The sequence below is a fragment of the Eriocheir sinensis genome, chromosome 6, assembly GCF_024679095.1.
Source record: "Eriocheir sinensis breed Jianghai 21 chromosome 6, ASM2467909v1, whole genome shotgun sequence".
Lineage (NCBI taxonomy): Eukaryota > Metazoa > Arthropoda > Malacostraca > Decapoda > Varunidae > Eriocheir > Eriocheir sinensis.
In genome coordinates this window covers 20,181,216-20,253,078 of record NC_066514.1, presented here as the reverse complement: position 1 = coordinate 20,253,078, position 71,863 = coordinate 20,181,216, and the positions used below count along the sequence as shown (strand labels likewise).

The following is a 71,863-nucleotide window of genomic DNA, read 5'->3' as shown; positions in this document are numbered from 1 at the left end:
GGCGTGCGAGTGAAAGGAAGAGGCGGTGGCGGGGGTGGCGTGCGAGGGAAAGGAAGAGGCGGTGGCGGGGTTGGCGAGCGAGGGAAAGGAGGAGGCGGTGGCGGGGGTGGCGTGCGAGGGAAAGGAGGATGCGGTGGCGGAGATGGCGTGCGAGGAAAAGGAAGAGGCTGTGGCGGTGGTGGCGTGCGAGGGGAAGGAGGAGGCGGTGGCGGGATGGCGTGCGAGGGAAAGGAAGAGACGGTGGCGGGGGTGGCGTGCGAGGGAAAGGAAGAGGCGGTGGCGGGGGTGGCGTGCGAGGGAAAGGAAGAGGCGGTGGCGGGGGTGGCGAGCGAGGGAAAGGAAGAGGCGGTGGCGGGGGTGGCGTGCGAGGGAAAGGAGGAGGCGGTGGCGGGGATGGCGTGCGAGGGAAAGGAAGAGGCGGTGGCGGGGATGGCGTGCGAGGGAAATGAGGAGGCGGTGGCGGGGATGGCGTGCGAGGGAAAGGAAGAGGCGGTGTCGGGGATGGCGTGCGAGGGAAAGGAAGAGGCGGTGTCGGGGATTGCGTGCGAGGGAAATGAGGAGGCGGTGGCGGGGATGGCGTGCGAGGGAAAGGAGGAGGCGGTGGCGGGGATGGCGTGCGAGGGAAAGGAAGAGGCGGTGGCGGGGATGGCGTGCGAGGGAAAGGAGGAGGTGGCGGGGATGGCGGGGATGGCGTGCGAGGGAAAGGAAGAGGCGGTGGCCGGGATGGCGTGCGAGGGAAAGGAAGAGGCGGTGGCGGGGATGGCGTGCGAGGGAAAGGAGGAGGCGGTGGTGGGGATTGCGTGCGAGGGAAAAGAAGAGGCGGTGGCGGGGATGCCGTGCGATGGAAAGGAAGAGGCGGTGGCGGGGATGGCGTGCGAGGGAAAGGAAGAGGCGGTGGCCGGGATGGCGTGCGAGGGAAAGGAAGAGGCGGTGGCGGGGTTGGCGTGCGAGGGAAAGGAGGAGGCGGTGGCGGGGATGGCGTGCGAGGGAAAGGAGGAGGCGGTGGCGGGGATGGCGTGCGAGGAAAAGAGGAGGCGGTGGTGGGGATGGCGTGCGAGGGAAAAGAGGAGGCACCGGTTAGGGTGCCGTGCGAGGGAAAGGAGGAGGCAGCAGCGGGGGTGGCGTGCGAGGGAAAGGAAGAGGCGGTGGCGGGGGTGGCGTGCGAGGGAAAGGAGGAGGCGGTGGCGGGGGTGGCGTGCGAGGAAAGGAAGAGGCGGTGGCGGGGTTGGCGTGCCAGGGAAAGGAAGAGGCTGTGGCGGGGGTGGCGAGCGAGGGAAAGGAAGAGGCGGTGGCGGGGGTGGCGTGCGAGGGAAAGGAAGAGGCGATGGCGGTGGTGCCGTGCGAGTGAAAGGAAGAGGCGGTGGTGGGGATGGCGTTCGAGGGAAAGGAGGAGGCGGTGGCGGGGGTGGCGTGCGAGGGAAAGGAAGAGGCGGTGGCGGGGGTGGCGTGCGAGGGAAAGGAGGAGGCGGTGGCGGGGATGGCGTCCGAGGGAAAGGAAGAGGCGGTGGTGGGGGTGGCGTGCGAGGGAAAGGAGGAGGCGGTGGCGGGGGTGGCGTGCGAGTGAAAGGAAGAGGCGGTGGCGGGGGTGCCGTGCGAGGGAAAGGAAGAGGCGGTGGCGGGGGTGGCGTGCGAGTGAAAGGAAGAGGCGGTGGGGGGGCTGGCGTGCGATTGAAAGGAAGAGGCGGTGGCGGGGGTGGCGGGCGAGTGAAAAGAAGAGGCGGTGGCGGGGGTGGCGTGCGAGTGAAAGGAAGAGGCGGTGGCGGGGGTGGCGTGCGAGTGAAAGGAAGAGGCGGTGGCGGGGGTGGCGTGCGAGTGAAAGGAAGAGGCGGTGGCGGGGGTGGCGTGCGAGTGAAAGGAAGAGGCGGTGGCGGGGGTGGCGTGCGAGTGAAAGGAAGAGGCGGTGGCGGGTGGCGTGAGTGAAAGGAAGAGGCGGTGGCGGGGGTGGCGTGCGAGGGAAAGGAAGAGGCGGTGGCGCGGGTTGCGTGCGAGTGAAAGGAAGAGGCGGTGGCGGGGGTGGCGTGCGAGATAAAGGAAGAGGCGGTGGCGGGGGTTGCGTGCGAGTGAAAGGAAGAGGCGGTGGCGGGGGTTGCGTGCGAGTGAAAGGAAGAGGCGGTGGCGGGGGTGGCGTGCGAGCCAAAGGAAGTGGCGCTGGCGGGTGGTGAGGGAAAGGAAGAGGCGGTGGCGGGGTTGGCGTGCGAGGGAAAGGAAGAGGCGGTGGCGGGGGTTGCGTGTGAGTGAAAGGAAGAGGCGGTGGCGGGGGTGGTGTGCGAGGGAAAGGAAGAGGCGGTGGCGGGGGTGGCGTGCGAGGGAAAGGAGGAGGCGGTGGCGGGGGTGGCGTGCGAGGAAAAGGAGGAGGCGGTGGCGAAGGTGGCGTGCGAGGGACAGGAGGAGGCGGTGGCGAAGGTGGCGTACGAGGGAATAGAGGAGCCAGCGGCGGAGGTTGCGTGCGAGGGAAAGGAATTGGCGGTGGTGGTGGCATGCGAGGAAAAGGAGGAGGCACCGGCGGGGGTGGCGTGCGAGGGAAAGGAGGATACAGCAGCGGTGGTGGCGTGCGAGAGAAAGGAGGAGGCGGTGGCAGGGATGGCGTGCGAGGGAAAGGAGGAGGCGGTGGCGGGGATGGCGTGCGAGGGAAAGGAGGAGGCAGTGACGGGGGTGGCGTGCGAGTGGAAGGAAGAGGCGGTGGCATGGGTGGCGGGGGTGGCGTGCTAGGGAAAGGAAAATGCGGTGGCGGGGGTGGCGTGCGAGGGAAAGGAAGAGGCGGTGGCGGGAATGGCGTGCGAGGGAAAGGAGGAGGCGGTAGCGGGGGTGGCGTGCGAGGGAAAGGAAGAGGCGGTGGCGGGTATGGCGTGCGAGGGAAAGCAGGAGGCGGTGGCGGGGGTGGCGTGCGAGGGAAAGGAGGAGGCGGTGGCGGGGGTGACGTGCGAGGGAAAGGAGGATGCGGAGGCGGGGGTGGCGACTTAAATTAAGAGGCGGTGGCGGGGGTGGCGTGCGAGGGAAAGGAGGAGGCGGTGGCGGGGGTGGAGTGCGAGGGAAAGGAAGAGGCGGTGGCGGGAATGGCGTGCGAGGGAAATGAAGAGGCGGTGGCGGGGGTGGCGTGCGAGGGAAAGGAAGAGGCGGTGGCGGGGATGGCGTGCGAGGGAAAGCAGGAGGCGGTGGCGGGGATGGCGTGCGAGGGAAAGGAGGAGGCAGCGGCGGGGGTGACGTGCGAGGGAAAGGAGGATGCGGAGGCGGGGGTGGCGTGCGAGGGAAAAGAGGAGGCACCGGCAGGGGTGGCGTGCGAGGGAAAGGAGGAGGCGGTGGCGGTGGTGCCGTGCGAGGGAAAGGAGGAAGCACCGGCGGGGGTGGCGTGCGAGGGAAAGGAGGAGGCGGTGGCGGGGGTGGCGTGCGAGGGAAAAGAGGAGGCGGTGGCGGGGATGGCGTGCGAGAGAAAGGAGGAGGCGGTTGCGGGATGGCGTGAGGGAAAGGAGGAGGCGGTGGCGGGGTGGCGTGCGAGGAAAGAGGAGGCGGTGGCGGGAAGCGTGAGGGAAAGGAGGAGGCGGTTGTGAGGGTGGCGTGCGAGGGAAAGGAGGAGGCGGTGGCGGGGGTGGTGTGCGAGGGAAAGGAAGAGGCGGTGGCGGGGGTGGCGTGCGAGGGAAAGGAGGAGGCGGTGGCGGGGATGGCGTTCGAGGGAAAGGAGGAGGCGGTGGCGGGGGTGGCGTGCGAGGGAAAGGAGGAGGCACCGGCGGGGGTGGCGTGCGAGGGAAAGGAGGATGCAGCAGCGGGGGTGGCGTGCGAGAGAAAGGAGGAGGCGGTGGCAGGGATGGCGTGCGAGGGAAAGGAGGAGGCGGTGGCGGGGGTATCGTGCGAGGGAAAGGAAGAGGCGGTGGCGTGGGTGGCGTGCTAGGGAAAGGAAGATGCGGTGGCGGGGGTGGCGTGCGAGGGAAAGGAAGAGGCGGTGGCGGGAATGGCGTGCGAGGGAAAGGAGGAGGCGGTGGCGGGGGTATCGTGCGAGGGAAAGGAAGAGGCGGTGGCGGGGATGGCGTGCGAGGGAAAGCAGGAGGCGGTGGCGGGGATGGCGTGCGAGGGAAAGGAGGAGGCAGCGGCGGGGGTGACGTGCGAGGGAAAGGAGGATGCGGAGGCGGGGGTGGCGTGCGAGGGAAAAGAGGAGGCACCGGCGGGGGTGCCGTGCGAGGGAAAGGAGGAGGCGGTGGCGGTGGTGCCGTGCGAGGGAAAGGAGGAGGCACCGGCGGGGGTGGCGTGCGAGGGAAAGGAAGAGGCGGTGGCGGGGGTGGCGTGCGAGGGAAAAGAGGAGGCGGTGGCGGGGATGGCGTGCGAGAGAAAGGAGGAGGCGGTGGCGGGGGTGGCGTGCGAGGGAAAGGAGGAGGCGGTGGCGGGGATGGCGTGAAGGAAAAGAGGAGGCGGTGGCGGGATGGCGTGCGAGGGAAAGGAGGAGGTGGTGGGGTGGCGTGAGGGAAAGGAAGAGGCGGTGGCGGGGGTGGCGAGGGAAAGGAGGAGGTGGAGGTGGTGGCGTGCGAGGGAAAGGAGGAGGCGGTGGCGGGATTGGCGTGAGAGAAAGGAGGAGGCGTGGCGGGGGTGGCGTGCGAGGGAAAGGAGGAGGCGGTGGCGGGATGGCGTGAGAAAGGTGGAGGCGGTGGCGGGGGTGGCGTGCGAGAGAAAGGAGGAGGCGGTGGCGGGGATGGCGTGCGAGGGAAAGGAGGAGGCGGTGGCGGGGGTGGCGTGCGAGGGAAAAGAGGAGGCGGTGGCGGGGAAGCGTGCGAGGGAAAGGAGGAGGCGGTGGCGGGGGTGGCGTGCGAGGGAAAGGAAGAGGCTGTGGCGGGGATGGCGTGCGAGGGAAAGGAGGAGGCGGTGGCGGGGGTGGCTTGCGAGGGAAAGGAGGAGGCGGTGGCGGGGGTGGCGTGCGAGGGAAAGGAAGAGGCGGTGGCGGGGTGGCGTGCGAGGTAAAGGAAGATGCGGTGGCGGGGATAGCGTGGGAAAGGAGGAGGCGGTGGCGGGTGGCGTGCGAGGGAAAGGAAGAGACGGAGGCGGCGGTGGCGGGGGTGGCGAGCGAGGGAAAGGAAGAGGCGGTGGCGGGGATAGCGTGCGAGGGAAAGGATGATGCGGTGGCGGGGTGGCGTGAGGGAAAGGAGGAGGCGGTGGCGGGGTGGTGCGAGGGAAAGGAGGAGGCGGAGGCGGGGGTGGCGTGCGAGGGAAGAGAGTAGGCACCGGCGGGGGTGCCGTGCGAGGGAAAGGAGGAGGCGGTGGCGGGGGTGGCGTGCGAGGGAAAGGAGGAGGCGGTGGCGGGGCTGGCGTGCGAGGGAAAGGAAGAGGCGGTGGCGGGGGTGGCGTGCGAGGGAAAAGAAGAGGCGACGGCGGGGGTGGCGTGCGAGGGAAAAGAGGAGGCGGTTTCGGGGATGGCGTGCGAGGGAAAAGAGGAGGCGGTGGCGGGGATGGCGTGCGAGAGAAAGGAGGAGGCGGTGGCGGGTATGTCGTGCGAGGGAAAGAGGAGGCGGTGGCGGTGGCGTGCGAGAGAAAGAGGCGGTGTCGGGGAAGCGTGCGAGGGACAGGAGGAGGCGGTGGCGGGGCTGGCGTGCGAGGGAAAAGAGGAGGCGGTGGCGGGGGTGGCGTGCGAGGGAAAAGAGGAGGCGGTGGCGGGGAAGCGTGCGAGGGAAAGGAGGAGGCGGTGGCGGGATGGCGTGCGAGGGAAAGGAGGCGGTGGCGGGATGGCGTGCGAGGGAAAAGAGGAGGCGGTGGCGGGGATGGCGTGCGAGTAAAAGGAGGAGGCGGTGGCGTGGAAGCGTGCGAGGGAAAGGAGGAGGCGGTGGCGGGGGTGGCGTGCGAGGAACAGAAGGAGGCGGTGGCGGGGGTGGCGTGCGAGAAAAAAGAGGAGGCGGTGTCGGGGAAGCGTGCGAGGGAAAGGAGGAGGCGGTGGCGGGGGTGGGGTGCGAGTGAAAGTAGGAGGCGGTGGCGGGGGTGGCGTGCGAGGGAAAAGAGGAGGCGGTGGCGGGGAAGCGTGCGAGGGAAAGGAGGAGGCGGTGGCGGGGTGGCGAGTGAAAAGAGAGGCGGTGGCGGGATTGGCGTGCGAGTGAAAAGTGGAGGCGGTGGCGGGGGTGGCGTGCGAGGGAAAGGAGGAGGCGGTGGCGGGGATGGCGTGTGAGGGAAAGGAGGAGGCGGTGGCGTGGATGGCTTGAGGGAAAAGAGGAGGCGGTGGCGGGATGGCGTGCGAGGGAAAGGAGGCGGTGGCGGGGTGGCGTGCGAGGGAAAGGAGGAGGCGGTGGCGGGGATGGCGTGAGGGAAAGAGGAGGCGGTGGCGGGGTGGCGTGCGAGGGAAAGAGGAGGCGGTGGCGGGGTGGCGTGCGAGGGAAAGGAGGAGGCGGTGGCGGTAGTGGCGTGCGAGGGAAAGTAGTAGGCGGTGGCGGGGATGGCGTGCGAGGGAAAAGAGGAGGCGGTGGCGGGGGTGGCGTGCGAGGGAAAGGAGGAGGCGGTGGCGGGGGAAGCGTGCGAGGGAAAGGAGGAGGCGGTGGCGGGGATGGCGTGCGAGGGAAAGGAGGAGGCGGTGGCGGGGTTGGCGTGCGAGGGAAAGGAGGAGGCGGTGGCGGGGTAGGCGTGCGAGGGAAAGGAGGAGGCGGTGGCGGGGATGGCGTGCGAGGGAAAGGAGGAGGCGGTGGCGGGGGTGGCGTGCGAGGGAAAGGAGGAGGCGGTGGCGGGGATGGCGTGCGAGGGAAAGGAGGAGGCGGTGGCGGGGGTGGCGTGCGAGGGAAAGGAGTAGGCGGTGGCGGGGTTGGCGTGCGAGGGAAAGGATGAGGCGGTGGCGGGGGTGGCGTGCGAGGGAAAGGAGGAGGCGGTGGCGGGGATGGCGTGCGAGGGAAAGGAGGAGGCGGTGGCGGGGTGGCGTGCGAGGGAAAGGAGGAGGCGGTGGCGGGGGTGGCGTGCGAGGGAAAGGAGGAGGCGGTGGCGGGGGTGGCGTGCGAGGGAAAGGAGGAGGCACCGGCGGGGGTGGCGTGCGAGGGAAAGGAGGAGGCGGTGGCGGGTAACGCGTGCGAGGGAAAGGAGGAGGCGGTGGCGGGGCTGGCGTGCGAGGGAAAGGAGGAGGCGGTGGCGGGGAAGCGTGCGAGGGAAAGGAGGCGGTGGCGGGTATGGCGTGCGAGGGAAAGGAGGAGGCGGTGGCGGGGATGGCGTGCGAGGGAAAGAGGAGGCGGTGGCGGGGATGGCGTGCGAGGGAAAGGAGGAGGCGGTGGCGGGGAAGCGTGCGAGGGAAAGGAGGAGGCGGTGGCGGGGATGGCGTGCGAGGGAAAGGAGGACGCGGGGGTGGCGTGGAGAGAAAAGAGGAGGCGGTGTCGGGGAAGCGTGCGAGTGAAAGGAGGAGGCGGTGGCGGGGGTGGCGTGCGAGGGAAAAGAGGAGGCGGTGGCGGGGGTGGCGTGCGAGGGAAAAGAGGAGGCGGTGGCGGGGAAGCGTGCGAGGGAAAGGAGGAGGCGGTGGCGGGGATGGCGTGCGAGGGAAAGGAGGAGGCGGTGGCGGGGATGGCGTGCGAGGGAAAAGAGGAGGCGGTGGCGGGGATGGCGTGCGAGGGAAAGGAGGAGGCGGTGGCGGGGAAGCGTGCGAGGGAAAGGAGGAGGCGGTGGCGGGGATGGCGTGCGAGGGAAAAGAGGAGGCGGTGGCGGGGGTGGCGTGCGAGAGAAATGTGGAGGCGGTGTCGGGGAAGCGTGCGAGGGAAAGGAGGAGGCGGTGGCGGGGGTGGCGTGCGAGGGAAGCGACGAGGCGGTGGCGGGGTGGCGTGCGAGGGAAAAGGAGGCGGTGGCGGGGATGGCGTGCGAGGGAAAGGAGGAGGCGGTGGCGGGGCTGGCGTGCGAGGGAAAGGAAGAGGCGGTGGCGGGGTTGGCGTGCGAGGGAAAGGATGAGGCGGTGGCGGGGGTGGCGTGCGAGGGAAAGGAAGAGGCGGTGGCGGGGATGGCGTGCGAGGGAAAGGATGAGGCGGTGGCGGGGGTGGCGTGCGAGGGAAAGGAGGAGGCGGTGGCGGGGGTGGTGTGCGAGGGAAAGGAAGAGGCAGTGGCGGGGATGGCGTGCGAGGGAAAGGAGGAGGCGGTGGCGGGGATGGCGTGCGACGGAAAGGAGGAGGCGGTTGCGGGGGTGGCGTGCGAGGGAAAGGAAGAGGCGGTGGCGGGGGTGGCGTGCGAGGGAAAAGAGGAGGCGGTGGCGGGGGTGGCGTGCGAGAGAAAGGAGGAGGCGGTGGCGGGTATGGCGTGCGAGGGAAAGGAGGAGGCGGTGGCGGGGGTGGCGTGCGATGGAAAAGAGGAGGCGGTGGTGGGGTTTTTTCATAATCGTAGCAACGTCAGCACCAAAATAACGACAGCAGCCGTTTGTGCTGACCTCTTTTGGAGTAAATCTAATGCTGTACGTTTTGTCTTGTTATCGATGACCCACACTACGTGCCAGCAGTGTGGGTATGGGCACAGTATCCCATGGCGTTGTGCTAGAATTGTTCACACGTTATCAATGCTCCACACTACGTGCCAGCAGTGTTGGTATGGGCACAGCACCCCATGGTGTTGTGCTAGGATTGTTCAGATGTTTCAGTGCCCCATAACACGTGGCAGCAGTGTTGGTATGAGCACAGCACCGCATGGCGCAGTGTTATGACTGTTCATATATTAGCAAATGCTTTCCTCTGTTTAGTAACGCTGAGGCTTTGGTAGTGTTACTCGTAGTGTGGGTGATGCATTTTGGGTTAGGTCAGTATATATTATATGGCAATTAATATATATGTGCATGCTTTGACATCATATATCTATATTGGAACGGCCATTACATTGTTTGTTGCCTGAAAATAAGTTAGTTTCTCTTTTGTACATTTATAGACATTTCCACACGTTGGCGAATGCTCACGTCTGTGTAGCATGGCCGAGGATTTAGAGAGGTTACGCTACATTTTGATTCATGTCAACACGTATTCCATGGTGGTTAACAGAGCTGGGTCTTTGTGTGCCGTGACTGTATATTTCTGCACTGAAGTGAACATTACATTGTGTATTACATGCAAAAGTCATTTGGTGTGCTTTACGTACATTGCGGGCACTTTGTCAGTACCCGGGTGCATGCAAATTTGAGCTCTATCTATATCAGATTTTTCTTTTCATTTATTTTTTGACAAAGGAATGACAGACCCAGCGCGGATGATGCTGGTGCCATCAACATATGCAGAGTGATTTTCATGTTTGTTATTCGACAATGTCAAAGAGATATAAGCTAAATTAAAGAGGGTCTAATGTAAACCATGAGGTACCCGTGAAGGATTTCAGAAAATGATGTTACCATCACACCAAGGTTTACGGCGCACTGACTCGTATTGTTTACACAACTCCTGAACCAGACTTTACAGGATTCTGTAAACCACAATGTTGTAATTTCCTCAGCAGTTTTAAATGATCTTAGGTATGAAAAGGGTTTATAACACTAAGAAAAATACTAATTATTGTAAATTCTCCATTTCCCTGATCTTGTAGCATTTGGTCAATAAAGTGTGTAATGGCTATTTTATTTTAAAACTCCACATTGTCGGTTACTTAGCATTACATAACCCTCGACAACTCCACCTGTCCAGTAAACACTGCCTGCCCAAACCTTCTCCTCAAAAAGGTGAAGATACACACGGGCGGCAGCTCGACACTTCCCCTTGATTGTCCCTTTGGAAGCAGCCGTGCTCTGGCAATGGTTCGTTCACTAAGAAAAATACTGCTTGAAAAGACACACCGGGAACCCATGAAGTGACGGGCGCCAGAACGGGAACAGCTGCCTCAGGAATCTTTGCATGGGTCCATCGGCTGTTTTATCTTAGGATAAAGTTCAGGAGAGCCATTGATAGACAGTTAAGATGGACCCTGACCTCTTAACTTGCACTTGAATGGGAATGCAGGAGCCTAGTTATTCAACGAGTTAAAAACTCTGAGGAGGCAACTCAAGGGGGAAACTCAAGACGAAAAAAAGCCCGCTAAGCTTTGCTCCCGAACAGACCTTCGGAGGTGTCCTGATACGCTGCCCCTGAAGGTGTTCAGTAGAAAGAAGTAGGTAGAAAGCAATGCAGACAGAGAGAGGTCGTTCCAGAGGTTACCAGCGAAAGGAATGAAAATGCTCGGTACTTTTGCATACGGGATTGGAACATAATAGGGATGAGAAGGAGTAAAAAGGCGTGTGCAACGTTGACACAGGAGGGGGTGATGCATGCAGTTAGCAAGTTCTGAAGAGCAGTCAGGAAAGAAATATCGGTAAGAGAGAGAGAGAGAGAGAGAGAGAGAGAGAGAGAGAGAGAGAGAGAGAGAGAGAGAGAGAGAGAGAGAGAGAGAGAGAGAGAGAGAGAGAGAGGCAACACTGCGTCAGTCAGAATTTAAGAGGGAGAAGTGTCAGTAAGAGGAGGGGAGTTGATGAGACGAAGAGCCTTTGAGTCTGCTTTGTCCAAGAGGGATGTGTGAGTGGAGCATACCTCATGCGAGGGCGGACAAGACCTTGAGTATGGACAGCATCTGGGAAGGGGAGAACTGGTAGAGAAGAGGCTGAACGCCGAACCTCGAGGAAGCCTATTTAGCGAGAATATGTGACACCCGGGTTACCACAGTTTATCTTCCCCAGGTTTCCCCAGCTACCCGTTTATCGACCAGCTGGAGAGAAAGGATGAAAAGGTGGTTCAGCTGCACAAGAGAAAGGAGAGAGAGAGAGAGAGAGAGAGAGAGAGAGAGAGAGAGAGAGAGAGAGAGAGAGAGAGAGAGAGAGAGGTGGAGAGAGAAAAAAGGAAAAAAAACTTTAAAGAAAACTATCTGTATGTATGATGGGCTTTAAATACTGAAATACTCTGTATCACTGTCTTATACCCAGTATCACTGTCTTGTCTTATCCTCAATTACAGTATTCATGACCGCCAGAAATAGAAGAAGTTAATTACATTGATTATATATGTTACATATTATATTTATATATGGACGACATTAGGATGTATGACTGTTTTTATGTATGATGATCAATGAATGAAAATGATGAAAATTGAAACATCAACTATAACGAATATAAACACATTGGTAATGAAATATACAAACTGTTGGCATCTTTGTCTTTATTGCCTTAGCTTAATTTAATCAGAAGCAGGCTTCGCTTCTACCACTGGTGTTTGAGTGCTGACACAGTTCGACCCGCGCGCACCTGCTCTCGATATTTTCAGTGACGTCATCATCTACTTGCGGTGGAGAGAAGATTTTTCTCTCCCCCCCCCCCCCAACTACCTTATAGTATTCCTTTTACCTTGCAGCTGCACGCCAACTGCCCGGGCAGGGATTCAAGAGCCCGTGGATTTGTAGCTTGACACGCTGACCATTCCACCACGGAATGACTAAGGCAGCTGCCAAAGTTTCACCGAAGCCGCTGAGAAATAAGATAAAGTCTTGTATACAGTCGCGCTACGATGTGTTGAGACAGTTTGCAATGACTCGTTCAAATAATACATATTATTATTCGAAGGAAAGGGATGTTTAAAAGTGATTTTGTTATAGATACACAAAATATGATAAAGGAAATACATTCAATAGAGTGGAAGTTTTTTTTTACCTTATAACGTTATGATAAAGGAAATACATTCAATAGAGTGGAAGTTTTTTTTTACCTTATAACGTTATGATAAAGGAAATACATTCAATAGAGTGGAAGTTTTTTTTTACCTTATAACGTTATATTAAGCAGCTGTGCCGAAACATTTTGATACAGTTTTCGTTCAAGAGATTAAAAGAGTCAAATGAGTTATATGTTACGACTAAGTACATATATATAACTGCACAAATATATTGCTCTTTCTTTCAATGTAGTGATAAACCCTACATTATAAAATAATTGGAAAAAATAATTAGCTGCACATCATTTGATAAAATGCGAAATAAATACTACATAATGAACTCGTATTTGATGATTACGTCAACGGCAACGACATTCATGCATGACTATATAAACCTTGTGTGTGTGAAACCAGCGAAATTCTGAAGAAAAAAAATCAGTCAGTTGTCTATATTTTTAATTAACGGTAAAATCCAAAGAGAAGTATCCACAAATGGCCAGACATATAATTCAAAGTTGCACGAGACACACGACAGACGACGCGATATAGCCTATTGCACGAGACACAAGACAGACGACGCGATATAGCCTATTGCACGAGACACGCGATATAGCCTATTGCACGAGACACACGACAGACGACGCGATATAGCCTATTGCACGAGACACACGACAGACGACGCGATATAGCCTATTGCACGAGACACACGACAGACGACGCGATATAGCCTATTGCACGAGACACACGACAGACGACGCGATATAGCCTATTGTCTTGGTAGAGATGATGCTTGGTCAGCGCTGCACTGCAAGCCTACCACTTTCTTCCATTCATCACTGTCGAGTTAATTATATACATATGATCAAAATATTATACATAACTTATAGGTAAAAATAGTGAAGTGACCTCTACTCCGCCCCGACGACTCTGTAAGGGGTTCGGCGCAAGTTGTTAAGCCAACACCCCAAGTTCTGTCAATATTAACCCGGGAAATACGCATTCACAAAATAATAAATTAAATAAGTTTATAAACATGACGATAAGATACACAAGAGCATCCCACACATGCACTCACATTCACGCAAAACGAAAGGAAAAAAATGGAAAACTTTGAAACGGCACATCCGCCGTCGGGAGGATAACAGAGCCCTCGCAGGTATACTGAGGGTTGAGCGGGTAGCGTCTCACTGCCGCCGGGATCCGCGTTGCTGGTATCGTCAACTAGTACAGTTCACCATCGCAGGGTCAGTCTTCGTGAGCAGGTGAGACAACGTGACGTATTCACCCAGGCGTAATCCTGTAGCTGGTCGAGGCAGGAGTGAACAAGGCGCGGGGCAGGCGTGGCTACACTGTCCATCGAAGCCCAGCCATCACTGCATGTAGCGCAGAGCAGGTAGCGGAGACGAAGGCGTCACAGCCTAATAGTTCGTCCATACGCAACCACAGATGTTAGAGGGCGACGGCGTACCACAGTCACACGGGACTGGTACACACCACAGGCGGCAAAGTCGGAGCGAGCCAGAGAGCGAGTGGCCAGCTGCGGCAGGGACAGCGGCAAGTCTACTCTGTTCGAAGCTTGGTCAGGTGGAAGTTGGAGCTTCGAACATCTAGCTAACTCAGACACTCACTCACTCGTACTTCTTTAATAATTCAACTCACAAGAAATATTAGCATTGATAATAATAAACAATAATTATACCTATTAATAATACACAATTATTATACCTACTAATAATACACAAGTACTAGCCAGTGAAATAACTACGACAAACCCATGACAGACGCTGTAAATGAATGTGGCTACATAGCCTAGCATTCCAATACATTTCTCTTCGCCTCATTCACATAGAGTAAACTGTTAAGTTTTCATTGCATTTAAGATAATCACTGAAATTTATTAGGTGTGTGCAAAACTAAAAAGTTTAAAATTAAGTCATTTTATAAAAGTCGGTAGCCTACGCTCCGGTAGCCTACGCTCCGTGTCTGAAAGATTATGAAAATTGTCTCAACACTTCGTAGCGCGACTGTACATACTTATAGACCCGTTTGGTACATTAGGCAGTGTCATGGAGGTATTTACAGGGCCGCTCAGTTATCGAGGCAGTGTCATGCAGGTATTTACAGGGCCGCTCAGTTATCGAGGCAGTGTCATGCAGGTATTTACAGGGCCGCTCAGTTATCGAGGCAGTGTCGTGCAGGTATTTACAGGGCCGCTCAGTTATCGAGGCAGTGTCATGCAGGTATTTACAGGGCCGCTCAGTTATCGAGGCAGTGTCGTGCAGGTATTTACAGGGCCGTTCAGTTATCGGGGCAGTGTCGTGGAGGTATTTACAGGGCCGCTCAGTTATCGAGGCAGTGTCGTGCAGGTATTTACAGGGCCGCTCAGTTATCGAGGCAGTGTCGTGGAGGTATTTACAGGGCCGCTCAGTTATCGAGGCAGTGTCGTGCAGGTATTTACAGGGCCGCTCAGTTATCGAGGCAGTGTCGTGGAGGTATTTACAGGGCCGCTCAGTTATCGAGGCAGTGTCGTGGAGGTATTTACAGGGCCGCTCAGTTATCGAGGCAGTGTCGTGGAGGTATTTACAGGGCCGCTCAGTTATCGAGGCAGTGTCATGCAGGTATTTACAGAGGTGCCCGGGAACGAATGCATTGCAGTTCTCTACAAACGTGGCTCGGGAAATGGCCTCACCCTGTCCAGACACTAACCAGAACACCACATTCATGTCATATAAAGTGGTTGAATCCACGACGCGAGCGACGGATGCATAGTAACGCTGGACAATTTGACACGGATCGGCATAGCAATGTAATATATTATTAAAGACATGTCCCTTGAACGTAACTTATATATGTTTGAACGTAGTGAAGCCATTTTTATCGTGTTATATCATGGAGAACCTCGTAGGAACAAGTAGGAATGAACACCGCAAGGCGACGCCGCGGGCAGGGCGGCATGCAGGGAGAGGGTGTCTGAGTGAGCAGCACGGCAAGGCGGCGCCGCGGGCAGATGTCCAATCCTGTGTTGCAGCTCACTCGTGGACACCCACCCCTCTACCCCCGGCCACGCCTTCCCCTCCACCGTGTGCTTTCTCCGCTTTTCAAACCACTGCGCCGCGTTCAAGGGTGAGAAGGAACATCCCAGAGGGTCATACAACTTTCAGTGGAGGACCCCACGTCTGAAGGAAGACACGATGAAGGCGGCACTGGAGTGTCGGCGTGAGGAAAATGCAGAAAGAGTGACAATGTTTAGCAAGGCCATGGCGAGGCTCTTGAACGGAAGGGACGGAGGAGGGAGGGAAGACAGGACGGAAAGGAGGAAGGAAAGAAAGGAGGAAGGAAGGAAGGAAAGAAGGGAGGAAGGAAGAAAAAAAAGGGAGGAAGGAAGGAAGGAAGGAAAGAAGGAAGGAAGGAAGGATGGGAAGAGATGGGCAGGAAGGAAATAAGGGAGGGAAGAAGGAAGGGAGGGGGGAAGGAAAGAAGGAAGGAAGGAAGGGAGAGAAGGGAGGGAAGAGGGGGAAGGAAAGCTTGAAGGAAGGAAAGGAGAGAAGGGAGGGAAGAAGGAATAAAGTGAAGGAACGAAGAGAGAAGGAAGGTTGGAATTAAATAAGTTAAGAAAGGAGAAAGGGAGGAAGGAATTTTCTCGATACTGTTGGTTCATTCTTCAAAAGTGCAGGATCAGGTATTGGTGCAGTGGCGCATTCTTAGGAGCTGCCTGCAGCGTTTGTTTGAACACGAGGTGTTTTTTGTATCCGTCTAAGTTTGCAAAAAATCAGTGTCTAGTTCAGCTCGGTTCAGTTCAGTGCACCGTTGGAAGTTTCGCCTTGGTAGCGGCACTCCCTGGTGCAGCCCTTTACATCTTTTCCAGCAAGGAACGCAGCTCAGGGGAAAGAAACAAGAAACAGGTACTAAAAGGCCCGCTGGACGCTGCTCCGGTAATAGAAAACAGAACGAGGTCAAAAGAGAGGTCATGCTCAAGTGGAGAAGTGTCTTGATGATTTCCTCTTGAAATAGTGCAAGTCGTAGACAGGAGGAAATACAGCCGAAGCAAGGGTCTTCCAGAGTTTGCAAGCGGAAAGGATGAAAGAATGAAGATGCTGATTGATCCTTGCATAAGGGATTTGGGCAGTATAAGGATGGACAGGATTGGAGAGTCGTGTGCAGCGGGGCCGAGAGCGGGGAAGGCAACTTTCTGTATTGTTGTTTTCGCTTCTTCATTATGTGTGTATTAAAGCAAGTATTCTACCTCTCTGCTTTGATCCTCCCTTTCTCCCATAAATCATCATCTCCCTTTCTCCCATAAATCATCATCTCCCTTTCTCCCATAAATCATCATCTCCCTTTCTCCCATAAATCATCATCTCCCTTTCTCCCATAAATCATCATCTCCCTTTCTCCCATAAATCATCATCTCCCTTTCTCCCATAAATCACCTCCTCCCTTTCTCCCATAAATCACCTCCTCCCTTTCTCCCATAAATCACCTCCTCCCTTTCTCCCATAAATCATCATCTCCCTTTCTCCCATAAATCACCTCCTCCCTTTCTTCCATAAATCACCTCCTCCCTTTCTCCCATAAATCATCATCTCCCTTTCTCCCATAAATCACCTCCTCCCTTTCTTCCATAAATCACCTCCTCCCTTTCTCCCATAAATCATCATCTCCCTTTCTCCCATAAATCACCTCCTCCCTTTCTCCCATAAATCATCATCTCCCTTTCTCCCATAAATCACCTCCTCCCTTTCTCCCATAAATCATCATCTCCCTTTCTCCCATAAATCATCATCTCCCTTTCTCCCATAAATCACCTCCTCCCTTTCTCCCATAAATCACCTCCTCCCTTTCTTCCATAAATCACCTCCTCCCTTTCTCCCATAAATCACCTCCTTTTCTCCCATAAATCCCCTCCTCCCTTTCTTCCATAAATCACCTCCTCCCTTTCTCCCATAAATCACCTCCTCCCTTTCTTCCATAAATCACCTCCTCCCTTTCTTCCACAAATCACCTCCTCCTTTTCTCCCATAAATCCCCTCCTCCCTTTCTTCCATAAATCACCTCCTCCCTTTCTTCCACAAATCCCCTCCTCCCTTTCTTCCATAAATCATCTCCCTTTCTTCCATAAATCACCTCCTCCTTTCTCCCATAAATCCCTCCTCCCTTTCTTCCATAAATCCTCCTCTTTCTTCCATAAATCACCTCCTCCCTTTCTCCCATAAATCCCTCCTCCCTTCCATAAATCACCTCCTCCCTTTCTCCCATAAATCACCTCCTCACTTTCTCCCATAAATCACCTCCTCCCTTTCTTCCATAAATCACCTCCTCCCTTTCTTCCATAAATCACCTCCTCCCTTTCTCCCATAAATCCCCTCCTCCCTTTCTTCCATAAATCACCTCCTCCCTTTCTTCCATAAATCACCTCCTCCCTTTCTCCCATAAATCCCCTCCTCCATTTCTCCCATAAATCACCTCCTCCCTTTCCCATAAATCACCTCCTCCCTTTCTCCACAAATCACCTCCTCCTTTCTCCCATAAATCACCTCCTCCTTTCTCCCATAAATCACCTCCTCCCTTTCTCCACAATCCTCCTCCCTTTCTCCATAAATCACCTCCTCCCTTTCTCCATAAATCACCTCCTCCCTTTCTCCATAAATCACCTCCTCCTTTCTCCACAAATCCCTCCTCCCTTTCTCCATAAATCACCTCCCTTTCTTCCACACCTTCCTCCTTCCATAAATCACCTCTCTTTCTTCCATAAATCACCTCCTCCCTTTCTCCCATAAATCCCCTCCTCCCTTTCTTCCATAAATCACCTCCTCCCTTTCTCCCATAAATCCCCTCCTCCCTTTCTTCCATAAATCACCTCCTCCCTTTCTTCCATAAATCACCTCCTCCCTTTCTTCCATAAATCCCCTCCTCCCTTTCTTCCATAAATCACCTCCTCCCTTTCTTCCATAAATCACCTCCTCCCTTTCTTCCATAAATCACCTCCTCCCTTTCTCCCATAAATCCCCTCCTCCTTTTCTCCCATAAATCCCCTCCTCCCTTTCTTCCATAAATCACCTCCTCCCTTTCTCCCATAAATCCCCTCCTCCCTTTCTCCCATAAATCCCCTCCTCCCTTTCTTCCATAAATCCCCTCCCTTTCTTCCATAAATCACCTCCTCCCTTTCTTCCATAAATCCCCTCCTCCCTTTCTTCCATAAATCACCTCCTCCCTTTCTTCCATAAATCACCTCCTCCCTTTCTTCCATAAATCCCCTCCTCCCTTTCTTCCATAAATCACCTCCTCCCTTTCTTCTACAAATCCCCTCCTCCCTTTCTTCCATAAATCCCCTCCTCCCTGTCTTCCACAAATCCCCTCCTCCCTTTCTTCCATAAATCACCTCCTCCCTTTCTTCCACAAATCCCCTCCTCCCTTTCTTCCATAAATCCCCTCCTCCCTTTCTTCCATAAATCACCTCCTCCCTTTCTTCTACAAATCCCCTCCTCCCTGCCTTCCACAAATCCCCTCCTCCCTTTCTTCCATAAATCCCCTCCTCCCTTTCTTCCATAAATCACCTCCTCCCTTTCTTCTACAAATCCCCTCCTCCCTTTCTTCCATAAATCACCTCCTCCCTTTCTACCATAAATCACCTCCACCCTTTCTTCTAAATCCCTCCTCCCTTCCATAAATCACCTCCTCCCTTTCTCCCATAAATCACCTCCTCCCTTTCTTCCATAAATCACCTCCTCCTTTCTCCATAAATCACCTCCTACCTTTCTTCCATAAATCACCTCCTCCCTTTCTACCATAAATCACCTCCTCCCTTTCTTCCATAAATCCCCTCCTCCCTTTCTTCCATAAATCACCTCCTCCCTTTCTCCCATAAATCCCCTCCTCCCTTTCTTCCATAAATCACCTCCTCCCTTTCTTCCATAAATCACCTCCTCCCTTTCTCCCATAAATCCCCTCCTCCCTTTCTTCCATAAATCCCCTCCTCCCTGTCTTCCACAAATCACCTCCTCCTTTCTCCATAAATCACCTCCTCCCTTTCTCCCATAAATCCCCTCCTCCCTTTCTCCCATAAATCCCCTCCTCCCTTTCTTCCATAAATCACCTCCTCCCTTTCTTCCATAAATCACCTCCTCCCTTTCTTCCACAAATCACCTCCTCCCTTTCTTCCATAAATCACCTCCTCCCTTTCTTCCATAAATCACCTCCTCCCTTTCTACCAAAAATCCCCTCCTCCCTTTCTCCCATAAATCCCCTCCTCCCTTTCTCCCATAAATCCCCTCCTCCTTTTCTCCCATAAATCCCCTCCTCCCTTTCTTCCATAAATCACCTCCTCCCTTTCTTCCATAAATCCCCTCCTCCCTTTCTTCCATAAATCCCCTCCTCCCTTTCTTCCATAAATCACCTCCTCCCTTTCTTCCATAAATCACCTCCTCCCTGTCTTCCACAAATCACCTCCTCCCTCTTTTCCATAAATCCCCTCCTCCCTTTCTTCCACAAATCCCCTCCTCCCTTTCTTCTACAAATCCCCTCCTCCCTTTCTTCCATAAATCACCTCCTCCCTGTCTTCCACAAATCACCTCCTCCTTCTTTTCCATAAATCCCCTCCTCCCTTTCTCCCATAAATCACCTCCTCCCTCTTTTCCATAGATCACCTCCTCCATCTCCTCAATAAATCCCCTCCTTCCTTCATTCCATAAATCACCTCTTCCCTTCCTTCCACAAATCACAGCCAGGCCTCCTCCCTTTCCGTCTTTCGCCTCTCCCGCACTGTCGGTAAAGTCACAATTATCATCGAAATGAACATCTCGACGCATTTTCTGGGTTTCCGTTAAACAAACTATACTGTTACCCTTCACTAACTCATCAGCCTACCTGCCCTCAACCTTCTTCAATCCTGCACACTTAACCGCCCCCCCCCCCACCCCCCTGTCCTGCCCCTGTAGTTGAACTCTGCGCAATTACCCCCCCTCCCCCCTAGTCCTGCCCCGGTAGCTAATCTCTTCACACTTAACACACCCTCCCCTCCACCATGTCAACCGCCCTTACTTTTCTACATTGCCGCTGCACCGAGCTTGGCCTCAAGATCAATTCTGATAAGAGCAAGTACATGACTTGGGTTTCCTCACTTCCGAGGCCACTGTTCTTGGATGGCACTGCCATATAATCAGTTAACACATACCAGTACCTGGGAGACTGGCTAGATCGTTCCCTCAGTTTTAGACCCCACGTCAGGTACCTGGGAGAACGTACCACTGCCCGCATCATAATTCTTAGAACCATCTCCTGCCAAGGAAAGGGCGCATCTTCCCAAATCAAAAGAACATTTTATATTGCTGCTATCCGCAGCAACTAGACTAGACAAGACAAAAACTAATATTTTGTCTAGTTTTATCCCCGTGGGCATTAGCTTCAATTATCTTGCGTCTTGGCCAAGGTATGTGCCTACTTCACATTTCAAGGCATGTAATCAATTGACATCGTGGCATAGATCTTTAGCAGCGGTTTCCGATGAGTAAAACCTTTGACTCCTGTGTCTAATTAGTCATCTTACTTTCCTACATTTCTTTCCATTTTTAGAACTCAATGTCATAGTAGGAAGCAACTTAGATGAGTCAAGGCTTCTCTTAGCCAGACACAAACTGACACTGGTCTTCGGTTTGAGGTCTGAATTATTCTGCAAAGGACAGAGAGTAGTTGTGTTCTTTCCTTTTACAAAGCTGACATGCAAACTTTAATTTTCTTTTTTCTTTACGTCGTGCCCTATTGCACCGGTAGGCTTCTTCCCGGTGGATCCTCATAGTCGGTCCAAGGCTTCTTCCCTGTGGGTCCTGATGGTCGGCCCAGCCCGTTCTGGCGCAGGCGAGTGTTTACAGTGGCGCCATCTCGCATTGGCTCATGCTTCCCTCCCGGAGCTCATCTTGCTTGTCATAGCGAGCAGATTCAACGTGTCCTGAATCGGCACACCTCAAGTCTCGAAGTCTTTTGAGTTTATCTTCATATTTAGGGATCTTCGAGCATTTACCCAGAGAATGCCCTTTTGAATCACTCAACTTACAAGTTGATATTTGAGCCTTATTAATTGATTTAAAGTTTTTCATCATCCTTATTTTTACTAAGACATACTGATTTGTCATACTTACTTTAAGGCTTAGTGTTAGGTTTGCCAAAGGTCTTTTTCTTGACTGGTGCAGTATCAGTTTTAAAGTTTTTATTGCTTCGTTACTGTTTTAAACAATGTCAGTTAAGGTTGGGTAATTATTTGACACCCTTTGTGCCAACTCTCTTTTTAAGGACACTGGTAGTGTGTTGAAAACAATGTGACTGATTAATGGGTGTCCAGCAGTTTCCTCTGTTAGTAGGTCAACATCATGAGCCTTTAACTCATGTAGGTAAGACCTCATTTCATTCAGATAAACTTTAACATAAGTATAATCAGAGTCAAATTCCCCAGTAGGTGCTGCTTTTAAAATGTTCTTGTAAGTTTCATCTATGATATATTTTACATATAGAAACTCTTGCTTGAGCATCTGAATGGCCAAGTGGTAGTTGGCATCAGAGATGGTTAAGTGTTTGACTACTGGTAGAGCATAAATACCCATACCGATAAGATTGTTTAGCAGAGTCCGTCAGTTTTTTTATATTTCTGGATCCAATAACATTATTAAACTGTATTAGGAAGGTAATGAAGGCAAACTTATCCTTCTCTTTTCCTGTAAAGGTTACACATTGAAGTGGAGGAGGCTTACTTTGAGTTAGGTTTAAGTTCGTCATTACATCCAGGAATTTATCAGCTGAAGCATTACTGGCAATGTCTCTTTGAGCATTCACTTAATATTGATTCAAGTCCGTGCTGATTTGCACTAAGTATTCTACCTGGGAATCATCTTCATTATAAAAGTACTCCTCATCATGAATACCCAAATCATATTGTTCCATTAGATCATTAATTTCTTTGTCATAATTCTTGCCTTGGGCTATTTCAGCATCAATTTCTTTTAAACGGTTTTTACAGAAAGAGCGTGTGAGCTGGATAGCTTCAATCAGTTTATTTAGCTTGCTGATGTTAATTAACCCAGTAGCAGCGACGGGCTAAATTTGTGGCTTTACCGTGTAGCAGCGACGGGCTAAATTTGTGGCTTTACCGTGTAGCAGCGACGGGCTAAATTTGTGGCTTTACCGGGTAGCAGCGACGGGCTAAATTTGTGGCTTTACCGGGTAGCAGCGACGGGCCAAATTTGTGGCTTTACCGTGTAGCAGCGACGGGCCAAATTTTTGCCATGATTTAAACCCCTCAAAATAGATGATACATAATCTGATCACAAATGCTTTGATATATATTATGAAATGGTTTGTGTGAGGGGTGATTTTTTATAATTTTTGTCGCTTGAAGGGACCATTAAGAAACATGCCTTGCGTTTGTGAACACTTTTTTTCTGCGTAAAGAACTAATTAATTCCTTAGTGTTAACCTCCTCATTCAGGTTCTCCTTACTAGATCCAGGCATACTTAAAAAAAATTAAAAGTGTGTTTACCAATAAAATTTTACTTAAAAATTACCTACTAAAATACCTAAAATCATTCACTGCAGGAGTATAAACAAAATATAACCGAGCACGCTCCCAGCCAGCAGTCCCCAGGACTCGAATGCAACGACCCCGGCACATTCAACTGAATGATACTGAAGCCTCAGCACCGAATCCGAAGCACTAGCGGTAGCCGAGAGTTAGCTCCGTTCCTCCCGCAGTAGTAACCATCATTCCGGAATTGAGGTGCTTAAAGCATCAATTCACCCAGGTCGTTCAGGAAGCATCGGTAATCCCCATCGTCCAAGGTCACGCTCCACCCAGGCAGCCGTTCCAAAACTTTCTCGAACGAGTGGCCGACTAAACGAACCACTTACATATCTAGTTTGCGCGGGTGACCTAAAGTATTACTTTAAAACAAGGCGGCTGTGTTTAAATGAATACAAAGGAGTTGGCCTCATAGGAAGCAAAGACTATAAAAGAAAGATGGGAAAGCTTCTATCTAAAAGCGATAAAGAAAATGTGAGGCAGATATAGACCAGCAGCGCCATCTGTTGGGCCGACCCCAAACTATATCAAGTACGTCGTCTGCAGGTGTACGGTCTCCTCTTCATCTTCTTGTGACCTTATCGCTTTGTAGTTTGAATCATATGCGTAGATCTTATTTTTGACATTATGTATGAACAATATTTACTTTTTCATCATTCATTATGTATTATATGACTATAATATGCTATCTTTCATCAGTGGTGGGTGGTATATATAACCACAAAGACCATAGTTGATTGATTGATTGATAGTTTATTGTTGCAGGTAAACAGCAAGGGAGAAGGGAGGAACATGCCATCCCAACCCCAGGCAGGACAGTGTGATTATACAACTATTAGTACATGTGTAGGGAGCACCATGAAACTAAAATGATACAATGGTAGGAAGGAAAGCACAACAAGGGAGGGGCGGTACCTCCCCCTGGACAATAAGACAATAAAATGTGGGGACGGAGAACATTGCCCAAGCACTAGATGGGAATGAATACAGAGATAGAGTAAATACTAGTCCTTAAAGTAGAATACTGCAGAGATCACAGCCTTGTATAGCACGGCAGTAGTTCAGGCTGCCACACACGGCATCACCACCTTGGTGCAAACTGCGGGTGTTCTTTGAGTTTAGCAGGGAGGACATCATGGTTCAGGAGCCAACAAATTGTTCATGAAGTGTAATTTTTTTGCACACACACACACACACACACACACACACACACACACACACACACACACACACACACACACACACAGCTATTTACTTAACTAATTAGTGTATTTTGGACAAAGAAACAACGATATAAATGTGCAGTTCAGTTGTATTTGTCTAGAAAATTATATACAACAAATATATGCTGGCATGTAGATATACGGCACGCATTGTGCATTATAGAAAATGCATGAATACAGACACACAAGCAAAAGAAAATATGAGAAAGAAATATTGGTCTCATAATTATACACAAAGTAGAGAGAGATTATAGGGCAGTAATGCAATGGAATAATCTCAAGAATATAGGAATAAGAATAATAAAGAAAATTACACATATAACAAATAGACAAGTACAGTCACTTGGAAAAGTTACATAATACCAGGCCATATAAATTGGTTTATACCTTTCTTACTCAAGGACATAACTTAAGGAAGAAGAGTAAAGCAAACATGCATAACAAGCAGAACTTATAGATTATCTGAAGTACACAGTGCAGCAGGAGGTGCTCATTGGCCTCCTCGACGGTCCTGCATCAGGGGCAGTGACTCCTTGGGCAGTGAGGGTCGGGGGCCAGGCGCAGGCGGTGGAGGTGAGCGCTGAGTCGTGTGTGACCCAGGCGGAGGCGTGTCAGGTACTCCACGTGTCAAAGATAAACAAACAGACTTGGGGTCTTGGTCCTGGGTGTTGATATTACACCAAGGCCATCTAGCGAGCCGACGCCAGCTGCTCACAGAGTTTCGTTCAGCTTTCCTGTCTTTCTTTTATAGTCTTTGATAGGAAGGAGTCAGCTTGATGTTAACGTCTGTGTTATTGAGCAGCGTGGCCAAGGTTGCCAGGCAGGCCGATTAGTTTACACCGTGAAGGGTTACCGAGCGTTATTTCATTATACCTGAAATTATATTGCTAATTTTATGCAATACACATAGGCCGCACTCACACTCACCGACTCGCCTTTTATTTAGGGCTCAGTGACCCTGCCAAGTGCCCACCGACTTATTCCATACCCTAGGGCCCTCAGGACAGGGATATAACCAGCGGGTCACTTAGCTCGTTTTGTAGAGACTTTCAGACACAGTTGTCTTAAGAAGTCGATGCTGTGTGGTCGGCCTTGCTGTAGTTAGGAGTTTAATGTACGTAGCTGCCTGCTGCCGAGTCAACTTGTAGTAGCCTGGTGTATGTGACGCTACTATAAGGCAAACCACTGACTGGGTGCTTACACCGGCGAAATTTACAGCTGACTACCCGTGTTCATCGTGTGGAGGCTGACTACTGACTGAGGCGGGGCTAGCCTGCACGTTAACGCGTCAAGTTCGAATTATTCTAGAACAATTGATTCGAGAGCATTCGACTAGCAGCAGCTATTAAAAATTATTAGTTTCGCTAATAGATTACCAACACTTCCCAAGCAACCCTTAATTCCTAACGCTTTATTGTGACCTTTTTCCTGTTATTTATTTCCTTGCCCAAGTATGTTTTTTTCCCTGAATTCTTGTCTGACCATTATTATTCACCAGGCAAATTTTCAATCAATTCCTTCCTGTCTTTCAACTGACACTGCTTCTCCTCTGCTGTATTTCGTGTAATTCTCATAATGCATGTTTAGAATACTGTAGCGTATATATATATATATATATATATATATATATATATATATATATATATATATATATATATATATATATATATATATATATATATATATATATATATATATTATACTACAATCATGGACATAATAAAAGGAACGATCAATAGTAGTATAGAAACAATAATTTATTATAACACGTGGAAGGGTAGAGTTAAGAAGTATGAACGAAAGAAAATATATTGGCAGCGTAGGCGCAGACCTTGCATAAAGACGGCCTTGGCCCATCCCTATTATGTCCACCTCCAATCTTTTTTGCTTTTTTTATCTTTTCCGCTGGTAATCTCGGGAACAGCCTTCCTTCGCCTGTATTTTCTCCTGCCTACAACTTTAGCTCTTTGAAGTGGAGAGTATCAAGATACCTCTCCTTTCGAAATTGACCTCTCTTCTGGCCTCTCATTATTTTTCTCTGAAAAGAGCAGCGCCTAGCGCGCTTTTTTTTTTTGCTTGAGCTTCCTCCCTTGCTGTAAAAACAATGTTTGCAAGCAATACGGAAAAACGACGTAGCCGACACTCACGTGATCAGTAAATTTATGTGCATAACACTATTATGTCTGCAATGACATGGAGAGAGAGAGAGAGAGAGAGAGAGAGAGAGAGAGAGAGAGAGAGAGAGAGAGAGAGAGAGAGAGAGGGGGGGGGGGGGGCGATACCTATAGCTGCTGCATACATTTATTTTCTTGGGGCGGTTGTTGTGGAGCATTATAGGGAAGCTTAATATCTGTTCCTCGTTTAAGTTTTATCAGCTGACTTGACTTACCAGTGATATGATTTTAAACAAAGAAACATCGTGGGCGAGAGGCAAACTGAAAAGAATAGTAATAATGAATTCGTGGCCGTACAGATACATTGGAGTAGTGGTTGCATCGTCCACGGAGTGAGCGTGAAAATCAAGGAACGTTTGACTCAGATGATGGTATACTTGAGAGTGAACCCGCGGCTTCTGGTGCTGGTGCCTTGGTAAGCTGCGTACATCTCATTGGTCTCGGATGTCAGCGGTGAAGACACTGTCTTCTTGCCGCAAATAATTAAGCTGGTGTTTGACGGGTACATCTCCTCACTCCTGCCGTTCAGCAGAAGCCAGTTTTTTCTACAGTTCTTTGTACTTTGAATTCTGGATGTAACTTCATCGACCTGCACGCGACTTCCAGAAGGAGCCTTTGGACAAAAAAAAAAAAAAAAAGTTGCGTTAGCTTAGAGGTAGACATGGAACAGGCCTCTGATGTTTCACTGGCGACCTGCTCGAAGAAAAATGGGTGTTTGAAGGAGGGGTGAGCAAGTGATAATGTCATAAATTACTGGAGTGTTGGGGGAAGCAAGCACATAAGGTACGTGTGGAGGATTCAAGTATAATGTAACCTTTTGTGGAATTGGTGGTAATTGTTTTAAGGTTTGATGAAAATAGACGACATTAACAAACGAATCTCTTGTCGACACCCCCGCAGGAGTGTCTGGTGGCAGTGTTGTGGAGAGACACTCTAATACCTTTCGTGTGTTAAATCAGTTTTTACCTGGATTCGGTATTCGCAGTATTTTTCTGCTGAAGGGGAAGTTATTGTTCCAGTTTGACCAACAGCTGCCGTGATTATCTGTGGATGGATATCATAGTGATTACGATGAATGCACCAGGCTTGAGGGTGCATCGAGCAGGGATTATAAGCAGCTCTCGTATGTGCTTGTACGTTGGGTCGAATTTAAATACAAACTATGTTCCATAATTTATCGTACTATTATTAAACACAAAAAATATATATACAATGAATAACACTATACATCTACTGTCAATATGTCCACCTGGCGAGACTCTCATCTTAGCAAGCAACACAATTGTGTATTTCCGAAGTAGAGAAGCTCAGATAAATCCACAACGTTCCTTACCTGGTGACAGCTCGTGGTTGCAGGCGTGAAGGAGATGTTGTAGCCCTGATAGGTCTCCGCGGAGTTGGTGAAGAATCTCCCGATGAAATTGAAAGATGGCGATGTAAAGACTATCCCGGATTGAGATCCACACAACCTGGCGATTAAATTAAGAACAAGATCACAGTTATGTAGCTTTCGTCTGTTGTGGCATCGTTCCCATCTACTCGTTGCCAACCAAACATGTGAATTAAGTATAGAAACCCACTTCGCTCCTCCTCCTTAATATACGCCTAACTCCCCGTGTCGAGGGACAAAACGCCCAACCATTCCACCCACCCCAATCATTAACACAGTAATGCAATAACTACCCAGTAAACAAGCGGGTCATCCCTTGACACCTAGCCTTACCTGTCGGTGTATAAGGCATCACCTGTTACTCTATATCTTAAACATGCACACTTGCCACTCAAGCAACAAACCACACACGCTACTCACGTTGTAGTTCGATTGTACAAGAATGTGAACTCGACGCCATCCACACAGCTCTTCCCTCCCTGCAGCGTGAAGGCTTCCAGTTTCAGCGTCAACATGGATCTCGTCTGAACATGCAAAACAACACTTCAGTAAGCCCTGACGTGTTTGCCTGTATGCGGTTTTGCTACAAAAATAACAGCAGTTTATTCATTTCATAAACCCTGAACTCTTGGGCGCACATTTTACCACTTCACTACTACGTCGAGTGGACTTATTATTGTGGACACTTTGTGATACTGCCTGAGTCATATTGTTAGTGGCGTGTTTCGAGGATATAGTATAACTAGTTATGTGTGTGTGTGTGTGTGTGTGTGTGTGTGTGTGTGTGTGTGTGTGTGTGTGTGTGTGTGTGTGTGTGTGTGTTTTAAAGTCTCCAATATTTATTTCGTTTGCATCACAGGGTGTGATGGCAGCTTCCCTTGCCTTTCTGCAGGCTGCTGTGACATGCACCTCTTAGGATGGAAAATATCTGCACGTGTGGGCGTGTGTGCGCGTGTGCGAGCTTCGGCTAGGGGTGTGGGCTACAGTCGGGGGCCCACACATCGCTGCTGCATTGCCACGCGCCACGGCAATACTGATGCGCTGCCTCAGCCACGCCGTCTCGCGAGGCTCCCCGCTGCGCTGACTGACGCGCCTGCCGATGTCCTGCAGCAGGTTCCCGAAGGCAGGTCCCAACACGACACTTTGTCTCCACGGCCAGGGGCACAAAATCGTATTGCTGGGTGAGGTCCGCGTAGCGGTGACGCTTGCGGTCTTCGGCAGCGCGTGCGACAGCTCCAGCAGCGGAAGCACAGTTGATGATGTGGGTGGTGGCAAATGTGTTAATGCAGGTGGCGTCCCACATCAGCACCTTGCCTCTCCTGAAGGGGAAGACCGTGGTGCCGTCCGGTTGGCGTCCGTCTCCTCGGTCCAGGCCTCGTGGCTCGGGGATGGCCACGAGGCCAGCGGCGGCCAGGGCCCGGTATACGACTTCATTGAGAGCTGCGTGACGGGGTAGTCGACCGAGGTTCCTGTGGCAGGACAGGCTATGATAGCCCATAGCGTCGGACATGGCCCCACAGCGGCACCGATGAGGTTGTGGACGCGTGTGCCCAACCTCAGGGCGACGCTCACGCGGACCGCCTCATCGGGCGAAAGGAGGCCAAGGACCTCGAAGGGGATGGCTGACAGCCAGGCCCCGCTGTGTGGTGCTGAGGCGGCGAGGAGGCGCGCACGGTCGACCTGGTTGACGCGGGCTAACAGGTCGTCCAGGCGGTGCGTGGAGGCTGCCTCGTCCAGATTGCGCTGAGTCAGCCTGAGCTTCGGGTCGAGGTTCGGGCACTGGTTAGTGGTAAGAACGTCCAATGCAGAGGCCAGACGGTCCGGTCTGTCGCCATTGGGACGGCGGTAAATGGTACAGACCATGCCCCGTGAAGGTTCTACAGAGGCGATGTAGGCAGGCAGTGCCACGTTGGCCAGCCGCCTCACGCCCAAACCTCTAAAACGAATCGGCAGGAAGGCCTGAGTCCACGCGTCGCCAAGCTGTACGTTGCAGTTACGTGAAGTCGCTTCCCGCATCAGCTCGTCGATGCCCCGGAAGGACTCTCCAGCCGTGTAGGCTGGTGCTGCGCGCAGCAGGTACGTGGCTCTCGGCACTGCTGTGTACCTTGACAAGAAGAGGGCGGCGTGGCTGCCGATGTTGGCCGGCCTGTCGATGAGCGTCCTGGTGATGTTCTCGATTTTGGTTAAGGTTTCTTCGTTGCCGTGGGCATGAATCGGGGCACCCAGGATGGAGAGACTTGTGAGGGGTGTGGGGCGGGCGACGCTGAGGAATGTGTCGATTTGAGGGCCGGCGTTCGCGTCGTTATCGGTGGGGGCTCCGTCGTTGATGTAGTGGGGGGCGCCGTCCCTCCTGCTGATGCCGTTTCCTACTGCACGTACAGTCCGGCCCTCTTCGTCCGTGCTGGCGCTCCCTTGGCCGTCGAGATTGGTGATCTAGCATTTGCGCGATTTAATCTCGAGGCCTAGTTCTCGGAGGGTGGGGAGTAGGCGGTGCAGGTCGGCGGTGACGCTCTCTATGGGTCCAGCTTAGGTGCCGTCATCCAGGAACCATAGGTTGAGAGGCGATCTGAAGGTCTCTATGGCCGGATCCACCGCGAGGGTCGGGAATAAGCGGTGCAGGTCGGCGGTAACGGTCTCTATGGGTCCAGCTAAGTTGCCGTCATCCAGGAACCATAGGTTGAGAGGCGATCTGAGGGTCTGTACTCTGTATGGCCGGATCCACCGCAAGGGCGAAGAGTATCGGGCCCAAAGGGTCGCTTTGCTGCACGCCGCGGCTAGACCAAAGACGGGTGGAGTCAAGGTGGAGAGGTAAAGGCTGTGAATACGCTTGTGACACCAGTGGTGCGGCAGCGGGGAAGCGGCGGATGACCTCTCGGAGCACTACCGACCTGTGAACGGTGTTGAAAGCATTGGTGAGGTCGAGTTTCGCGAAGACATGGTACAGGGTTCCGTTGTGGGCGTCGACGTAATCTTGCACGGCATGTAAAGCCGCCTCGCAGCCCATCCTCACACCTACGCCCAGCTGAACGGGTTGCAGTTCCGTAGCCAGTGCGGATGACATGGGCTTGGTCAGGACCTTGGACGTCAGTCGTCGGTAGATGGATCCGACAGCTATCGGCCTTACGCCGCCATCCTTTTCCCTGATGGCAATGAGGTTGGCGCTAAAATACGCCTGCCTCGCGTCTTCGGGGATGTCCCCAGCGAGGGCACCATTGCAGATCTTAGTCAGCGCGCTAAGCAGTCTACGTTCTGCCTCAGCGGTGTACCCGGCCACCGGCTGGCTTAAGTGCAGCGGCCGCACGCCGTCCAGGCCGGCGGCTGAGCCAGGGGCCGCAGACTCAATGGCTGCAAGCACGTCAGCTTCCTCCACTGTGAGGCGATGCTGGTAGAGATCGGGGAGCTCTGGAAGGGCTTCGTCAGGTGCGGCGGGGGGATGTTTAGCACGGAGAGCGGCGACGACCTCCTCGCTGGGGGAGACGAGGCTGTCCGAGGTCGTCAGAAGCCGGAGGGCCGCTCGAATGTCCGTCGGCGCATTTCCTTTTGACACGCCTGGAGAGAGCGTCCTCGTTGGTCGCCGTTGCTGCTCCGGGATCGATCCGGGTGACCGCTTCCAAGGAGGACGGTGGGTCAGAGAGCACGGCGAGGGGGCTGCGGTACATGAAGGAGAAGAGGCGCCACCACGCGAAAGGAGCGCGCTGCTCAAGTGCAGCTGTTATGGCGCTGGCAAGGTCGGAGGCAACCCGGTGACGGTGTCTTCGGGGGACGTGCTCCAGCAACCTAGTGCTTGTTTGAGGTCAGCAAGCGCCGCGGCCATATCTTTAGGTGGCGCCTCGTTCTCTGCGGATGTGTCGTGGACTGCGGCTCGCAGGTTGACGTCGCGAAGGCAGGCGTCGCAGTGCCAGGTCGGTAGCTGGGAAGCCTGGGCTTGTGTGATGCCGACGCAGGTGAGGTGGTGGGTGGGTGTGTAAAATGCACTTTCTAATTTGAAACAATCTTTTTATAGCGTCAGCTTCCAGGAACTGCGAGAGATTTATAGTGTTTGCCCTGACTTCCTAGATATACTCAGCGTCAAGGCGTTTTATAATTGCAATTCTTGATTTGAACAATAAAATGGAAACGCAAGCGAATAGGAATGGCAGACAAAACATTTCTATTAGGCAGTGGACTAACTCAGCTCTCTTCTCCTCTGGTGTGGAATATCATGTCTGGTAATATCATGGTGGATGGACGCCTTAAGACGCTGGAATGAGCTATTACTTACCTCGCCCACCACGGCCAGAAAAATAAGGCACATACCAAAGATCGTATCACTGCGCAGTTGAAGTTATTCGGGTATTTGGTGATGCCGAAGCCAGGGGAGGACCAGTAGAACACTCCGTTGAATTCCTGAGTTAAGCATCTGGGTTGTGGTGGGCTGGTGGTGGTGGTGGCGGTGGTGGGTTCTGTAGTGGTGGTTGTTGCTGTGGTGGTCGTGGTGGTGGGTTCTGTAGTTGTGCTTCTGAAGAAATAAATAAAAAAATGAGGATTCGTTAGGACGTAAAATGTTTGCGATCTACGAATAAAAAGAAGACGATAAAGTTACAACGCAGAAAGGTGAGTTTACTCTCCACTGGTCCTGTGACTCTCCCATCTCCCTTTTTTGTCACTTACGTGCATCCCTGTTGCGGCACAAAAGTTAATTCGGCAGACCATCCCCTGCGAGTATTATTAAATATCGCCCTGAAGTATAAAATCATCTCTCGACCGGTTCCGGTGAAGGTCTGGCCTGCAGTGATGTCCGCGCCACAATACCTGCCGAGGATTGGAAGAACTTGAGTGGTCATGGTCACCATCGTGCAAGTTTAGTGGCACAAAGGAATATCACAAACTATACTTGTTACGTAATAATTAGAAATGAATACGCCTTGTAACTGTAACAACGGCAGCCTTGCTCGCCGTCACGGGCCAGAGCGAGCAGGGTCTTTGTGTACTCACACTTCGCCGTCGTACAAGTTGTCGGTTCTGATCTCCAGACCATCAAAGTAGCAGCACGTCTCTGTAGCTGAGCCGCAGTAGGGATTCTCTCCGTACAGGTAAAAGTCTGAGAAAGTCAGTCTGGGCACGTGGCACACGGGAGCTTCAATCCACTTGACACACCTGACTGGCGGGGCAGGGAGAACGGAACTGAGGGTGAACACACCGCACAAAGGGAGCCCGCTCACACACACTGTGTCTGGCTTCTGTACAACACACACACACACACACACACACACACACACACACACACACACACACACACATAACACACACGCACGTGTGGTGTGTGAGGTCTTGGCAGTACCCAGAGATCGACTAAATGAGCACTTGCTCTGTCGGGAGGGTACCTGCTGGCGATTACGAGTCCAACTCACGATCAGGCCGTGGTGAATTACACACACACACACACACACACACTCTCTCTCTCTCTCTCTCTCTCTCTCTCTCTCTCTCTCTCTCTCTCTCTCTCTCTCTCTCTCTCTTACTCACTCTTTGGGTAGTTGCTTGGATAGCCCGGCGAGGTGAGGGTGCCTTCCTGAGTTATTTTCTCAGTGCAGGAATTCGTCAACTCGTCTGTGGAAGGCAAGGTTTGGTGTCGACAGTTATGCCGAAACAGCCTGATTTTGCATAAACCACTAGAAAAAGAACGACTATATGGTCACTGGATCATTCCAATTTTTCATAAAGGTTCGATGAACTATAGATATAATTTAATGAGGAATTCTTGAACTACACTGTAATTGAAGATTGAACTGTTATCCTCTTTTATCCCAAGAGCCAAGCTATCGTAAGATGCTTCCTCTCAACAGAGGAACAAAGAGAACAATTATTCTGAGAGTTCCGGAGACAAGGTGAGCAAAGGGGCGGCCAATCACCATAGTAGTCGCCCGTCACTGTCTCACAGTTGGCCCCTGAGGTGCCCGAGGGACACACGCAAGCGCAGCTTTTTCCATAAAACCCGCCGTTCTGGCAGGGGTCGGCGCTCAGTCCGCAGACAGCAAGCCACTTATCTATAAATAAATAAAAATCGTTGATCATTGTAGTTGGTATCGACGGTCAAATTATCTAATACTAGTACCTTACCATATGCATACATGTTTATTACATATCGCGATGGGATTTTTTCATCATCTAATTCAAAGTGCACGGTAAGTGCATGGATACTTCGCCGATGGAAACGGTTCGAGAAAAAAAAATAGTTAAAGTCTGGCGAGTGTTAAAATAGGACCGATATAAATTATATTTGTAAAAAAGACCAATTCCTACAATAAGTCATTATAAGCAAACGTGCACGTTTTTCCAGTGTAGTAAGGAATTCAAATCACAGGCAGGAGGAAATACAGACAGAGGAAGGCTGTTCTAGACTGTATCAAAGAGAGGGACGAAAAAATGAAAATGCTGGTAAACTCTTGCATTTAGGGATTTGGATAGGATAGGGGTGAGCAAGAGTTGAGTCTTGTGAAGCGAGGCAGCAGAGGGGAGGAGGCATGCGATTAGCATGCCTCCTCCCCTCGCAGTCAGCATGAAAATATTGGTAGGAAACAGGGAGCCAACACTGCTGCGGAATGTAAATGATTGGAGACTGTCAGTAAGAGGAGGGAAGTTTTTTTTTTAACAGCACAAAGAGCAACTCAAGAGCAACAAAAAGAAAAGGTAGAAAAACCTAATAACTGTTGGGTGGTGAAAATAAAGGTCAGTTTCGGATGTAGAGGTGTCTTGATACACTCGTCTTGAAAGAGGTCAAGTCATAGGCAGGAGGAAATACAGACGAAGGAAGGCTGTTCCAGAGTTTACCAGTGAAAGGGATGAAAGAATGGAGATGCTGGTTAACTCTTGTATAAGGGGGTTTGGACAGTATAGGGATGAGCTTGAGTAGAAAGTCGTGTGCAGCGGGGCCGCGGGAGGGTTAGAGGCATGCAGTTAGCAAATTCAGAAGAGCAGTCAGCGTGAAAATATTGATAGATGATAGAGAGAGATGCGACATGGTGGCAGAATTTAAGAGATAGAAGGCTGCCAATAAGAGGAGGGGAGCTGATGAGACGAAGAGCCTTAGGGCCGCTTTCACAGTCGTCTGGGACGCACCCTACCATCCTGGTAGCAGCCGTTACCATCGCCTTGATCCGCTTTCACAGTCGCTGTTTTCGTGGTATCAGCGACTACCAGCTTGGTGACGGTCATGACAAAACGAAGGCACGTGATTCGGCAGTGTTGGTATGCCGGAGCGGCGGGAAATTTCAACATTACATCAGCTGAGTGGCGGATTATGAAGGAGTAATGTGAAAAATAAACGAAAACGTAAAGCATATATATAAAGAGTAACTGTGAAGAATAAATATGATGAGAAAATGAGGAGTGTCTCGCTGATACACCCCTCAAAGTTGCTGATGGCCTAATATTTCCTAGGCGGAAAAGGTGAAATAATGGTGAGAAGTATTAATTAACCGTGTAGCAGCAACGGGCCAAATTTGTGGCTTTACCGTGTAGCAGCAACGGGCCACATTTTTGCCATGATATAAACCCCCCAAAATAAATGATACATAAACTGATCACAAATGCTTCGATATGTATTATGAAGTGGTGTGTGCGAGCGATGATTTTTTTCTTATTAATTCGCTTAGAGGGTTAAAGTTCTCTTATATTAGCAGATGTCAGCAAGACAGACTCTTCACCTATATCAATTACATTTATTCATTATTCACAGTTATTTATCAGACTCCACATTTATTCTTTACTTAATAGGGATGATTTCGTTACATATATGCCCTATGCATACATATATTAGGCTAACTAGAATAATACGAGTTCGACAAAGATTTACGGCACAACAGGGTATTAAAGGAGTTAGGTGATATAATCAGTGACCCACTAACCGACATCTTTAAGATGTCGGTAAATACTGGCTATGTGCCGAGCCTATGGAAAGTAGCTAATGTGACGCCGATTTTTAAAAAGGGGGACAGGTCAGTTGCTTCAAACTATCGCCCAATTAGCTTAACATCGGTTATAGGCAAGATGCTGGAGTCCATAATAGCCAGGAACATTCGGGAGCATTTAGAGAAACATAGCTTAATTCACGACTCGCAGCATGGGTTCACAAAAGGTAGGTCATGCCTCACCAATCTCTTGTCCTTCTACAATAAAGTATTTGAGGCGGTTGACAGAGATGAAAATTATGATGTAATCTATCTTGATTTTAGTAAAGCGTTTGACAAAGTTCCTCACCAACGACTGTTGCTTAAATTACAGGCTCACGGAGTAGAGGGTAAAGTTTTGAACTGGGTCAAGGCGTGGCTTAGCAATAGGAAGCAAAGAGTGCAAATCAATGGTAAAAGATCTGACTGGGGATGTGTTACGAGTGGGGTCCCACAAGGTTCGGTATTAGGTCCACTTTTGTTTATTATTTATATCAATGACTTAGACACAGGAATTAGTAGTGATGTTAGTAAATTTGCAGATGATACCAAGATCGGTAGAGTAGTTGAGTCGGATCAGGACGCTAGTATTCTCCAAGGTGAACTCAACAGATTATATGACTGGGCGGATAAATGGCAGATGGAGTTCAATGTAGGGAAGTGCAGTATTCTGAGTGTAGGTAGGAACAACCCCTCACATAACTATTGCTTAAATGACACTCTCATAAGTAGGTCTGGGTGCGAGAGGGATTTAGGGTCCGCGGCGGGGGTCACAGGTGTTGCGTGATGGACGACGCGGGTTCTGGACCCACGCGGTTCGAATCCCCACGCTCAGTCACCGCCCAGTGGCTTAAAAACTACATGCTGTCCTGAGACAGACCATCACTCACCTCTAGAGGAAGCCGAAGCCGTCGAAGCTCAAGAACGATCAACGGGGGCAGCAGGAGCCAATGCAATGCGATGGCGCCACTATACAAAGTAAACAAAGAAGCTGGCTGGGCCAGGACCATCCCCCCAGAACCCTGGAAGCCCGATCATCAGGCCCCCACCAGGAGAATGCCTACACGCGCAATAACAAACAACAAAAAAAAAAAAAAAAAAATTAGTGAGCTCTGATCTCCGTCCAAGGGCACAATGCATTCAAGCTAGAAATCGAGCTAATAGGGTACTGGGATTTATTTCAAGGAGCGTAAGCAACAGAAGCCCCGAAGTCTTCCTCAAACTATATTTAGCATTAGTTAGACCTCATCTTGACTATGCGGTTCAGTTCTGGTCACCCTACTATAGAATGGATATCAAAATGTTAGAATCGGTGCAGAGGAGGATGACTAAGATGATTCAGGGGTTGAGAAACTTGCCATACGAGGAAAGACTCAAACAGTTAAACTTGCATTCTCTAGAAAGGCGAAGGGTGCGTGGAGACATGATCGAGGTTTATAAATGGATGAAGGGCTTTAATAAGGGAGACATTCATAAGGTTTTGTTGGTAAGAGAACCGGGTAAGACACGAAGTAACGGGTTTAAACTAGATAAATTCAGATTCAACAGGGACATAGGCAAAAATTGGTTTACTAACAGGGTGGTGGATGAGTGGAATAGGCTTAGCAGTCATGTGGTGAGTGCCAATACAATTGTCACATTCAAAAATAGACTAGATAAATTCATGGACAGCGATATTAGGTGGGGTTAGATACACGGGAGCTTAGGGTCAAAGGAGCTGCCTCGTACAGGCCTACCGGCCTCTTGCAGACTCCTGCGTTCTTATGTTCTTATGTAACAGGTGAATAATGGTGACGAGTATTAAAGTCCTCCCCTCTTTTTTGTTGTGTACTTTTGCAACAATAAACCATCAATCAATCAAATTGAAATTATCAGCAGGACGTTTACTGGTCAGCACGTGAAGTGAGTTCATGTCATTCAAATTCTCCTAATTTTTTTTCTCATATTACCATTGAAGCCGTGCAGCGTGTAGCTGTATTGTTTAATATTTTTTCACATCTATTTAAAGAAATAATATAACCATTTGAGAGCAAGAATTTGTGTTACTTACTAATTAATGTCATTGGTAAGCTCCATTGGGGAGCCCCCGCGGCTACCAGAGCTCCGTTACCAGAGGTTCCAATCTCTGGTGCTGATGCAAACAAACAGCGCCGCGAAAGACGACTGTGAAAGTGAATTTCTTGTTGGTAGCGGCGATCACCGTTCATTGGTAACGATCAACACAAACAAAGCGGCCCTTGGACTCCACTCTGTCCAAGAGAGTTGTGTGAGTGGAGCCCCCCCACATGTGAGATGCATACTCTGTATGAGGGCGGACAAGACCCAAATGTATATATGGAAAGCATGTATGCGGGGGAAAATAACTGGCGGAGACGATACAAAACGCCCAGCGTCGAGGAAGTTGATTTAGTGAGAGAGGAGATGTGAAGTTTCATGTTGAGATTTTGAGCTAAGGATAGACTGACGATATTTAGTGTTGAAAAAGGTGACAGCTGAGTGTTGTCAAAGAATAGGGGATAGGTGTTTGGAAGATTGTGTCTAGTTGATAGGGGGAGAAATTGGAGTTTCGATTCATTGATGGACACAAGGTTCCTTTTACCCCAATCGGAAATGATTGCAAGGTCTGAGGTTAAGCTTTCTGCAGCCTCCAGTCTGTAGTCTTGCAGTTCCTGTTGAGAGTCTTCTGTTGAAAGAAGTTGCATAATGCAGAGTGGACTCGTCAGCGTATGAGTGGATAGGACATTTTGATATGGAACGAAGATAATTGATGAATAACAGGAAGAGAGTGGGTGATAGGACAGAGCCCACCACACCACTGTTGATAGGTTTAGGGGAAGATCAGTGACCGTCTACCACAGCAGAGATAGAACGGCCGGAAAGGAAACTGGAGATAAAGGAACAGAGAGAAGGATAGAATCCGAAAGAGAACAGTTTAGAAAGCTAAGAGTTGTGCCAGACTCTATCGAAGGCTTTCGATATGTCTGGCGCAACTGAGAACATTTCACCGCAACGGCTAAGAGAGGACGACCAAAAGTTGCAGTACCACCAAGCACCGCTCAAGCGGTCGCGTGCTCTCCTCCAGTGAGACGGGAAATGGGGCGCTGCAAGCACAGACTAAGATTCTCAGTGTTTTCATGTAAAATGTTCATCGTCACTACTTGTCCCTGCGTATGTAGCGTCTTCAATGTTTAACTTTTCTTGTACTCGTTTATCTTCTACTGTCCGTCTATGTCCTTTTGTTGTCCACCGTTACGCATTGTTCCACACATACACCAACACTTAAATGTTAACCTACACAAACAACATTCACACAAACGCATACACAAACAAACACCTTTTCTTAGTGTCTTGTCTATGTCAATGACCCAGGTGCACCTCGAGCCGCCCCCGACACCCCGATTGGTGGTTCTACAGCGAGGAGGTGCGGGAACACAACCACCGCGTCAACGTGCACAGGAAGCTGTACAGGAAGCGCCCTAACGCCACCAACCAGAGGCTCCTGCAGGACGTGGTGGCGCGTGCGCGACAGGTGTCCGTAAAGGCCAAAGAGTCAAAATGGCTGGAATGGTGCGCCACCTTTAACCAGTACACCTCCCTGGGCCAGCTGTGGAGAAGCCTCAGAAGGGCCTCAGGTGCGGCGCAGCCCCGCACAGCCGCCCATCCTCACCCACGCCAGGAGGCAGAAAGGTTGATCGACACCTTCACCACGAGGGGCTCCAGCAACCAGCTCCCCCCCTACACCCGCCAACTCCAGCAGCGTCTACGGCCGCAGCGCGACGCGGCGGTCAGCGAGGCGCGTGACGTGGCTGACGTGACGGATCAACCCTTCACACCACAGGAACTGACCAGGGCGATGAGAGGGAGAGACACGGCCGCGGGAGCGGACGGCGTGACTTACTCCATGCTGGCACACGCCGGGCCCGCCGGAGACGCCACGCTACTGGCCTTGCTCAACGCGTCGTGGCTGGCGGGCCGCCTGCCGCCCGCCTGGAAGGACGCTGACATTCAGTCCATACCCAAGCCCAAGGAGCCAAACAGCTTCCGGCCCATCTCCCTCCTGAGCTGCACAGGGAAAACCGCCGAAAGGATGGTGCTGTCTCGCCTCCAGTGTCGCATGGGAAGCCCGCACCCCAACGTGTTTGGCTTCACTAAGGGCAAGAGCACAGCAGACAGCCTCATCACCCTGCTGGTCAACGCCAACAACCGTCCCACCATCACTGTCTACCTCGACCTCGAGAAAGCCTTCGAGCTAGCCAGCCCACACGCCATCCTCACCGCCCTCGTGAGAAAGGGGATCCGAGGACGCCTACTCGACTGGCTCCAGGACTAACTCCAACAGCGGCGGGCCAGGGTCAAGTTTCAGGGCTTGAAATCCTCCTACAGGGGCTTCGATAACGGGACCCCCCAGGGCGGCATACTCAGCCCGTGCCTGTTCAACCTCCTGATGGAGCAGCTGGTGGCGCTGCCCTTCCGGGAGGGCACCACTCTTCTGAGCTACGCCGACGACCTCGCCCTCGTCGTCACCGGGAGGGGCAACAAGCTCGCCAGGGCGCAGGAGGCACTTGACATCATCACCGACAAGGAGCTGGGGCTCAAGATCTCCTCTGGGAAGTCGTGGGCCATGGCCATCAGGGACACCACGCCTGCCGCACAGCTGCGCGTCCAGGGCGTCGGGCTGGCCTGGACGTCCTCCTACCAGTACCTCGGGGTGTGGGTAGACCAGCAGCTGACCTTCACACAGCAGGTCACCTACCTGAGAGAAAGGACGCTGGCCCGACTCAACGTCATGAGGGCCATGACGCGGCCGTGGCTGGGCGCCACTTTCTCCGTCCTCCGGCTGTACTACCTGCGGGGGGTGCGCTCCCTGGTGGATTACAGCGCACCTGTCCTCGTAGGCCTGTCCCGGCACCAGCAGCGGCGCCTGGAGGTGGTGCAGAACAACGCCATGAGGACCATGTTGGGAACACCGCGGTGGACCAGCGCCTGCGTGATGCAGAACGAGACCCGACTGGTGCCCCTCACCTGCAGGGTGGACTGCATCATGGCCTGCCGGGTGGCCAGAGTGCTGCAGCGCGACGTGGAGGGCGTGGCGCCGGAAAAACTCCGGTTAGCCATGGCACAGGGCGTCGAGTGCCTCCACAACAACAAGTGGCTAATCGGCACCACTGTTGCTGCCAACACCAGCCGGCACGCGGGTAACTGGCTGTGGCGAGAGCCGGACCGCCCGCACCCCACCTACAGTCCTTCTGCCCACTCCGCCACAGTGTTCACTGCCACACAGCTGCCCGCCAGCAAGGCGCAGTGCACTACCGCGGAGCTGCGTCAGCACGCCTTGATGGCCATGGCGCAGGTCACTGAGCAGGGCGCTGCGGTGTACTACACTGACGGCTCTGTCGACCCCGACTGGGGAGGACGGGCGCCACCTTCGTCACTGGTGGACGGCAGCGGGCGTGGAGGACATCAGACCACTGCTCCTCCCTCCAAACATAGCTAGTGGCAATCCTGAACGCCCTCGAACACGCTCAGCACCGCCAAGAGGAAACCGTCGTGCTCCACACAGACTCCCGGGGGGCCCTGCAGGCGCTCCAAGGCCACCCCAAGGACAACGTGGGCCTCATCACCGCCATCCTGGGCATCCTGCAAAGCCTTGCAGCGCAAGGCAGGCGGGTGCGGCTCAACTGGATCCCCAGCCATGTGGGAGTCAGAGGGAACGACGCCGTCGACGAGGCCGCCAAGAGGGCAGCCCAAAGCCCCACCGTCACCAAACCTGTGCGGCCAAGCCTGCAACAGACCAAGACACAGGCCAAACACGCAGCAGCCCGCCACGCCCACCAGCAGCTCCGAGAACTGGAGGGGACAAAGAAGCAGGCAGCCTGGTATGCTGCAGCCACCGCCTACATCCAACTGGACGCCGCCTATCAGCAGCGCAGGGCAGACGACGCGTTGCTGCAGCGCCTCAGACTGGGCTACTGCACCAGGGAGGAGCTGTACGACGGCTTCGATGGACGGATATGCGAGTACTGCGAAGAGCGCGCCCGCCGCCCCCTGGTGCACTACCTCTTGGCCTGCCCAGCCACCGCGCGCCTCAGACCAGCGCCAGCGGCTGCCGCCCGTCCTGCAGGAGACGGCCGGCCCCTGAGGCGGTGTGAAGCCAAGGCCGCCCCCACGGTAACCAACGTCCGCACCCCGCACAGCCGGGCGACGGGTGGCCAGACGAGGTGAACCAACGCGAGCACCCCCACCTCCCCTAGGCGTGAGGCGCTCTGACAGCGCCGCCACGACACCACGCCGCTAGCCTGCACCGCCACCGAACACCCCCGACAGCGGCGGGCCGATGCCCGCTTTGTCCAACTATATCATATTGTTCCGTGTATTTATTATGTATCCAAGTATGTGCATGAAATGGATGCAAATTACGGGCATCACAAATATTCTATAATTGAACAATAAACCTCTAAAAAAAAAAAAAAAAAAGTAACCCTGACCGATATTGAGTTTCTCTATCCGGGAACCTATTAGCACCAAGAGCACTCGCTACCACCAACAGAATCAGTTAAGAGAGCAAAACGATCGCCAGTACAGCGCCCCTTCCGGAACCCATACTGGCGATCAGATAGAATATCAGAAATAGAAAGATGCTTTTGAATCTTCCGGTTAAGGATTGATTCAAAAGCTATAGATAGACAGGAAAGTAAAGCTATATGGCTATGAGGGACTGGAACGGTCACCCTTCTTAGGCACAGGCTGTAGGAAGGCGTACTTTAACGACAATAGGAGGCACTCCATCAAGTCCATAAGCCTTCTGAGAGTTCAGACCAAAGAGGGCATAGAAAACATCATTCTTAAGAATCTTAATGACAGGCATAAAGGAGTCAGAGGGTGAGTAGGAAGAATATGCCCAGAATCGTTCAGAGTGGAGTTTTTACAGAAAGTCTGAGAGAGGAGTTTAGCCTTTTGAGACAGATGAGACGGCGGTGCTGCCGCCAGGGTTAAGGAGAGGAGGGAAAGATGAAGTGAAATTGGAGGAGATATTTTTGACTAGCTGCCAGAAGTCTCTGGAAGAATTAGATAAAGCAAGGTTTTGACATTTACTTTGGATGAAAGAGGTTTTGGTAAGTCGAAGAATAGATTTGGCACGATTCTGGGCAGAAATGTAGAGATCATGGTTAGCAGGAATGCGAAAGCTCTGGTACCTTTTATGAGCTGCCCCTCTATCATTGATAGCACGATAACAAGCGTGATTAAACTAAGTCTTTTTAGCATGAGGAGTAGAGAAAGTGCGTGGAGTGTGTGCCTCCATTCCAGAGACAATCACCTCTGTGATGCGCAGGGCACACACAGAGGGGTCTCTATCCTGAAAGCAGTAATCATTCCACGGGAAATCGAAAAAGTACACCCGTAGGTCGCCCCATCAAGCTGAAGCAAAATGCCAGAAGCATTGCCTCTTCGGTGGGCCCAGAGGGTGTACAGGAGAGGAAGGACAGAATACAGAAATAAGGTTGTGATAGTAGGAGCCCAACGGAGATAACAGTTTGACAGAGTAAGTAGAAGTGTTAGAGGCAAGGAAGAGGTCTAGTATGTTGGGCCTGTCTCCAAGACGGTAGGCAATACATGTAGGGTGTTGAACCAACTGCTCTAGATCATTGAGGATAGCAAAGTCGTAGCTTTGTTCACCAGGCTGGTCAGTGAAAGAGGATGAAAGCCAAAGTTGGTGGTGAACATTGAAATCTCCTAAGATGGAGATTTCAGGGAAGGAAGAGTGGGTCAAGATGTGCTCCACTTTAAAGTTCAAGTAGTCAAAGAAGTTTACATAGCTGTTATAGTTGGGTGAGAGATAAACAGCACAAATGTATTCAGTAATAGAGTGACAATGAAGTCTTAGCTAAATGGTGAAAAATTCAGAAGAGTCAAGGTCATGGGCACGAGTGCAAGTGACGTTGTTGCGTACGTAGGCGCAACATCCAGCTTTGGATTGAAGTTTAGGATAGAGATAGTAGGACGGAACTGAGTAGAGATGGCTGTCAGTAAATGTAGTCGCGCCTACGATATATGTTGTATATATGATGGTGTAGTCGCGCCTATGATGTGTTATATATAAGATGGTACCTAATGACTATGATGGTGAGTCGCGCCTACGAAGTGTTGTATGGTAACTAATGACAGATAAGATAGTAACCGTAATGGTAGGAAATGTATGTGAGGAGTTAGGAGGAAGTGTGGTGGGGCGGCGATGGGCGCCTCAGAGTCCCTGAGTCAGCGTGTAGACGCCGAACTCAGCATAATCGTCAAATAATCAAGAGCAGTGAATGATGTCATGCCTGACCCAAGGGTCACAGTGCCATAGCAAGGCTTGCTTCAGGCGAGGAGGACAGACGCTAGGCGAGAAGACGAGAGGCAGGAGCGTGAGGCTCCAACCCGTGGAGAGGAGACGAGAGACAGGAACGAGCGCAAGGCTCGTACGGCGTATGACGAGGCTATTATTAGAGCCCTCAATAATTGTGAGTATTATAAGTTTGATGTTGTGTCATAGGAGAAGGTGACATTTGGTGTATTTGATGTGGCTGCAGTAATTGTATTGTGTTGATTGGCACGTGCCGATGAGTTGTATTCTTTTACCTCACTCAGGTTTACACGCATATTAAAAGTGAGTAAAACAAGACGGGTCTTCTGATTTATCCTGCCCAAGCCGCCATATCACGGCTACAGTAAACAATTAGCGGGTCTATGTGCGGTTGACGTGCCAACCTCGGGGTCCGAGAGAAGGGCGCGGGCGGAGAAGAGTGACCATGCCGCCACCACCCTTCTACCGCGCCAGCGGCAGAGCCTTGGGCGAGGAGAAAAATCTACGGGAGTTAAAGGAAGACTCGCCGACACACTGGCCACCAGGCAACAAAACATTAAATTTACTTGACTGCACCCACAGGTATGGGAATGACTAATGATTGGTGACTACGCTGGAGCCGTTTGGTGCCTTGTGTTGGGCTCGATTGGTGATACTCGGTGCTTTCTCGACACGGGGCGAGTCTGTGCCCGCAGGAAAGAGGTGCCGTGACGTCTTGCGTGACGTGTGGAATGAGAAACTGTTAATTACGGATGACCAAGGCATCGAGTGCTGCAGGTGACGCACTAGTGTTGTGTCGTCACTGTTACTTATTGGGTGATTACTGTGTCAGGTGTTCCAGGTGACGCACTAGTGTTGTGTCGTCACTGTTACTTATTGGGTGATTACTGTGTCAGGTGTTCCAGGTGACGCACTAGTGTTGTGTCGTCACTGTTACTTACTGGGTGATTACTGTGTCGAGTGTTGCAGGCGGCACACTAGTGCTGTATTGGGTGATTGTGGTGTCGAGTGTTGCAGGCGGCACACTAGTGCTGTATTGGGTGATTGTGGTGTCGAGTGTTGCAGGCGACACTTTAGTGTTGTGTCGTCATTGTCACTTATTAGGTGATTACGGTGTCGAGGGTTGCAGGCGACTTATTAGTGCTGTCGTCACTGTTAAGTGGAACACGTGTGTGTGACAGTGCACGGAACTTGTGTGACGGTGTGCACAGTGCACGGAGTGCACGGAGAACGGTGAAACACGCGTGTGGGACAGTGAACGGACCTTGTGTGACGGTGTTCACAGTGTACGGAGTACATGGAGATAGTGTTACGCGTGGTGACGGCGCACGCGGTGACAGGTAGTGGTACGCTTGGTGGACGGTGGTACTGAGCAAGGCGTGCACGACAGTTGTACTGAGTGCAGTGTGCACGACAGTCGACAGTGGTAATAAGCGCGGCGTGCGGTAATAAGCGCGGAGTGCACGGCAGTTAATGAGTGTAGTATGTACGACGGCAGCGTGGCGTGCGGTGTTTGAATGAGAAAATGGTCAACCGACGATACATGCAATTTAGGTGCGTCCGCTGTTTGTGGAAGCGGAGCACTGTGGATCTTGTGGCTCATTTGTATTGGTTGTGTTGTCATGTTAGAGTTCCAGCGTGACCGATGCATGGCAAGAAGGTGTACGCTGGGAGCCTTCCGCCGTCCTTTACTAAGTATTCGGTAGAATAAAAAAGCGCTGACTACTGATAACGATCCCGCAGAGTCTTACGGATATGTATAAAGGCTTATGGCTGGATAGGTTGCCTGAGAGGTCAACACCAATGGAGGGCACGCTAATTGCGTTGAGACTAGCATGTAGGTGCTACGAGCTCTGACTGTTCTGACGAGTAATCTCTTTACGGACTACAGACCAGACCTTCGACACCAGTATCGACACGCATGACACTGCCATAGACCCGGGCACAATAGAGTTTGCTGTGAGCCACAGCAGGAGCCGTCACCGCCATCTTCTGACGAAGGCCGCCAGAATCTAGAGCTGACTCACTTTGGGCAGTACTCTGAGGCCAAGGAGACAACCGCTACCTCTGGACAGGGAATGCTACGGACCAAGGAACCGTTGAAGTGTTTGGTAGTCAAACCAGCGGGGTTCGGGTCAACGCTACATCCCGAGGAAACACTTGGTGATGCTAAACGCAATCAGAAGGAAGGAAGATCCCAGGGTGCCTCGCGATACACTGAGTCAAATGACGTTTTGTGATCAACATAGACTGCAAGCATCCCCTATCGATACTCACGCTGGCGCTCCGCCAGTACGCAAAGCGCTAGGATACGGTCAGTTGTTGACTTACCAGGCGTGAACCCAGACTGTTCAGGTCTCTGTAACTTCAGCAGCTGGCTGTGAATTCGCATCATTAATAGGTGGGCAAAAGCACCTTGCCTGGCACACAGAGAAATGTACAATCACGGTAGTTATTGCAATGTTGGTGGTCCCCTTTTGTCTTTCCAGATAGGGGTGACCAACCCCTCTTCTAGTCAGCAGGAATGGTACCAGATTGACATACAACAGTCAAGACCGCATGCAACCCACGGATCATGGCCTCACCTCTAGCTCTGAGCAGCTCCGCGCTGATGTTACAGATGCCAGGTACCTTTCCACCCCTCAACTTTGTCACAGTGTCTCGGACCTCGGCAAGAGAGGGTGGGTTTTCGTCAATGGGTGGATCGGCAGGCGCCACCTGCAACCCAGCAACTGGGAACTGCCCACTTAAAGGGTTGGCCATGTACGACTGCTCAAAGTACTCAGCCTAACGAGCCCTCTGCCCATCCATGTGGGACACGAGGCAGCCATCAGCTGTTCGAATAGCGCTTATCTTACATGGAGACTTGGAGCCGAACTTTTTCAAGGCTCGGTAAGGAGGTAGGAAGTCATTCGCTTTTAAATGGCCCTCGATTTCCTCAGCGAGACCCCTGACATACCTCTCATTGTCTCTCCTCAGCAGAGCGCTAGTCCTACGCGAGAACAACTAAGAAGGGCAAAGCTGATGTAACCGATACCAGGCCCCTAACTTGGAGGGAGCGGATTTAGAAAGATGAGATCTGAAATTCTCACTAAAGATTGTGAGTCAAGGAAAGACCGATAATATTTATTGTGGACGAAGGGGACAGTTGTGTGTTGCCAGGGAATAGGGGATAGATGTTTAGAAGACTGTTTCGAATTGACAGCTGGAGAAAATGATTTTTTGAGGCATTGAATAACATTAACCTTCTTCCCCATTCGGAAAACGTAGCAAGGCCAGAGTTTACTCGTTCTATAGTGACAAGCCTTGAGTTATGCAACTAGTTTTGGTTTCCTGTCAAAAGATGTTATTTTTGAAGAATAGAGTCATCGGCGTAAGCGTGGATAATACTGTTTGTTTTGGTAAGAGGATCTTTTTTTTTTACAACAAAGAGGCAGCTCAAGGGCACAAAAAAGGAAACAATAATAAAAAAAAGTCCGCTGCTCGCTGCACCTAATAAAATGAATCAAAAGAGCTGGCCGAAAGAGAGGTCAGTTCCGGGATGAGAGGAGTCATGATACCCTCCTCTTGAAAGAGTTCAAGTCGTAGGCAGGAGGAAATTCAGATGAAGGAAGATTGTTCCAGGATTTACCATTGTGAAGGATGAAAGAGTGAAGATTCTGGTTAACTCTTGCAAAAGGAGTTTGGACAGTATAGGGATGAGCATGAGTAGACAGTCGTATGCAGCGGGGCCGCGGGATGGGGGGAGGCATGCAGTTAGCAGTCAGCGTGAAAAGAGCGATAGAAGATAGAGAGGTCACATCGCGACTGAATTTAAGAGGTAGAAGACTATCAGTAGGAGGAGGAGAGCTGATGAGACGAAGAGCCTTAGACTCCACTCTGTCCGGAAAAGCTGTGTGAGTGGAGCCCCCCCACACGTGAGATGCATACTCCATACGAGGGCGAACAAGGCCCCTGTATATGGATAGCAACTGCGCGGGGGAGAAGAACTGGCAGAGACGATATAGAACGCCCAACCTCGAGGAAGCTGATTTAGCGAGAGAGGAGATATGAAGTTTCCAGTTGAGATTTTGAGTTAAGGATAGACCGAGGATGTTTAGTGTTGAAGAAGGTGATAGCTTCTTCAGCTTTATGAACTGATAGATAATGGGAGATGAAGCAAAGTCCTGCGGGACACCACTGTTGATAGGTTTAAAGGAAGAACGGTGACCATATACCACAGCAAAGCTAAATCTGGGTAAATGAAACTGGCTATATAATACTATACATGTGCCGTAACTTCCTTACAATATAGTGCCATCGTTTATTCCTTACACTGACACGCCTTTCTTTACTCATATATCATACTCACCGATGCAGCCGTACATGGTGTTGGCCAATAGTATGTCCCTGTGAGAGAGTCTCGTGCGCTGGCCGATGAGCTCCTGCGCCAAGGGATATAGGGTGGTGATGGTCGACCTGCCGTTGTTGCTGAAACCCTGAAAGATGTGTCAATGGGAGAGTCTGCTTCGGGGAGTTAGAGACGACGAGACGTTTTACAATAAGGGAGCGCATAGTCATCAAGATAAGAAGAAAACCATACTCATGCAAAGTCCCTCACTGTAGAGCCGTAGTGCATGTCGGATGAGTAGTCGTATGGTATGCCGTAGGTGTTGACCACTGACGTGCTGTACTTATTGAAGTTGTGTTCCTTGCCAGTTTGGATGTTGCCATAATTGATGACCACATAGCCGTCACGGTCGGGGCGACTCTGCTCGTGCACGAACCCAATGGCGTGGCCGATCTCATGGGCGACGGTGCCGAGCTGACCCGCGTCGAGGAGAACGATGTTAGACTTTGTCAGTTCACTGGCAACTAAATAACTACACGACTGTTGCAACGCTTGCTGCTCCTATTACTCATTCTACCATTGCTAAACTAACACTACTACTACTACTACTACCATAACCACCATTACTGTTACTGCTACTACTACTACTACTACCTCTACTACCACTACTGTTACTGCTACTACTACTACTACTACCTCTACTACCACTACTGGTACTGCTACTACAACTACTCATATTCTTACAAAAACAACAAAATCAATAAAACAAGATCAATAAAACAACAACAGCAAAAACAACAAAAACAACAACAACAATAACTACTACTACTGCTACTACTACTACTACTACTACTACTACTACTATTAAAACTACTATTACTACTGTGTGAGGGATCCCCCCACACAGGTCTCGTGGACAGAGTGGAGTCTAAGGCTCTTCGTCTCATCAACTCAGTTCCTTTCACTTACAGACTCCTTCCTCTTAAATTTCGTCGCCATGTTGCATCTCTTTATATTTTCTACCGATATTTTCATGCTGACTGCTCTTGTGAACTTGCTAACTGCATGCCTCCCTCCCTCCCGCGGCCCCGCTGCACTTGACTTTTTTCTCTACCTCATCCTTATACTGTCCAAATCCCTTATATAAGAGTTACCAGCATCTTCATTTGTTCATCCCTTTCACTGGTAAACTCTGGAACAGCATTGCTACGTCTATACATTTTTCCTCCTACCTGCGAGTTGACCTCTTTCAAGAGAGGAGTATCAACACACCTCTCCACCCGAAGTTGACCTCTCTTGTGACCATTCTTCACTACTCTCTTTCATATGAGCAGTGCTTAGCGGGCTTTATTTATTATCATATATTTTTGCCCTTGAGCTGCTGCCTTCGCTGTAAAAATTAAACTACTACTATTACTACTTCTACTGCTGCTGCTACTTTTACTACTACTACTACTACCACTACTACTACTACTACTTCTACTACTACTATACTACTACTACTACTACTACTACTACTACTACTACTACTACTACTACTACTACTACTACTACTACTACTACTACTACTACTACTACTATTATTACTACTACTACTACTACTACTACTACTACTACTACTACTACTACTACTACTACAAATACTACTACTACTACTACTACTACTACTACTACTACTACTACTACTACTATTACTACTACTATTACCACAATGGGCAATTCTCTAAACCCGAGGTGTGGTACTATGGGTAACTAACTATACCACTGAATCAAGGAAGTAAGGGTTCATCTCGTATAGGCATGTCATCTGTCACTCGCCCTCATCAAATTCTGCCCGCATCTTCCCCATTCTCGTTCACACACAGGATTCGGATTGGCAAATTATTGAGGGTAAAAAAATAAGACGAGGGGAGGGAGATATTTAGTTATGGTGGTGATGGTGGCGCTGGTAACAACTAAGAAAGGGAGGACGAAGAAGTAGATGATAAGGAAGATAAAGAAAGAATAGGAAGGAGGAGGAGGAGGAGGAGGAACGAGATAAAGAAAGAAGTGGAAATAAAGGGGTGTTGCATTTGTGTACGTTAGAGAGAGAGAGAGAGAGAGAGAGAGAGAGAGAGAGAGAGAGAGAGAGAGAGAGAGAGAGAGAGAGAGAGAGAGAGAGAGAGAGAGAGAGAGAGAGAGTGTGTGTGTGTGTGTGTGTTTTTGAGTCTCCAGGTCCATCAACGCTTATATACTTAATCTCGGTTTTGATATTCAGTTGAACAAACTTTCCTCATGATTATTTTAGTTTGATCTTTTTCTTTTTTTTTCCTCTTTTTCATTATTAGCATGCGCCTCCGTGGAGCAGGGTCAGCGTGCCGTGCTACCACTCCAAGGGCCTTGGTTTGAGTTCCGGCCCAGGAGGCGGCGTGCAGTTCACCCACCGGCTCGTCCATCCATTTCGGGCTTGTCGATAAATGGGAACCTGGGAAAACCAGGGGAAGGTAAACTGTGGCAATCCCGGATCTTGCATTGGCCCGTGCACTCACCACGCTAACTGCTTCTTACCCTGAATAATCACTCTAGTTACTGAATCAGCCCGTCCAATTCGCCGAGAGAGGCAACGCCTCCGCTGTTGTGTTCGAGGATGGAAACCTCAATCATTGATTCAAGACCCATTGTAATATGTTGGCCTCCCAAGGCATGCGCCAACGCCTTCCACACAGCAAAAACACGTTGTCCTCGCGTCCAGAACCACATCATCTTCTTGATGTTATCATTACGTGTTTCATAGAAGCGCATTAATTTTCCATATCTCGTTAATACACCGTATTGAGAAAGATAGGGAATGGTTTTCTCATATTAAAGGAAGCATATCAATGGGCAAAAAATAATTCAAAGAAAAGAAAGCCTGCTCATCACTACTCCTATTTATGAAATAAGAGGTTAGTGGCTGAATGAGAGCCCAATTTCGGATGGAGAAGGGTCTTGATCCAAGCCGATTCAAAGCAGGTCAACTCATTTCGCCTCTTCGCCTCCCAGTGGGGGGGGGGGTTAGCTATTCCGTGACAACAATGAGAGGATGAATCCTCGGTCCAGGCCTCTCATCGCAGTCAGTTTGCTCCTGGGTGAGCCACGGTTCGTTTCTCTTACTCGCTCCGTTTTCTATGTACTATGAGTGTGCGTCTGGGATAAGATTTGGAGCGTGTGAAATGTGCCCGCAATATGTTCTGTAGACAAGTGCAATTACAGATTCAAACGAGTTGCAATGGAAAACAGTGTAAGTTTCCATACAGTACCGAAGAATGAAACACTTAAGAGGCAGTGGATACGCCTGTGCCAGGGAACACCAGGAGGAGTGTGCTCTCAGGATCGCATTTGCAGCACACATTTTGCAGCAGATGCATACGAGAGGAGTCTTCAGCACGAGCTACTGCACATATCACAGCCGCAGCGCCTTAAGAGACTCAACCCTGATGCAATACCAACACTTCAATTACCAACTGTTAAAGGTAACAAGCGCAATGGGATAAGTGTGTGTGTGTGTGTGTGTGTGTGTGTGTGTGTGTGTGTGTGTGTGTGTGTGTGTGTGTGTGTGTGTGTGTGTGTGTGTGTGTGTGTGTGTGTGTGTGTGTGTGTGTGTGTGTGTGTGTGTGTGTGTGTGTGTGTGTGTGTGTGTGTGTGTGTGTGTGTGTGTGTGTGTGTGTGTGTGTGTGTGTGTGTGTGTGTGTGTGTGTGTGTGTGTGTGTGTGTGTGTGTGTGTGTGTGTGTGTGTGTGTGTGTGTGTGTGTGTGTGTGTGTGTGTGTGTGTGTGTGTGTGTGTGTGTGTGTGTGTGTGTGTGTGTGTGTGTGTGTGTGTGTGTGTGTGTGTGTGTGTGTGTGTGTTTTCCCTATATTCATACTGCCGGTTAATCTTAGGAAGCACCACTCCAAACCAATATTTGTAGTAAATTAGCACGTGAAAGAATTATTATTATAATGCATTTTCTTATACGTTTTACCTTGGGGAGGGGCCAGGGGGACAAGCCTCGTTAATTATAAAGTTAGGTGGCTTGGATTTTCTAAGTCCATTGTTATTGTTTCACGAGCGCCTCTATGCACAGACTGAGCCTCGTACCTGCCTTGCAGTGCACCTTACAAACTAGTTCCCAAGTCAGTACACGCATGGATCATTACGATTTCGGATATAAAACGGTCTTTACGAGTTTTACGTTATCTTCTTCTCTATATTAAAGCAAATAATGGCGCAAGTATTTGTATTTTATAATTCTAAACGATTATATTCAGAATGTATTACTACGTTAGTTGAATCGCGCAGACAGCACCACGTAGGCAGTTTCTGGCCAGTTTTCATCGCGCCGCCATGATGGATGGACCAGACTCCCACTCTCTCACTCAAAATATCATTATAATTCACCTCTCGGTAAGTGTTGACTGACTATTTAACCTCAACCTCTTTATTGGTATGCATGTAGTTAGACAAAAGGACCGATTACTATCCCAAAATCGAGTAAATATAGTGACCCGGGCGTGTGACATATGAGCGTTTTGTGAATAGCGGTCGCATGAAGCTTGTTACGTGTCACAAACCAACCGGATATTGTTCGACGCGCGTACTCATAGTTTCAGTAAAATGGAGGCCAGGGTGATATATAGCAATCGTTAGGTCACTAACGGGTCATATATGACAGCTGTCACAAATCTGTTGCATTTTGTACCCCAAACTACTCGCTAACAATAATCTACCATCAACTTACAAGAAGTGGACGGGTTAACTGTAAGTATTATACCATATGTTTTTATGAAACATGACATTTCCCAAGAGTTGCTCAATTATACGGATTGGGGCGCCGGCGGTGGGGGGGTTTCACTACAGTGACCATTCAATTACGCACCCGACACTCGTCAACAGACCCGCTGCGGCGGCTGCTAGGTTATAATTATTAGAATAACTTACAGGAGTATACGTCAGGGACTCTCCTTACTTTACACTAAGGAATATTCCCTATTTTTGTGATATTTTAGGGACATTTTGGAAGCCCATTTTTCAGTGATTTGGCCTTCCACCACCAAAACAACGGTTCCCTACAAGGATTAATGGAGCCAACTGTTGGGTTAAGAATCGTTTTAGTACCGTGCCAGTACCTCAATCCATTACCTACCTTATGAAACAACTTTAGCTATTTGTGTATCTTTTCTACAAATGTTCAACAACCATGGAAACGCTTTTAAAATCCAATTCAAGGACTATTTATTATTGAAAATACGGGATAATATTCACGAAAGCGCAACCTCCTGTGGCGGCGGCCGTGACGGTGGTGCAACGGGTGTTGCCAGAAATACCTCCTCGCAGAAAGAAATCGCATATACGTGTGGGGAGGGGGTGGAGGGGGTTCCAGGGGGGGGCCCAGCCCCCCCTGGTTAGAATGGGGTCCCAAACACTAAGGGCACGGCGGTGAAGACACGCAGGGTCCCAAACACTAAGGACACGGTGGTGATGAAACGCAGGGTCCCAAACACAGGGGCACGGCGGTGATGTGAGCCAGGGTCCCAAACACTAAGGGCATGACGGTGATGAGACGCAGGGTCCCACACACTAGGGGCACGGCAGTGATGTGACGTAGGGTCCCAAACACTAGGGGCACGACGGTGATGAGACGCAGGGTCCCAAACACTAGGGGCACGGCGGTGATGAGACGCAGGGTCCCAAACACTAGGGGCACGGCGGTGATGTGACGCAGGGTCCCAAACACTAGGGGCACGGCGGTGATGAGACGCAGGGTCCCAAACACTAGGGGCACGGCGGTGATGTGACGCAGGGTCCCAAACACTAGGGGCACGGCGGTGATGTGACGCAGGGTCCCAAACACTAGGGGCACGGCGGTGAAGAGACGCAGGGTCCCAAACACTAGGGGCACGGCGGTGAAGAGACGCAGGGTCCCAAACACTAGGGGCACGGCGGTGATGTGACGCAGGGTCCCAAACACTAGGGGCACGGTGATGAGACGCAGGGTCCCAAACACTAGGGGCACGGCGGTGATGTGACGCAGGGTCCCAAACACTAGGGGCACGGCGGTGATGTGACGCAGGGTCCCAAACATTAGGGGCACGGCGGTGATGTGACGCAGGGTCCCAAACATTAGGGGCACGGCGGTGATGTGACGCAGGGTCCCAAACACTAGGGGCACGGCGGTGATGTGACGCAGGGTCCCAAACACTAGGGGCACGGCGGTGATGTGACGCAGGGTCCCAAACACTAGGGGCACGGCGGTGATGTGACGCAGGGTCCCAAACACTAGGGGCACGGCGGTGATGTGACGCAGGGTCCCAAACACTAGGGGCACGGCGGTGATGAGACGCAGGGTCCCAAACACTAGGGGCACGGCGGTGATGAGACGCAGGGTCCCAAACACTAGGGGCACGGCGGTGATGTGACGCAGGGTCCCAAACACTAGGGGCACGGCGGTGATGAGATGCAGGGTCCCAAACACTAGGGGCACGGCGGTGATGTGACGCAGGGTCCCAAACACTAGGGGCACGGCGGTGATGAGACGCAGGGTCCCAAACACTAGGGGCACGGCGGTGATGAGACGCAGGGTCCCAAACACTAGGGGCACGGCGGTGATGAGACGCAGGGTCCCAAACACTAGGGGCACGGCGGTGATGAGACGCAAGGTCCCAAACACTAGGGGCACGGCGGTGATGAGACGCAGGGTCCCAAACACTAGGGGCACGGCGGTGATGAGACGCAGGTCCCAAACACTAGGGGCACGGCGGTGATGTGCAGGGTCCCAACACTAGGGGTACGGCGGTGATGAGACGCAGGGTCCCAAACACTAGGGGCACGGCGGTGATGAGACGCAGGTCCCAAACACTAGGGGCACGGCGGTGATGAGACGCAGGGTCCCAAACACTAGGGGCACGGCGGTGATGAGACGCAGGGTCCCAAACACTAGGGGCACGGCGGTGATGAGACGCAGGGTCCCAAACACTAGGGGCACGGCGGTGATGAGATGCAGGGTCCCAAACACTAGGGGCACGGCGGTGATGAGACGCAGGGTCCCAAACACTAGGGACACGGCGGTGATGAGACGCAGGGTCCCAAACACTAGGGGCACGGCGGTGATGAGATGCAGGGTCCCAAACACTAGGGGCACGGCGGTGATGAGATGCAGGGTCCCAAACACTAGGGGCACGGCGGTGATGAGACGCAGGGTCCCAAATACTAGAGGCACAGAGGTGATGAGACGCAGGGTCCCAAACACTAGGGGCACGGCGGCGATGAGACGCAGGGTCCCAAATACTAGAGGCACAGAGGTGATGAGACGCAGGGTCCCAAACACTAGGGGCACGGCGGTGATGAGAAGCAGGGTCCCAAACACTAGTGGCACATCAGTGATTAGACGCAGGGTCCCAAATACTAGAGGCACGGCAGTGATGAGACGCAGGTCCCAAACACTAGAGACACAGAGGTGATGAGATGCAGGGTCCCAAACACTAGGGGCACGGCGGTGATGAGACGCAGGGTCCCAAACACTAGGGGCACGGCGGTGATGAGACGCAGGGTCCCAAACACTAGGGACACGGCGGTGATGAGACGCAGGGTCCCAAACACTAGGGGCACGGCGGTGATGAGACGCAGGGTCCCAAACACTAGAGGCACGGGAGTGATGAGACGCAGGGTCCCAAACACTAGGGGCACGGCGGTGATGAGACACAGGGTCCCGAACACTAGGGACACGGCGGTGATGAGATGCAGGGTCCCAAACACTAGGGGCACGGCGGTGATGAGATGCAGGGTCCCAAACACTAGGGGCACGGCGGTGATGAGATGCAGGGTCCCAAACACTAGGGGCACGGCGGTGATGAGATGCAGGGTCCCAAACACTAGGGGCACGGCGGTGATGAGACACAGGGTCCCGAACACTAGGGGCACGGCGGTGATGAGACACAGGGTCCCGAACAATAGGGGCACGGCGGTGATGAGACACAGGGTCCCGAACACTAGAGGCACGGCGGTGATGAGATGCAGGGTCGCCCACACTAGGGGCACGGCGGTGATGAGATGCAGGGTCCCGAACAATAGGGGCACGGCGGTGATGAGACGCAGGGTCCCAAACACTAGGGGCACGGCGGTGATGAGACACAGGGTCCCAAACACTAGGGGCACGGCGGTGATGAGACGCAGGGTCCCAAACACTAGGGGCACGGCGGTGATGAGATGCAGGGTCCCAAACACTAGGGGCACGGCGGTGATGAGACACAGGGTCCCGAACACTAGGGGCACGGCGGTGATGAGATGCAGGGTCCCAAACACTAGGGGCACGGCGGTGATGAGACGCAGGGTCGCCCACACTAGGGGCACGGCGGTGATGAGATGCAGGGTCCCAAACACTAGGGGCACGGCGGTGATGAGATGCAGGGTCGCCCACACTAGGGGCGCGGCGGTGATGAGACGCAGGGTCGCACACACTAGGGGTGCGGCGGTGATGAGGCACAGGGTCGCACACACTAGGGGCAAGGCGGTGATGAGGCACAGGGTCGCACACACTAGGGGCACGTCGGTGATGAGGCACAGGGTCGCATATACTAGGGGCAAGGCGGTGATAAGATGCAGGGTCCCAAACACTAGAGGCACGGCGTTGATGAGGCACAGGGTCGCACACACTAGGGGTGCGGCGGTGATGAGACGCAGGGTCGCACACACTAGGGGTGCGGCGGTGATGAGGCACAGGGTCGCACACACTAGGGGTGCGGCGGTGATGAGGCACAGGGTCGCACACACTAGGGGTGCGGCGGTGATGAGGCACAGGGTCGCACACACTAGGGGCAAGGCGGTGATGAGGCACAGGGTCGCACACACTAGGGGTGCGGCGGTGATGAGGCACAGGGTCGCACACACTAGGGGTGCGGCGGTGATGAGGCACAGGGTCGCACACACTAGGGGCACGGCGGTGATGAGATGCAGGGTCGCCCACACTAGGGGCACGGCGGTGATGAGATGCAGGGTCGCCCACACTAGGGGCACGGCGGTGATGAGATGCAGGGTCGCCCACACTAGGGGCACGGCGGTGATGAGATGCAGGGTCGCCCACACTAGGGGCACGGCGGTGATGAGACGCAGGGTCGCCCACACTAGGGGCACGGCGGTGATGAGATGCAGGGTCCCCCACACTAGGGGCACGGCGGTGATGAGACGCAGGGTCGCACACACTAGGGGCGCGGCGGTGATGGGACGCACGGGGGCAAGGCGGTGATGAGGCACAGGGTCGCACACACTAGGGGCAAGGCGGTGATGAGGCACAGGGTCGCACACACTAGGGGCACGGCGGTGATGAGACGCAGGGTCCCCCACACTAGGGGCACGGCGGTGATGAGACACAGGGTCGCACACACTAGGGGTGCGGCGGTGATGAGACGCAGGGTCGCACACACTAGGGGTGCGGCGGTGATGAGGCACAGGGTCGCACACACTAGGGGTGCGGCGGTGATGAGACGCAGGGTCGCACACACTAGGGGTGCGGCGGTGATGAGACGCAGGGTCGCCCATACTAGGGGCGCGTTGATGATGAGGCGCAGGGTCGCACACACTAGGGGCGCGGCGGTGATGAGACTCAGGGTCACCCATACTAGGGGCGCGTTGATGATGAGCCGCAGGGTCGCACTCACTAGGGGCAAGGCGGTGAAGAGGCACAGGGTCGCACACACTAGGGGTGCGGCGGTGATGAGACGCAGGGTCGCCCATACTAGGGGCGCGTTGATGATGAGGCACAGGGTCGCACACACTAGGGGCGCGGCGGTGATGAGACGCAGGGTTGCCCATACTAGGGGCGCGTTGATGATGAGGCACAGGGTCGCACACACTAGGGGCACGTCGGTGATGAGGCACAGGGTCGCACACACTAGGGGCACGGCGGGGATGAGACGCAGGGTCCCAAACACTAGAGGCTCGGCGGTGATGAGATGCAAGGTCCCAAACACTAGGGACACGGCGGTGATGAGATGCAAGGTCCCAAATACTAGGGACACGGCGGTGATGAGATGCAAGGTCCCAAATACTAGGGACACGGCGGTGATGAGATGCAGGGTCCCAAATACTAGGGACACGGCGGTGATGAGGCACAGGGTCGCCCACACTAGGGGCACGGCGGTGATGTGATGCAGGGTCCCACAGACTAGGGACACGGCGGTGATGAGATTCACGGTCCCAAATACTAGGGACACGGCGGTGATGAGATGCAAGGTCCCAAATACTAGGGACACGGCGGTGATGAGATGCAAGGTCCCAAATACTAGGGGCACGGCGGTGATGAGATGCAGGGTCCCAAATACTAGGGGCACGGCGGTGATGAGATGCAGGGTCCCAAATACTAGGGGCACGGCGGTGATGAGACGCAGGGTCCCAAACACTAGAGGCTCGGCGGTGATGAGGCAGAGGGTCCCAAACACTAATGACACGGCGGTGATTGGACGCAGGGTCCCAATCACTAGGGGCACGGTGGTGATGAGACGCAGGATCGCCTACACTAGGGGCGCGGCGGTGATGGGACGCACGGTCCCAAACACTAGGGGCATGGTGGTGATGAGACACAGGGTCCCAAACACTAGGCGCACGGCAGTGAAGAGACGCAGGGTCCCAAACACTAGGGGCATGGTGGTGATGAGACACAGGGTCACACACACTAGGGGCACGGCGGTGATGGGACGCAGGGTCCCAAACACTAGGGGCATGGTGGTGATGAGGCACAGGGTCACACACACTAGGGGCACGGCGGTGATGGGACGCAGGGTCCCAAACAATAGGGCCACACTGGGCCTAGTGTGTGGTCCCAAACACTAGGGGCACGGCGGTGATGAGACACAGGGTCACACACACTAGGGGCACGGCGGTGATGGGTCGCAGGGTCCAAACACTAGGGGCACGGCTGTGATGAGACACAGGGTCCCAAACACTAGGGGCGCGGCGGTGATGGGACGCAGGGTCCCAAACACTAGGGGCATGGTGGTGATGAGACACAGGGTCACACACACTAGGGGCACGGGGGTGATGGGACGCAGGGTCCCAAACACTAGGGGCATGGTGGTGATGAGGCACAGGGTCACACACACTAGGGGCACGGCGGTGATGGGGCGCAGGGTCCCAAACACTAGGAGCACGGCGGTGATGAGACGCAGGGTCCCAAACACTAGGGGCATGGTGGTGATGAGGCACAGGGTCACACACACTAGGGGCGCGGCGGCGATGGGACGCAGGGTCCCAAACACTAGGGGCATGGTGGTGATGAGACACAGGGTCTCACACACTAGGGGCACGGCGGTGATGGGACGCAGGGTCCCAAACACTAGGGGCACGGCGGTGATGAGACACAGGGTCACACACACTAGGGGCACGGCGGTGATGGGTCGCAGGGTCCAAACACTAGGGACACGGCGGTGATGAGACACAGGGTCCCAAACACTAGGGGCGCGGCGGAGATGGGACGCAGGGTCCCAAACAATAGGGGCACGGCGGTGAAGAGACACATGGTCACACACACTAGGGGCATGGTGGTGAAGAGACACAGGGTCACACACACTAGGGGCATGGTGGTGAAGAGACACAGGGTCACACACACTAGGGGCATGGTGGTGATGAGACACAGGGTCACACACACTAGGGGCATGGGGGTGAAGAGACCCAGGTCCCAACACACTAGGGGAACGGCGGTGATAAGACGCAGGGTCACACACACTAGGGGCACGGCGGTGATGAGACGCAGGGTCCCATACACTAGGGGCATGGTGGTGATGAGACACAGGGTCACACACACTAGGGGCATGGTGGTGATGAGACACAGGGTCACACACACTAGGGGCATGGTGGTGATGAGACGCAGGGTCACACACACTAGGGGCATGGTGGTGATGAGACGCAGGGTCACACACACTAGGGGCATGGTGGTGATGAGACGCAGGGTCACACACACAAAGGGCGCGGTGGTGATGAGGCACAGGGTCACACACACTAGGGGCATGGTGGTGATGAGACGCAGGGTCACACACACTAAGGGCGCGGTGGTGATGAGGCACAGGGTCACACACACTAGGGGCACGGCGGTGAAGAGACGCAGGGTCACACACACTAGGGGCACGGCGGTGAAGAGACGCAGGGTCACACACACTAGGGGCACGGCGGTGAAGAGACGCAGGGTCACACACACTAGGGAGACGGCGGTGATGAGACGCAGGGTCACACACACTAGGGGCACGGCGGTGAAGAGACGCAGGGTCACACACACTAGGGAGACGGCGGTGATGAGACGCAGGGTCCAAACCCTAGGGGCACGGCGGTGATGAGACGCAGGGTCCCAAACACTAGGGGCACGGCGGTGATGAGACGCTGGGTCCTAAACACTAGGGGCACGGCGGTGATGAGACGCAGTCTCAAACACTAGGGGCACGGCGGTGAAGAGACGCAGGGTCCTAAACACTAGGGGCACGGCGGTGATGAGACGCAGGGTCCCAAACACTAGGGGCACGGCGGTGATGGGACGCAGGGTCCCAAACACTAGGGGCACGCCGGTGAAGAGACGCAGTGTCACACACACTAGGGACACGGCGGTGATGAGACGCAGGGTCCTAAACACTAGGTGCACGGCGGTGATGAGACGCAGGGTCCCAAACACTAGGAGCACGGCGGTGATGAGACGCAGGGTCCCAAACACTAGGGGCACGGCGGTGATGAGACGCAGGGTCCCAAACACTAGGGGCACGGCGGTGATGAGACGCAGGGTCCCAAACACTAGGGGCACGGCGGTGATGAGATGCAGGGTCCCAAACACTAGGGGCACGGCGGTGATGAGACGCAGGGTCCCAAACACTAGGGGCACGGCGGTGATGAGACGCAGGGTCGCCCACACTAGGGGCACGGCGGTGATGAGACGCAGGGTCCCAAACACTAGGGACACGGCGGTGATGAGACGTAGGGTCCCAAACACTAGGGACACGGCGGTGATGAGACGCACGGTCCCAAACACTAGGGGCACGGCGGTGATGAGACGCACGGTCCCAAACACTAGGGGCACGGCGGTGATGAGATGAAGGGTCCAAAACACTAGGTGCACGGCGGTGATGAGATGCAGGGTCCCAAACACTAGGGGCACGGCGGTGATGAGATGCAGGGTCCCAAACACTAGGGGCACGGCGGTGATGAGATGCAGGGTCCCAAATACTAGGGACACGGCGGTGATGAGATGCAAGGTCCCAAATACTAGGGACACGGCGGTGATGAGATGCAAGGTCCCAAATACTAGGGACACGGCGGTGATGAGATGCAAGGTCCCAAACACTAGGGGCACGGCTGTGATGAGACGCAGGGTCCCAAACACTCGGGGCACGGCGGTGATGAGACGCAGGGTCCCAAACACTAGGGGCACGGCGGTGATGAGATGCAGGGTCCCAAACACTAGGGACACGGCGGTGATGAGATGCAGGGTCCCAAACACTAGGGGCACGGCGGTGATGAGATGCAGGGTCCCAAACACTAGGGACACGGCGGTGATGAGATGCAGGGTCCCAAACACTAGGGGCACGGCGGTGATGAGATGCAGGGTCCCAAACACTAGGGACACGGCGGTGATGAGACGCAGGGTCCCAAACACTAGGGACACGGCGGTGATGAGACGCAGGGTCCCAAACACTAGGGACACGGCGGTGATGAGACGCAGGGTCCCAAACACTAGGGGCACGGCGGTGATTTGACGCAGGGTCCCAAACACTAGGGGCACGGCGGTGATGAGACGCAGGGTCCCAAAGACTAGTGGCACAGCGGTGATGAGAAGCAGGGTCCCAAACACGAGGGACACGGCGGTGATGAGACGCAGGGTCCCAAACACTAGGGGCACAGGTGATGAGATGCAGGGTCCCAAACACTAGGGACACGGCGGTGATGAGACGCAGGGTCCCAAACACTAGGGGCACGGCGGTGATGAGATGCAGGGTCCCAAACACTAGGGACACGGCGGTGATGAGACGCAGGGTCCCAAACACTAGGGACACGGCGGTGATGAGATGCAGGGTCCCAAACACTAGGGACACGGCGGTGATGAGACGCAGGGTCCCAAACACTAGGGACACGGCGGTGATGAGACGCAGGGTCCCAAACACTAGGGGCACGGCGGTGATGAGACGCAGGGTCCCAAATACTAGGGGCACGGCGGTGATGAGAAGCAGGGTCCCAAACACTAGGGGCACGGCGGTGATGAGACGCAGGGTCCCAAACACTAGGGGCACGGCGGTGATGAGACGCAGGGTCCCAAATACTAGAGGCACAGAGGTGATGAGACGCAGGGTCCCAAATACTAGAGACACAGAGGTGATGAGACGCAGGGTCGGAAATACTAGGGGCACGGCGGTGATGAGACACAGGGTCCCAAATACTAGGGGCACGGCGGTGATGAGATGCAGGGTCCCAAATACTAGGGGCACGGCGGTGATGAGACGCAGGGTCCCAAACACTAGGGGCACGGCGGTGATGAGATGCAGGGTCCCAAACACTAGGGGCACGGCGGTGATGAGATGCAGGGTCCCAAACACTAGGGGCACGGCGGTGATGAGACGCAGGGTCCCAAACACTAGGGGCATGGCGGTGATGAGACGAAGGGTCCCAAACACTAGGGGCACGGCGGTGATGAGACGCAGTGTCGACAACACTAGGGGCACGGCGGTGATGAGACGCTGGGTCCCACACACTAGGGGCACGGCGGTGATGAGACGCAGGGTCCCAAACACTAGGGGCACTGCGGTGAAGAGACGCAGGGTCGACAACACTAGGGACACTGCGGTGATGAGACGCAGGGTCCCCACACTAGGGGCGTGGCGGTGATGAGACAGGGTCAAACACTAGGGGCGTGGCGGTGATGAGACGCAGGGTCGCAAACACTAGGGACACGGCGGTGATGTGACGCTGGGGTCCAACACTAGGGGCGTGGCGGTGATGAGACGGAGGGTAGACCACACTAGGGGCGCGGCGATGATTAGACTCAGGGTCCCAAACACTAGGGTCACGGCGGTGATGAGACGCAGGGTCCCAAACACTAGGAGCACGGCGGTGATGAGACGCAGGGTCCCAAACACTAAGGGCACGGCGGTGATGAAATGCAGGGTCCCAAACACTAGGGGCACGGCGGTGATGAGACGCAGGGTCCCGCACTAGGGGCACGGCGGTGATGCGACGCTGGGTCCCAAACACTAGGGGCACAGCGGTGATGAGATGCAGGGTCGCCAAACACTAGAGGCACGGCGGTGATGAGACAGGGTCGCACACACTAGGGGCACGTCGGTGATGAGGCACAGGGTCGCATACACTAGGGGCAAGGCGGTGATAAGATGCAGGGTCCCAAACACTAGAGGCACGGCGTTGATGAGACGCTGGGTCGCCCACACTAGGGGCGCGGCGGTGATGAGACACAGGGTCGCCCACACCAGCGGCGCGGCGGTGATGAGACGCAGGGTCGTGTGTGTTTGTGTGTGCGTGTGTGTGTGTGTCTGTGTGTGTCTGTGTGTGTGTGTGTGTGTGTGTGTGTGTGTGTGTTTTGTGTGTGTGTGTGTGTGTGTGTGTGTGTGTGTGTGTGTGTGTGTGTGTGTGTGTGTGTGCTTTTTTTTTACACCAAAGGAGACAACACAAGGGCACAAAAAAAAATAATAAAAAAGGCCCGCTACTTGCTGCTCCCAAAAAATAATCCAAAGAGGTTGCCGAAAGAAAGGTCAATTTCGGGAGGAGAGGTGTCCTGATACCCTCCTCTTGAAAGAGTTCAAGTTGTAGGAAGGAGGAAATACAGGTGAAGAAAGATTGTTCCAGAGTTTACCAGCGAGAGGGATGAAAGAGTGAAGATGCTGGTTAACTCTCGCGTAAGGGGTTTGGACAGTATAGGGATGAGCATGAGTAGAAAGTCGTGGGCAGCGGGGCCGCGGGAGGGGGGGAGGCATGCAGTTAGCAAGTTCAGAAGAGCAGTCAGCATGGAAACATCGATAGAAGATAGAAAGAGAGGCAACACCGCGGCGGAATTTAAGAGATAGAAGACTATCAGTTGGAGGAGAGCTCATGAGACGAATAGCCTTAGACTCCACTCTATCCAGAAGAGCTGTGTGAGTGGAGCCCCCCCACATGTGAGATGCATACTCCATACGGAGAAGAACTGGCGGAGACGATACAAAACGCCCAACCTCGAGGAAGCTGTTTCAGCGAGAGAGAAGATATGAAGTTTCCACTTGAGATTTTGAGTTTAGGATAGACCGATGATGTTTAGTGTTGAAGAAGGTGACAGCTAAGTGTTGTCGAAGAATAGGGGATAGGTGTTTGGAAGATTGTGTCGAGTTGATTGGTCGAGAAATTGAGTGTTTGAGGCATTGAAGGACACAAGGTTCCTTCTGCCCCTATCGGAAATGATAGCAAGGTCTGAGGTTAAGCGTTCTGCAGCCTCTAGTCAGGAGTCGTGTACTTCTTGTTGTGATGGTCTTCTATTGAAAGAAGTTGAATAATGCAGAGTGGAGTCGTCGGCGTATGAGTGGACAGGACAATTTGTTATGGAAAGATCATTGATGAATAACAGGAAGAGAGTGGGTGATAGGACAAAGCCCTGTGGAACGCCACTGTTGATAGGTTTAGGGGAAGAGCAGGGACCGTCTACCACCGCAGAGATAGAACGGCCAGAAAGGAAACTGGAGATAAAGGAACAGAGAGAAGGATATAATCCGAAAGTGGGCAGTTTAGAAAGCAAAGACTGGTGCCAGACTCTATCGAAGGCTTTCGATATGTCTAGCTCAACAGAGAAAGTTTCACCGAAACGGCTAAGAGAGGATGACCAAGAGTCAGTTAAGAAAGCAAGTAGATCGGTAGTAGATCGCCCCTTGCGGAATCCATACTGGCGATCAGATAGTCGAAAGATGCTTTTGAATATTCCGGTTAAGGATTGATTCAAAAGCTTTAGATAGACAGGAAAGTAAAGCTATAGGGCGGTAGTTTGAGGGACTGGAACGGTCACCCTTCTTAGGCACAGGCTGTACAAAGGCATACTTCCAGCTGGTAGGAAAGATAGATGTTGATAGGCAAAGACGAAAGAGTTCGACCAGGCAGGGTGTCAGCACAGAAACACTGTTTTTAAGGACAATAGGAGGCACTCCATCAGGTCCATAAGCCTTTTGAGAGTTGAGGCCAGTGTGTGTGCCTTAAATGCATTTTTTTTTATTACATCTCTCTCTCTCTCTCTCTCTCTCTCTCTCTCTCTCTCTCTCTCTCTCTCTCTCTCTCTCTCTCTCTCTCTCTCTCTCTCTCTCTCTCTCTCTCTCACGCTTTCAGTATCTGTATGTAAAATGTGGATAAAATTGTCATGCAGGTGCTGCAACACCAGCAACAAACAGCAAACTTTACCACGAGGGAGTTCCACAATAGGAATTTGCCATTTTCCCCCCTGTATAAAGTGAGCAGTTATTAGCTACTTGTATTTAGATTACATCATCCTCTTCCTACAAAATGTCTACGCCTGTAATGATGTTTTACTACAATTTATTGCATTCAAGTTCATACCAGGAGTCAAGTTATTTAGCCAGCAAAGCATTAATTACTTCACCTAATTTGTATGCTATTTTGCACATATATTTGTGTGTTGTCTGTCTGTCTGTTTCTACTCTCTCTCTCTCTCTCTCTCTCTCTCTCTCTCTCTCTCTCTCTCTCTCTCTCTCTCTCTCTCTCTCTCTCTCTCTCTCTCTCTCTCTCTCTCTCTCTCTCTCTCTCTCTCTCTCTACAAAACGGGAAACATTTGCAGATGATGTCGCACCAGCAAAAGACAGAAGAGAAGGGAAGATATTTCAGAGAGTTGTGGCGACCCAGTGCAATGAACATCCTGTATTCACAGTGGAAGAAATTGAGTTACGTATAAATCAAAACTTTTATGGGTAGGTATTGAAGTTATTAGAGCAAGTCAGCAATTTATGTAAAGAAAACTCTACATTAAAGAAGAATCTAGAGAGTTGAATATGCAAATCTAGATATAAAAAAACTCTTACATGGAAATTTCACTTCTGCTCAAGTAGATTCAGTGTTAAGTGGCAAGCGAAATACAAGATGGAAGAACGAAGATATTAGCTTAGCTATAAATCTTAGCAGTTTAAGCGCAAAAGCTTATAACTTCTTAAGGGAAAAAATGCTATTTCCCCTCCTCTCCATTAGCACTATAAAGAGGTGGGCTCAAAAACTTAAATGTTGAACCAGGAATTCAAGATGTTGATAGGCAAAGATGTTGAAAAAACAATCTGAATGCATGGATGAAAAGGAACGTCTTTGTGTCTTATCCATGGATGAGACATCTGTTAGTATGGAATGGGTACACGATAAGTCAGTAGATAAAGTTTATGAGCCTAAGCTGAATGTAATGTGCATCATGCTGAGATGACTCATAGGGAATTTGAAGCAGCTCCTGTACTATGATTTTTATGCACATATAAACAAAGACGACCTTTTTGATATTCATAATGTGGAAGTTGTCAGTTTCCCAATTACAGCAATGATAAATGATTTGTCTCCTAAAAATATAAAACTATGGAACAGTCTTAATATAAGTACAGTCAGTCAACTCATCATTTCCAAATCCAGCTGCTCCTCATCGCAAAGTTTATGTATTTGCTGATGCTCCCCACCTAATCAAGCTAATTATAAATAATTTGCTTGATTCGGGTTTTTCGATAGGAGGCAAAGCTGCCAATCGTGGCTGCCTAAGGGAATTAGTTTCAAAAAGCGCCAGAGACCTTAAAACAACACATAAATTATCCTTCAAGCACTTAAATCAGGGTTCCCAACCTTTTTGCTCCTCTGTACCCCTTGGGCATTTTTATAGGTTCCCGTGTACCCCCCAAAATTTAGAATAAAAAACGATAGAATTGTAATATTTTGATATTATTTTATTATGATATCTGTATGTGTAGACTGATGATCTAATTTCAATAAGTTTTGCTTACTAAAATAAGGAAATTGAAAAAAAAGCGACATTGTGCAATTTGAATGCAGATGTATTGCATTATTGTATTGCAGATGTATTGTCAAACTGGGAATCACAACCTAGATAATGAACTCTGTCTGCCATGCTGTTCTCAACATGTGACTTGCCAGATGTTGAAGAGGACAATGAGCACCTATTTCCTGATTACCCTGAGACAAATACTCTAGAATGTGAATGGAAGAGCAAGGTCTTCTTTAATTTGGAGGCTTTATTGTAAAAAAATATTCCCGCAGTATTCATTTACTGGCGGGAATGTAGAACCTGATGATGAGATCTGGATAGGAAAGATCAGCAGGGAAGAAGGTAAATTAATGAAACCTAATAATGACTTCTTGGAAAAACTAGAAAAAAAAATGTTAGCATGTTTCAGTGTTTACCACGGAGAAAAGGCATTGAGGCCAGGACGTGATTCTGTAAAAAAAAAACTTATCTTCTTTCATGTGTAGTAAGGTGGTAGATTTATCTTGTGACGTCGTTTCAGTTTTTTGTTAAATGTAGGGTCTTTTTTAGACAGAATATCGAACCGAAAAATCGTAGAAAATAAGAATCTAAACAAAAAAAAAAAAGGTGAAAAAGCTTGCACAATAAAGAAACAGTAAGGTGTTATTTTGTTTCACTACCATTAGATAATATTAAAAGCTAAATTCCTTTCTTTTTCCTAACATTAACACTCGTCTTGTTCTTACGCAGAGAGAGAGAGAGAGAGAGAGAGAGAGAGAGAGAGAGAGAGAGAGAGAGAGAGAGAGAGAGAGAGAGAGAGAGAGAGAGAGAGAGAGAGAGAGAGAGAGAGAGAGAGAGAGAGAGAGAGAGAGAGAGAGAGAGAGAGAGAGAGAGAGAGAGAGTTGTGAGGAAGAAAAAGAGCAAGAAGACGAGGGAAGAGGGAGAGGAGAAAGATGAGGAAAGAAGATTAGTCTACGTCTACTGTCGCGCTTCCCGTTTTCTTCCATTAGTGACGTCATTGAGGGGCCTCCCGGTTACTCCCCGGGTGCCCTTTCCTTAAACTGATAGCCTGGATGGAGCGGGAAATGAGTTGACCTACTTTGAATCGGCTCGGGGTCTTGATATTACTCTCTTGAAAGAGGTCGTCATAGACAGCAGGAAGTACTGACGCAGGATAGCTGCTACAGAATTTACCAGCCGAAGGGATGATAAAATGAAGATGCTGGTTGGCTCCTGCATAAGAGACTGGACAGCATAAGGATGAGCATAAATAGAAAGTCATGTACAGCGAGACCTTGTGAGGGGTGGACGCAAACCGTTAACAAGATTAGAGGAACAATCAGCATGAATATATCGATAGAAGATAGCGAGAGAGGCAATATTGCGGCGGGGTTTACTAAGTAGAAAACTGTGTCAGTAGAAGAAAGGGAACTGATGAGATAAAGAGCCTTTGACTCTACTCTATCTAAATGAGCTGTGTGTGTGGGGCACGTCTCCCTCCCCCACCTCAAAATATATATATATATATATATATATATATATATATATATATATATATATATATATATATATATATATATATATATATATATATACAAATACTTTAGAATATATGTTGTCATCTATAATATTCGAGGCCTTTAATTGCCTGAGAAACCTATTTATTTTATTTTCCTTATTAAGAATATTTATTAATACATCGCCATCAGTGCGTTTCAACTTGCTTCTATCTTTGATCATTAATTCCATTTCACTGATATAATCTGACTTCTTCAGAATGACAACACCGCATCAGTGAGATGGAATTAATGATCAAAGATAGGAGCAAGTTTAAACGCACTTATGGCGATGTATTAATAAATATTCTTAATAAGGAAAATAAATTAAATAGATTTATCAGGCAATTAAAGGCCTCAAATATTGCAGATTACAACATATATTCAAAATTATTTGTTACGGTTCTAAGCCGGGTGTAATGTACGGTCTTCCCAAAATTGTTACGGTTCTAAGCCGGGTGTATTGTACGGTCTTCCCAAAATTGTTACGGTTCTAAGCCGGGTGTATTGTACGGTCTTCCCAAAATTGTTACGGTTCTAAGCCGGGTGTAATGTACGGTCTTCCCAAAATTGTTACGGTTCTAAGCCGGGTGTAATGTAAGGTCTTCCCAAAATTGTTACGGTTCTAAGCCGGGTGTAATGTACGGTCTTCCCAAAATTCACAAAATTAATTGGCCACTTAGGCCAATACTGTCGGCTATTGGTACCTTTAACTACCACTTGTCAAAATTCTTAGTTCCAATAGTGTCACCTGTAACCACCAACCAATATATTGTTACTGATTCGTTTTCGTTCGCTAAGGAGATATGTAAATTGAATTTTCCATCATGTCATATTGCTAGCTTTGATGTTGTATCTTTGTTCACTAATATTCCCTTAAAAGAGACTATTGACATATGTACAGATAATTTGTTTAAAGATTCGGATAACGTTTGGAGCTTTAGCAAAGAACACTTTACAAAACTATTGTCATTATCGGTAGAGGATAGCTATTTTATTTTTAATAAACAAATGTATAGTCAGATAGACGGAGTGGCGATGGGTAGCCCTCTAGGTCCTACTTTAGCTAACGCTTTTATGTCTCATTACGAAAAAATATGGTTGGATTGTTGTCCAAAAGATTTCAAACCACTGCTGTATAGACGGTATGTGGATGACACTTTTTTAGTGTTTCAGAAGGCCGACCATGTCCATAAATTTATCGACTATCTCAACAGTAAACATAACAATATACAATTTACTTACGAATCAGAACAAAGGAGTAGTTTACCATTTTTAGATATTTTAGTTCAGAAAAAACACCGACGGTTCATTCTCTACTTCTACATTTAGGAAACCTACATTCACGGGCCTTACTATGAAATTTTCTTCATTTATACCGATAACTTTTAAAAGGAACTTAGTAACTACGTTAGTCACGAGAGCCTTCCATATTTGCTCCAGTTATGTCGCTCTTCATTGTGAGTTAGAATTCCTTAGGAACTTGTTAAAAAAGAATGGCTTCAACAACGGGTTCACTAACACATTCATAGGGAAACAACTCTCAAAACTACTGACTCCTGAAAATACCATCATAACCGTAAAAAAAGCCACAGTTTACTTCACTTTGCCATTTGCGGGAAAAAGTAGCTTTTCTATAAAAAAAAAACAGTTGGGTAAGCTTGCTCGTGAATTTTACCCACAAGTTATATTTAAATCAAATCGACCCATAGGCAGCTTCTTTAAGTTCAAAGATTCGGTCCCTACCGAGTGGCAATCCTCGGTTGTATAAAAGTATACGTGTCACTGCTGTAAGGCAGTGTACATTGCCAAAACAAAACGACAACTAAATGTCCGAATCTTCGAACATATAGGGAAGTCTGTCAGGACTAAGCAACAGCTTATGAATCCTAGCTTTAGCGCGATTCGGAATCATTCTCACAAAAGCGACCACCCCATACGGCCGGACTCATTTTCCATCTTGGCACGGACATAAATCGCAATGGACCTCCTTATAATTGAGTCTCTGTTAACATCACAAGAGAGACCATTCCTAACAAAAACGGATTCGTCACGCCTGCTCCTATGTTTTTAAGGTACACCACTCTATAGAGTTGTTTTATGTAATTTTCATTTTTAGTGTTATTTTTAGTATTTTTTAGTGTTTTACTTTTTTTTTCTTAGTGTTTTATTAGGTCTTTAATTTATTTTATGTTCACTTTTTAGTCTTTTATTAGTTTTCTATTTTATCAACATATTTTACCCAATTTTTACATGTTTTCTCGTTCTTAACTTATCATAGTTATGCCTGATGATGGAGTAAGTCTCTCCGAAACGTTGCAAGAATAAAAAAAAATTCTACTCCATGCTGGCGCGGTTATTTATTATAAGACTCCGCTTCCCGAAGGATGTATCTGTGGCTGATATATATATATATATATATATATATATATATATATATATATATATATATATATATATATATATATATATATATATATATATATATATATATATATATATATATATATATATATATATATATATATATATATATATATATATATATATATATATATATATATATATATATATATATATATATATATATATATATATATATATATATATATATATATATATATATATATATATATATATATATATATATATATATATCTATATTTATGATTGTAGGCGGTATGAACTGGTAGCGTACTGGCTCACATTCACTGCGTGATGCTGGACGACGGGTGCGAATCTCTAATTTACCACTCTGGATTTTTCAAAGTCACTGCCAGAGGTTAAACTACTCACATGCTGTCCTGAAGACCACTCCATCAACCCGGACTCTAGAGGAAGCCAAATCAAGCGAATCAAGAACGAGTTCCAAAGGGCAGCATGAGCCAATGCAAGATGGCGCAACTATAACGGGCTGGGGAAGACCATCAGGCCCCACTCTGGAAGAAGCAGGAGCCGACCATCCAGGCCCACCAAGAAGATGCCTACCGCCGCAACACAGGCAACGACGTAAAAAAAAAAAAAAATAAATAAATAAATGAGCTAAATAATATATATATATATATATATATATATATATATATATATATATATATATATATATATATATATATATATATATATATATATATATGGTTGCGGTGGCTGTGTCGACAAAGTAACAGCACCGCGGTCAGGAGGGCGCGAGATCTATCCCCGCCCGGGGCCACCCCGCGGGGATTTTTCAGCCACCGCCGAGTGGCTTAAAACTAACCACACCGTCCAGAAGACCACCAATCAAACCGGACTCTAGATTCTAGGATTAAAGATGTTCCAGAGTTTACCAGCGTGAGGGATGAAAGAGTGAAGATGCTGGTTAACTCTTGCATAAGGGGTTTGGACAGTATAGGGATGAGCATGAGTAGAAAGTCGAGTGCAGCGGTGCCGCAGGGAGGGGGGGAGGCATGCAGTTAGCAAGTTCAGAAGAGCAGTCAGCGTGGAAATATCGATAGAAGATAGAAAGAGAGGCAACATTGCGGCGGAATTTAAGAGGCTATCACTATGAGGAGGAGAGCTGATGGGACAGAGAGCCTTAGCTTCCACTCTGTCCAGAAGAGCTGTGTGAGTGGAGCCCCCCCACACATGAGATGCATACTCCATACGAGGGCGGACAAGGCCCCCGTATATGGACAGCAACTGTGCAGGGGAGAAGAACTGGCGGAGACGGTACAGAACGCCCAGCCTCGAGGAAGCTGATTTAGTAAGTGATGAGATATGAAGTTTCCAGTTGAGATTTTGAGTTAAGGATAGACCGAGAATGTTTAGTGTTGAGGAAGGTGATAGCTCGGTGTTGTCAAAGAATAGGG

At 51.1% G+C, this 71,863-nt stretch overlaps 1 protein-coding gene across 1 annotated transcript; it reads right to left on the bottom strand.

The window, feature by feature from the left end:
- Positions 1-25,617: 25,617 nt before the first annotated feature.
- On the bottom strand, positions 25,618-57,314 carry LOC126991189 (uncharacterized). Its single transcript, XM_050849962.1, has 14 exons — positions 56,872-57,314; positions 56,199-56,431; positions 55,965-56,080; positions 47,783-47,986; positions 47,534-47,660; positions 32,805-32,939; positions 32,419-32,502; positions 31,888-32,053; positions 31,564-31,704; positions 31,210-31,411; positions 27,334-27,437; positions 26,857-26,992; positions 26,490-26,567; positions 25,618-26,136 (listed from the first exon to the last, which is right to left on the bottom strand). The coding sequence occupies exons 1-14, from the start codon at positions 57,312-57,314 to the stop codon at positions 25,885-25,887; spliced, it is 2,421 nt and encodes an 806-aa protein (XP_050705919.1). The 3' UTR covers positions 25,618-25,884.
- Positions 57,315-71,863: the final 14,549 nt, after the last annotated feature.

Excerpts from the sequence above, each read along its gene's own strand:
- LOC126991189 (XM_050849962.1), bottom strand. The coding sequence starts at position 57,314 with ATGGGCAACCCTGCGTCTCATCACCGCCGCGCCCCTAGTGTGTGCGAC. Across the intron at positions 26,568-26,856 it reads CAACCACGAGCTGTCACCAG|ATAATCACGGCAGCTGTTGG; the intron begins GTAAGGAACGTT and ends ATCCATCCACAG. Across the intron at positions 26,137-26,489 it reads ACTGCGAATACCGAATCCAG|GCTCCTTCTGGAAGTCGCGT; the intron begins GTAAAAACTGAT and ends TTTTGTCCAAAG.